We start from the raw sequence: 70,755 nt of genomic DNA on the forward strand, positions 1-70,755 counted from the left end.
ATCTTTTGAAATAGAGCTGAAGAGCTCTCTCTTCCAAGCCTGCTGACTAGCACCGTCTCTTATAAATCATAAGATATACATTAAGTATGTCTGCAATTTCCAGTCTTGAGGGTGTATTTTTTTTAATTATGCAAGAATGCAAAAACTAGCAAGGCAATTTAAGTGCAAAATCTTCGATTTTTACCAAATCCCCCCCCCCATCTCCTATGTGGCTGACCCACCGACACAAACTCAATGGCAAGTGTTTCAGTGACACTCCTGTGTCAGCATTTGACTTAGGATTCATAGAAATAATTCTCTTTGAAATCCATTTTCATCGGTTTATGTAATTTTTGTGAAATGACATAATTATAGTAATAAGAACGGCTTGCCCAACAGCTTTGGGAACAAGCCCAAGAGCTCTTAGCAGAAACACTGCCTCCCAGTGGAGCACAGCCCTCCCCCCCCCCCCCCCCCGCCCCTGGTGGCTCTGTGGTGACAGACGCGGTGGAGCCTGCCAGTTAACCATGGAGATCAATGAAGACAGCGGCTCCTATACACACAAGCTATTAGAGAACGATGCAGATATGAAAAGCCTAAACTTTCAAATTCTTTTCTTGAAGACTCACCAGGTAAGGATGAAAGGATTTCTATATCTACTTGCTGGGTCTCTGGATTGTGGCTTAATATTTTTCCTTCCTTTGAAAAATAAAAGTCCCAGTCAAAAATCAACACATGAAACATTATGAATATATAATACTTAAACCACTGAATTATATACTTTAAAATTGTTAAAATGGTAAATTTTATGTTATGTAAATTTTATCCCAATAAAAACTTTTTTTAAAACAAATAAAAAAAGAAAAATAAAAAAACCCACAAAAAACAAATCAGCATGGAGGGGAAGTGAAAGTCCCACACTCCAAGCCAGTATTTCCCCTGATCTTAATCAGCCCGGCGTCAGGCACCACCTAAGGAACAGCCTCTGTAGACCAAAGCCTATCATTACTGAAACTGGTGGATCCTAACTGCTTCCGGCACCCTGCCGCGCCTGTCCCCAGGAGACCTTCTCCTGCCCTGGCTCCTGCCTCCTGATCACATCCGGGTGCTTCCCCCTGCAGCACTGCGGGAGGTGAGATCACCCCTCCTCAAGGGAAACTTAAGTAACAAATTCCTTTCAACAGCACTGGCTTCTCCATGTCCTCACCCAGTCACCTCCATGAATTAAATCCCATGGGTACAGCCTGGCCGGGCAGTGAAGTGGATGGAGCGTCCGACTGGGACGCGGAGGCTCATCTGGTTTGAGCAAGGCTCACCAGCTTGAACCCAGGGTTGCTGGCTCGAGCAGGGGGTCCCTCGGTCTGCTGTAGCCCCCCCCCCCCCGTCAAGGCACATATGAGAAAGCAATCAATGAGAAACTACGGTGCCACAACGAAGAGTTGATGCTTCTCGTACCTCTCCTCCTGTCTGTCTGTCCCTATCTGTCCCTCTGTCTCTCTCTCTCTCTCTCACACACACACACACACAAATCCCATGAGTGTAAATGCAACAGGGTCCAGAGCTGAGATGCACTCTTTGAAGACAGATCTGACATTCGAAGACAAGCTTCATGAATAAAGCCAGAGATAAACAGGTAACAGCACTTGTGGTCAAAGCAAATGAGTGGAACCAATTTTCTCTCTCAAAATGGTTTTGAAAGCAATTTCAGAAGTTTTGAAACCACAGGGAAATAAAGGAAGCAGACAGCTTTCCAAGGTAATAACAATGATGGCCAACATCCACTTAATGTGAATTTTAAGAAATTAGTATCATACAGGGGTCCCCAAACTTTTTACACAGAGGGCCAGTTCACTGTCCCTCAGACCGTTGGAGGGCCGCCACATACAGTACTCCTCTCACTGACCACCAATGAAAGAGGTGCCCCTTCCGGAAGTGCGGCGGGGGGGCCGAATAAATGGCCTCAGGGGGCCTCATGCGGCCCACGGGCCGTAGTTTGGGGATGCCTGATCTAGAATCACAGTCTGTAAAGGTTGTGGGGAGTATCAACTCTGTATTTATTTCCACTTCCTCATATATCACAGCATTTAGTAAGTTATTAATTACATAGGGCAACAAAACATCCTGATTTTCCCAAGACAGGCCTGTTTATATATATTTCTGTCCAGTATAATTATCAATATGCTATTAATCCTTTTTACTCGCAGTATCCTGATTTATATGATAAAGTATATAATCATTTATAGCAAGGGCTAAGAAGATGAAAAATATCATAGAACACCAAATACCCAGAACAATAACTCACCTCATCCCTTGTGAACTGATTCTTCTTCTGGCTCTAGCCTGCTTTTAATTTTATTTGCTTATTTATTTATTTCAGAGACAGAGCGAGAGTCAGAGAGAGGGATAGACAGGGACAGACAGACAGGAACCGAAAGAGATGAGAAGCATCAATCATCAGCTTTTTGTTGCAACACCTTAGTTGTTCATTGATTGCTCTCTCATATGTGTCTGCCTTCAGCAGACCAAGTAACCCCTTGCTTGAGTCAGCGACCCTGCGTCCAAGCTGGTGAGCTTTTTGCTCACACCAGATGAGCCCGCACTCAAGCTGGCGACCTCGGGGTCTCGAACCTGGGTCCTCCGCATCCCAGTGCGATGCTCTATCCACTGTGCCACTGCCTGGTCAGGCACTAGCCTGCTTTTGAGGAAAACTTCTTACCAAGAACTTAAAGTCTTCTAAGATATGAACTCAGATTAAATCAAATCTCCTTGTATTTTATCTTTACTACTACATTAAAATTACCAAGTATTTACCTTTAGAAAATGAACCTACTTTCTGTATATTACATCAAAATAAGAAAGTATGCATTTTAACCGGATTTTCAACAACAAGGTGACTGGGTGAGAAAGAGAAGGAAACATGGTATCTGGAACCCACTGGCTGAGTCGAGTTTGTAGTGAACTGAGACACAGCTCATATGCCAAAAGGAAGTCCCAAACAAGTATCGAGTAAATTCCAAGGATAATACTTGTGAATTATGTCGTTAACCGATAATTAAAAAAACAAAAAAACCCATTAGACTATAATAAGCAGTAGTAATTCACAAATATATAAAATATATTCCTATGGCCTGGCCAGTGGTGGCGCAGTGGATAAAGTGTAGACCCAGAATGCTGAGGTCACCGGTTCAAAACTCCAGGCTTGCCTGGTTCGAGGCACATGAGAACCAACAACTGATGCGTCCTGCTCTTCCGCCCCTTCTCTCTCTCTCTCTCTCTAAAATAAGTAAACAAAAGCTTTAAATAATAATAAAAAATCCCTGGCTGGTTGGCTCAGCGGTAGAGCGTCAGCCTAGCGTGCAGAGGACCCGGGTTCGATTCCCGACCAGGGCACACAGGAGAAACGCCCATTTGCTTCTCCACCCCTCCGCTGCGCTTTCCTCTCTCTCTCTCTTCCCCTCCCGCAGCCAAGGCTCCATTGGAGCAGAGATGGCCCGGGCGCTGGGGATGGCTCTGTGGCCTCTGCCTCAGGCGCTAGAGTGGCTCTGGTCGCAATATGGCGACGCCCAGGATGGGCAGAGCATCGCCCCCTGGTGGGCAGAGCATCGCCCCTGGTGGGCGTGCCGGGTGGATCCCGGTCGGGCGCATGCGGGAGTCTGTCTGTCTCTCCCCGTTTCCAGCTTCAGAAAAATGAAAAAATGAAAAAAAAAAAAAAAAAAAAAAAGAATAATAAAAAAATAAATAAATATATTCTTATGATGAATACAATCAAATACTTAACCTGAGAGCTATTTATTATTTTCTTTCAAAGTTTAGGATCATGGGGGAAGGGTACTCAGATAAATCTGTGTGTCTAAGCTGATTAGGAAAAATATGAGTATCAATTGAAATCTCTCCTTTTCATTCTATATTCTTCCCAAGCGGAAGGGCAGTCTCACTGGGAGACTTCACAGTGATGCTATCACAGCTTACGTTTTGATCATGTTTTCATTTTCTACTCTACGGCATTATTTACTCAAAAAAATCTGCATCACCCATAACAGCAGTAGTAAACATGACGTCAGCGTCTTTAATATACTGCCAATTATTTTTAAATAAAGTCTTACCTTGTAGTCAGAGACATCAGGTGAATAATCAGATGTTAGTTCCAAAAGCTAAAAAAAGAAAAGAAAAAGAAAAATCCATAAATGCACAGGCTCTGTGGCCCCTTCCGCCACCCCCGAGAGAACATGCACAGCCCGACCATTAACCTGCAGCAAAGCAGAGGCTCCAAGGCTTGGGGGGGGGGTGTGTGTGCTGAGATGTATAGCTTTCTTTTATTGAGCACTTGCTATGTTCCAGACACCAGGCTAAGCCATTTTTATTCATTTAGGAAACAATTGCTGGGCACCTACTACACACTGGAAGGTGTGTGTGTGTGTGTGTGTGTGTGTGTGTGTGTGTCTGTGTGTAAAAATAGACTTCTAATGAGTAAATTGGAGGGGGAATAATCTTTTTATTGTAATTGTTGTTTGAAAATATACCTTAAACGCAATCTTTTCCCCCACTTGGGGGGCAGCTGCTAACAGCGGTAACAGACTGTAGTCCTTCTTGAGTGTCTCTACTGGGTTCTGGAAAAAAAGTATCTGTTAGTTACGTGACTCTGTCACTGGTGAGAAAACATGCACCCATGACTTCAGCTCCAGACCCACCACAAGGGGAAGGGGAAGAGGCAGACTCACAAGAAAGACTACTTGCCTGGATGATAGTAGATGAGTTTGTGAGCATTTCATTTAAATGCTGCTGCTTCTGAGAGTCGGTGTTTCTATTCAAAACACAGGGAAGGGCAAGCCCCCGTCCTTGGCCTCTTCCCCGCATGCCTCGGCCCCTAGCTCCCCTCCAAGAAGGAAGGTCCTCTCCTCTACCCCAACCTCTTCCCAAACTGCTGGGGAGAGTCACATTGGGAGGGCCAGGAGCCTGTCGGCCACCATCTGAGTCAGCATGCTTCCAGCCAGTGGCTCTGGGAACCTGTGATGATGGCCCGGGACCTGGACAACCGCTTCCTGCAAACAGGCCGGCTGTCTCTAAGGGACGTGGGGCCTTCTCCAGGTTGTTCTTTGACACCATGTATTGGTCATCTGACTCTGAACTAGAGTCTGAACTAGAAGATGATGTTCTGGTTGCTTTGTCCTCGATGGGGGTAGAGTTAAAGCCAGTTTTTGTAGCTACTTTGTTTGCAGTTGGGTTTTTTATAGAGGGCCCTTCCTTTGACAACGCAGCTATTATTTTCTCTGAGGACTTTCTGACCTCCAAGGTGACATTGCTGAGATCATCGCTAGTTGATTCCTGATAAGACTCCGACTCGGAGGAGGAACTGGGACTAGCCTTTGTGTGAATGTCCACGCCACCTTTCCGTTTGGCTTTAACAAGGCTGTTTCTAGCGGGAGAACCCTTCGGAGGACCACACTTCTGGACAGTCCACTCTTTCGCTGTCTGCGCTTTAGAAGACTTGGGACTCTTTGTCTGTTTTTTATACACGCACTTCTCCTTTTTCTTTGGTGACTTCCTCTCAGTCTCTCTGTCGTCACCGTTGACTATACTACACGTGGCTTTGCTCTTCCTCTTGCTTTTCTTCCTCTCACTCTCGTCTGCGACAGCTTTTGGTTCTGGATCCCAGGCGTTCTTCTTGTTGTCTTGCCGCTTCCAATGCTTCCTCGGATTTCTGTAATCGGTTTCTTCATCCTCCTCCAACTTAAATGACCGCTTCTTTGCTTTTCTAGGTAAGAAATGAGTACTGTCACCATTAGTGACTGTTACGGGGTTCTCAGCGACTTCTCTCTCTTCTAATTTAACTCTATCAAAAGAACAAGAGAGAAAACTAGTGAGTAACTACGTCTTCAGGACATTATATATATAACTGAGAGGACTGCAAATTGTTGCTGCTGGCAATGAAAAAAATATCAAATCCTTTAAGGACAAAAGACTTCTTTTTGACAAAAATGGCTTCTATGGCATTACTTATGGTCAATTCTCAAACAGCACGACCCACTATTCCTGAAGAGAATAATCTCAGTATGGGACATATTAAGACTGAGAGACAAAATGCTATGCAGAGACTAAGAAACAGTTCACCTAGGTCTGTTCCTATTCCTTTCAAGGTGTACACTTTCCCTGGCCATGTTCTTTCTTTCTCCACCTGGATCTCTCTCTCTCTCTCTCACACACACACACACACACACACACTAAAGATGGAGTAATTGTCCCAAATGACATTCCCTGATGTTCTCAAGAAACCTTATGAATCTGCCTGACCAGGTGGTGGCGCAGTGGATAGAGCATCAAATTGGGATGCCGAGGACCCAGGTTCGAGACCCTGAGGTCACCAGCTTGAGTGCGGGCTCATCTGGTTTGAGGAAAGCTCACCAGCTTGGACCCAAGGTCGCTGGCTTGAGCAAGAGGTTACTCACTCTGCTGTAGCCCTGCGGTCAAGGCACATATGAGAAAGCAATCAATGAACAACTAAGGTGTTGCAATGTGCAACGAAAAACTAATGATTGATGCTTCTCATCTCTCCGTTCCTGTCTGTCTGACCCTCTGTCTCTGTAAAAAAAAAAAAAAAAAAAAAAAAAAAAAAAAAAAAAAAAAAAGTTTTATGAATCTGACATGCTCTGGGAAAAGGAATATTCAAAAAGAGGCAAGCAAGAGGAAGTAGTCTGGTCCACGACTCCAGAATTGTTTCCCGGCAGCTGGAGCAGAAGCCCTGAATAAGTCCGAGCTAGGAATCCGAATTGAAAATGATCATCACATCTTACCATTTTATTGAGACAAACCAACCACGCACGTGGACGAGTCATACCACCATTGCTGCTTGATCCTCCTCATCTCAGTATCAGTTTTGAAAATTTCCAAAGGCATATTTAAAAACTTTTGTTTCCCAAGTCACAATCCAGAAGGTCCCAACTACCTATTAAGCGAACCACAAAACGCCTCATGAGACCCCGAATGGCACCCATCAGAGGTCTCAGGGGCTATCGCAGGAGCCCTGAGGCCGGACAAGCTGCCCCTCAGGAAGGGATCACGACGGTTCTTCTGCACGGACCCTCGCACCGGACCCTGCGCGCAGCCCGGCCATGCCCGGGTCTCGGGCACGTGCCATCCTGCGCGCAATACAGGGCGACGCTCACCGCGCTGGCCAAGGCGGAGAGGCCCTGGGGCCCTGCCCACCCGCGCAGTCGGGGTTTTCCCGAGCTTGCTCCACGAACCACCTACATCAGAAGCATCCGGGGAAGGATGCCCACTCCCGTGCAGATTCCTGAACCTCGGACCCGAGTATCAGACTCCCTGCGGGTCCCGAATGCGCACTTTGACAGCCCCACCTCCCCGCCACTCAGCCTCGTCCCACCCGGGGTCTCCCCAGGCCTGAGGCTTCCCCGCCCCCGGCGTGCGCAGGCGCGTCCCCGGGGGCCCCGCGACCCCCAGCGCCGCCTCCCACGGCCGCCCGGCGCGCACCTGAGGCAATCGTTGTCTCGTACCAGGCGCGCGCTCTCGCCGTGCGGCAGGAGCCCCCCCTCCAAGTAGAGGCCGAGGGGGGCCCCAGAACTGTAGCCGAAGCGCTGGCGGATGAGACTAATGAGATCCGTGACTACTCGGCATCGGTTCAACTCGACCAGAAGCCAGAAGTCCGTGCAGTGCGGGGTGGCTGGCGGCGGGTAATCGAATTGAAGCCGTAGCCTAACCGTCTCGAAGGCTGCCATCTTGCTCAATGCTCTACGGAAGCCGAGAGACACTACAGCGCCACCGCGAGGGGGCCCGCCCCGTGGAGCCTGTTAATGTGCGCCACCTATTGGTGGTGAGTGGCTACTACATGCTTCATGGATCGCAAGGCGGAGCGGGAGTTGATTCAATTCAATCCTGTTCACGAGTGGTCTAGGGAAGAGGATGTATAAATAAAATAAATCCCTTTACTCCTTTCCTACTGAGCACTATGTAGGATGCGTATTTAGGCAACTCTATGGATAAACTCTCTGATAAAGCAATTCTCAGCAGTTGTCTTCTAAGATATTAGCTTGTATACGCAGAAGAATTTCTAAAAACTCCCAATAATTTAGTTGACAAAGTTTTTCATCGTAAAGAGTTGTAAGAGATGTCTTTTCTAATGTAGTGTAAATATTAACGTTAAAAATTAATCACTCTCTCCCTGGCCGGTTGGCCCAGTGGTAGAGCATCATCCCAGTGTGTGGAAGTCCTGGGTTCAATTTCCCGCCAGGGCACACAGGAGAAGCGCCCATCTGCTTCTCCACCCCTCCCCCTCTCCTTTCTCTCTGTCTCTCTCTTCCCCTCCCACAGCCAAAGCTCCATTGGAGCAAAAGTTGGCCCGGGCACTGAGGACAATTCCATGGCCTCTGCCTCATGTGCTAGAATGGTTCCAGCTGCAACAGAGCAAGGTCCCAGATGGGCAGAACATCGCCCCCTAGTGGGCATGCCGGATGGAACCTGGTCGGGTGCATGTAGGAGTCTGTCTGACTGCCTCCCCACTTCTAACTTCAGAAAAATACAAATAAATAAATAAAATAAAAATTAATCACTCTCATGGCCTGACCAGGCAGTGGTGCAGTGGATAGAGTGTTGGACTGGGATGCAGAGGACCCAGGTTTGAAACTCCAAGGTTGCCAACTTGAGCCCAAAGGTCACTGGTTGGAAGCCCAAAGGTTGCTGGCTTGAGCAGAGTCACTCACTCTGGTATAGGCCCCTCTCATCCCCATCAAGGCACCTATGAGAAAGCAATCAGTGAACAACTAATATGCTACTACAAGAAAGAGTTGAGGTTTCTCATCTCTCTCCATTCTTGTCTGTTCCTATCTGTCCCTCTCTCTGACTCTCTCTGTCTATCAAAAAAAAAAAAATTAATCACTCTCTTAAATGTATCCAGTGGTATTTAAATACCTTAGCAGCTTAATACCTTACCACCATCCACATTAACCTCTAAATCAGAAATTTTACATCATTTGAATCTCCATTCCACATATACATATATATATCCTTTAATTTTCATAAACAAAGATATAAATTATGAACCATTATTTTCTTCATTTTGAAGATCAAAAAAAAAGTTCAGAAAGGTTAAGTAGCTTCCCCAAGATCGCTGGTCCAGTCAGTGGCTGATACAAGTCGGCAGTGCTGGGAAAGGCTTCCTTGGGGAGGGACATGTGAACTGACAGGTTCAGCAGTAACTAGCCAGGTGCCGGGGGGAGGAAAGGTGTGAGAGCGTTCCATGAAGGTAGAAAGGCGCACATGCGTGTGCAGAGAAAGGCTCACGCAGAGGGGAAATGATGTGAGGACACACAGAAGAGACGGCCATGTGCCACCAACCACCTGCACCCAGAATTCACTGGAATGGCCTCTTAGGAGCCCCCCTAACCAATCTCATGAGCTTTTCAAACCCTTCCCAAAATAAACATAATTAAAAATAATGAACTTTTGCAAGTACAGTACTGAGATGGGTTCCCAATATCTTTCTTCCAAACCATTTGCCTCCACTAAAGCCCTAGTGTACTTTTGACCTGCCCCCAAGAGGACAGGTTTACAACACAAAGAATACAAGCACCCCCCAAGCATTACCTTCTCCTGTTCTGCGGCCACTCCCTCGCTGGAGGAGATTCCACTGGCTCTTCAGCCTTCACACTTTGGCTGGTCTTTCTCTGCACGGCGCCCTTCTTTTCAGCTGCCTCTATCCTCTCCTCTCCTAGGAGCAAAACAAATTCTTCTCATAGTCTTGTGCAGCACAGTTTAGCAATTTGGGGAAAAGGTTTCAATTAACAATAACCGTGCCTCTGGTAAACTTCATTGTCTAGGGCAGGGGTCGGGGAACCTTTTTGGCTAAGAGAGCCATGAACGCCAAATATTTTAAAATGTAATTCCGTGAGAGCCATACAATATGTTTAACACTAAATACAAGTAAATGTGTGCATTTTATGTAAGACCAACACTTTTAAAGTACAATAAGTCTCTGAATTCTTTTTAATAACATTGTTATGCTGTTGCTAACCGATGATGAATAAAGTACTCCTTACCATTAATGCGACTTCTGGTGCTGCATGGTTTTGCTGATGGCTTTGTAGTCTGGTTGATACGTGGTGAGGTTAAGCTTCATGCAGGCGTTGAGACTTCCACCCGTTAAACATGATCGTAGGTTGGTCTTAATGTTCTTTAGATATGAGAAAGACTGTTCACGTGCATACGTAGAGCCAAACATTGTCAGTACAGCAATACTCACACGCTGCAGTGTGTGGTATGTGATGGGAAGCGCGTTCCAAGTTTTGACAATCAGCTGGTCCGCGGGTTGAAGTTTTTTCATTTCTCCCCACTTGTGTTTGCTTACCAACTCTGCTTGCTGTCCTACAGGTCTTTCCAAATCTTCATTCACTGACTTGAATTTATTCACCCACATGTCTGAGGCCTTCAGGTCAGCAGTTTGTAGATCAACATCTCTGATGGAGACACCAGGGATGTAACTCAGGTTGGTGCTGTCCACTGCACACTTGTGTGGATGGGTGATGAACTTAAAAAGACGAGTGAGCTCACGAAATTCTACAAAGTGCGCTTTGAATGACTGCAGGAGATTAGATGTGAAGCCTGCTAGCTGCTGGAGATCAAGATGTTGAGCAGGGTCACTTGCTGTGCATGCATCTTTAAACTCTTCCAATTTTTCAAAGTGTAGTAAATGACCTGTTTCAATGTTGGCAATGAAGAGTTCTAGCTTATTTTCAAATGCAAACACTGCTTTTGGGATAAGACAGTATTTCCAGTGCCTTGTATTTTCACATTGAGCTGGTTCAGATGTTCAGTCATGTCCACGAGATAGTAGAACTTCAGGAGCCACTCAGTGTTAGCTAACTCAGGATGCTCGACGTTTTTCATTTCAAGAAAAGTCCCGATTTTGCTCAGACAAGCCGCGAAACGGCTGAGCAACTTCCCTCTTGACAACCAATGCACATTGCTGTGCAGAAGCAGACCAGGATAATTATTCCCAACTTCATCCAGCAGTGTTTTATTTTATTTTTTATTTTTTATTTTTTATTATTTTTTTTTTTTTTTCATTTTTCTGAAGCTGGAAACAGGGAGAGACAGTCAGACAGACTCCCGCATGCGCCCGACCGGGATCCACCCGGCACGCCCACCAGGGGGCGACGCTCTGCCCATCCTGGGCGTCGCCATGTTGCGACCCTCCTGGGTGTCGCCATGTTGCGACCAGAGCCACTCTAGCGCCTGGGGCAGAGGCCACAGAGCCATCCCCAGCGCCCGGGCCATCTTTGCTCCAGTGGAGCCTTGGCTGCAGGAGGGGAAGAGAGAGACAGAGAGGAAGGCGCGGCGGAGGGGTGGAGAAGCAAATGGACGCTTCTCCTGTGTGCCCTGGCCGGGAATCGAACCCGGGTCCTCCGCACGCTAGGCCGACGCTCTACCGCTGAGCCAACCGGCCAGGGCCTCCAGCAGTGTTTTAAACTGGCGATCATTTAAAGCTCGGGCAACAATAAAGTGACCATCCGAATGACCAGCAACATCACCTCACCAAGCTACTCGCCTCACATCTGAGCACAAAGCGCTTCCTGATGTAGGCTGCAGTGAAAGCTTAGGATGGGTCTCTTTCCTTGTTCACGAAGAAGCGCTACAAATCCTGTTTTTCCCCACCATGCACAGAGCACCATCAGTACACACCGAAATAAGTTTATCCATCAGTAGATTTTTTTCTTTAGTGAACTCAGTGAAAGACTTAAATAAATCCTCCCCTCTTGTTGTTTCTTTCATAGGCAAACAGCAAGACTTTCCTCACGTAGTGTGTCACCGACAGCATACCTTGTAATCACGCTGAACTGGGATAAATGGCTTACGTCTGTTGATTCATCCAAAGCAAGAGAAAAGAATGGTGCTGCATTTATGTCCTTCACTTGTGTTGCTTCAATTTGATTTGCCATCATGATGGTATGATCATGAACAGTTCTTGCCAACAGAGGCATGTCTTTTATTCGTTTGATTATCTTGTCTTTATCCAAAAAGTCGTCAGGAAGTTCATTGGCAACATCAAGCATGAATGTTTTGGCATACTCCCCATCTGTGAATGACTTTCCGTTTCTCAGAATTGCTAAAGCATCAGCAAAGCTAGCCGAATTCCAGTCACCTTGTGTCCAAACACGGAATTACTGCTGACTAGCTTGCACTCTGCACAGTAGCTCTTGACATGCTTTCTACCTGCTGTCCCCCACTGGATATTTCGATGCAAATGTAGTATGGCGTGTGTCAAAGTGCCACTTTATATTTGACCGTTTCATTGATGCAATTTTATCATTGCATATTAGACACACTGCAGAACCTGCTCTCTTCACAAAGGCGAATTCCTCTGTCCATTCCTGCTGAAAAGTACAATATTCCTCATCTTTTTTTCTTTTAGCCATCTTCTTCGTCAAAAGGGTTTCTGCAATTAGCTAGCTGACTACTTGATTAAAAGGAGGGAAGTTTACTTCCTGACCTCACAACAACCTATGTACTTTACGCATTATCCAATAGAAATTTGGTGTTGTCCTGGAGGACAGCTGTGATTGGCTCCAGCCACCTGCAACCATGAACATGAGCGATAGGAAATGAATGGATTGTAATACATGAGAATGTTTTATATTTTTAACGTTATTTTTTTTTATTAAAGATTTGTCTGTGAGCCAGATATAGCCATCAAAAGAGCCACAGCTGGCTCACAAGCCATAGGTTCCCGACTCCTGGTCTAGGGTACTGCCATTGCGCAAAGCTATATACAGTTTAGCAATCGTGCTACCTAGCTAATGCTCTATACTCAGTGCTCATCTCCTAACCTCAGGGAACTAATAAGGTATCTTTCCTAAACAATGACCATTCCAAACTTTAAGAGGAACTTAGCTATTAGAATAATCAGGTGTGTGTGTGTGTGTGTGTTTGGTTTAGTTCCTGCTATTATAAGCTATAATGAAAAAGAGAAATTTAGTCGTTGCCCTCATGAAAGACCAGGTTGTGTTGACACCTTGATTGTAATGGAGATTGTAGGGAACTTACCGCCTGTCACACGCCACACTTGTCAACACTTAGAGCCACCAAAGTGATCCATTGTTTGATAATTCTAGCATCACAAGAACATTTTGTGGGGGGCTCCCTAACTTGGTTAGCTTTTGCTTATATGGTCAAAAACTTCCACTCTGGAAATAATACTGGCTTAGAAAATAGATGGGACAGTATGTACTTTATGTATATTATGGGGTTTTATGCATTTAGGACCACCCACCACGTTAAGCTGGTGCCCTATTTCTTTTCTCTGGCCCAAATCTCAGTGCCCTCTCCCTTCACCAGCGGGACTCTGCCATTTCCCAAGGCTTCAGATAAAAACATCTGTCTGTTTATGAGGGGGCGGGGGCAGGGGCAGGTGGAGGGTTGGGGATGGGCACAGGACAGAGAGGCCTTGTCACACGTTGTTTCTCTGTTTTGCTTTTTTCCATCATGCGCTTTTGGAACAGTATTTGTGGCAGGCAGTAAGACAGACGGGAGCAGAGCAAGGGTACTGGGCCAGGTACAGGTCACCAGGGTGGAAAGCCTTGCATGCCTAGCAATGGGCACAGCTGGGAGAACAGGGACCCCACCCCTAGGGTAAACTTTCTGCCCCTAGCATATTGCTAGGCATGCAGGTTAGACCCCATGTTGTGACCCGAATCAAATATACACAGGCCTAGTTGTGTTTCAACTCCAGGCCTGAATAAACATCAAAATCAAACAAGTGACACAGCCAGCAACTCCATGGCTAACATCCGGACAGAAACATTGACTGATGTCCCCCTGCCCAGAACCCGATCAATCAGTTGAGACCACAACCCTGGAAAGATACACCTGGAAAACTGATAAAGTTTCTGTTGGGGTCCTTACCCACCCCCCATCCCAGACCTCCAGGTAACTGCCCTCAGGGCAGAGGACCTGTCTCTCCAGGGAGCACCCAGTGCCTGTCCCCACCCCTTCTCCCAGGGTATGTTCCTGGCCTCTCTCTCTCCTAAGCTCCAAGGGCCCTTCTTTGGCCTCTGTAACTTGTTTCCTGAGCCCATTTCTTCTACAGCTCACATCTTCTACCCGTGTGACTCTCTAAATAAACTTTCTGTTACGTTGAGTCTTGGCTCTGAATTCTTTCTTAGCCAGAACTCGGTACAGAGGTTGCTGAAACGAGGTCGGGTCCCACTCTGCCGATCTAACACCTGGTGTCTCCTTCACCACCAACGTAGTTAGACGTGTAACGCAAACATCATGTAGCCCAGGCGTATTCTTGTTTCCTGGTTCCCCTAAGATAAACATGACCTTTAGACACACACAACACACACACACACACACACACACACTCACCCCTGTCATCCTTTTCCTCTCTTCTTACAAAACTCCCAATACCCTCTTTAAAACGACAGTTGTGGAAGAGAGAAGAACACGAGGGGAGCGGCAGCAGCAGGGGCAGCCGCGCTGCTGTAGCAGATCGCCAGCCGGAAGCTCATGCTGGAGGTCAGGGCAAAAGCACTATTGTGCCCCACCCCACTCCTTTCTGCTCCTCCCAGAGCTGTGCTCTGCTGTGTTCCTGTGGGCACTGGCGTCCTCTCTCTTCTTGCAGGTCCCCACTGGGTTACTGGCCCTTCAGACATCACAAATATGGGAGGTTCGTGTCTGTGAGCATCCTGCTGAAGGGCATCTGGGACCAATTACTGCTGGAATCTTGACAAGTGCAGCAATTGCTGGAATGTACCAAACAGCAGGAAACGGTACCATTTGAAGCCCTCACCTTGGGCGCTGGACAGAAGTGTTGTGTAGTGATGTTCTCCTTTTTTATGGGTTTTAGCTATTCTATAGCATACACCTTTATGCTATGATGTCAAACCTAAGTTTTATAGAATTCTCAGGATGCTTTACAATATGGAGTGTGGGATGTAGTGTTTTCTTAGTTCTTCGAATGGAAGCAACTTGAATGAAAAAGTATGTGAAGAAGCGCAGCCCTTTCTTCAGTCGGGAGCTCAGAAATCGAAGATCGTTTTTTAGACTCCCATTGTTCTCACCCAAAACAGATCAAGTTTTGTTGTGTTTTTGTTTTGATATTTAATTTAAGCAGTTTTATAGCTGCAGCTTTACCCAAAGCCAGGTCAACAGTGCTTCTGGGTTAGCAGCCTTTGCACTGAAATGTACAATATTCTGTAAGAAAAGGCAATGTTGCATACTTCAAAGAAACTATGGAAAACATTGGTCTATTTCTGAGCAGTGTATACTGTACTAAAATCTTATTTGATGTAAAAAATAAAATAAAAAATTGTTGTGAGATGTTAACATAGAATAATGCTGATGACAAATTATCAAGAGGGAAATAATCCAAAAATTTTTATCGTTATAGTTAAAAAGATGAAGCAAAAGACTAGCAAAAAAATAATCTCAAAATGTCAAGAATCGTTACATAGAACCTAACATTTTTTCTTAAATTTCCAAAAATGCCCATGGTATATGTAACTTCTTAAGAAAAATAATTAAAAATATCTCTGAAGGGGTGGAGGGAAGGGTGTAAAGAGGGACAAATAGAAGGTGACGGAAAATGATTTGACTTTGGGTGACGGATATACAACATATGTAATCAGCAGTTCAAAGGCTATAGAGACGTTTACTTGAAACCTATGTACTCTTATTGACCAATGTCACCCTATTAAAGTTAACTTTCAAAATAAAATTTAAAAATTAAAAAAAAACCCCTCTAAAAATGAAATCCGACAGTTTTCACCGGCCAGCTGGTCCAGGCTTCATCTGATTTGTGGCAGATGCAGCGGTTTTTGAAATGTTAGGGCTTTTGCTGGGGAAGGAAGAGATGGACAGGGCAGGAACGATGATCCTCATGGTTATTTCTCTGTTGCGTCTCAGTCCTGTCGCACAACTTAAGTCAAAAGCATCGAAGGTCTCTTCCCTCCTGCTATGTTCCCAAAACAGCAAAGAACGACCTCGTGGGACTGACAGAACACACTCCCCACCCCCTCCCCAGGAGTCGCGGCAGGGATTTTGGTTGACCCATCCGGCAGAGGGCGCTCCGGACACGACCAGTCGCCACTCCGCCCAAGCCCCGCCCCCAGGCTGGCCAAGGCCGCCCCTCCCCCGGGCCAGTCCAGGCTCCGCCTGTCACCGTCACGTGGTGGGGCACCGGGGCCAGCCTATTGCTGATGCTGCAGCGCGGTATTCATCATGGAGCTGGCGCCGCGGACTTGTCTGGTGCCGCCGCTGCTGCTGCTGCTGCTTCTCGGCCCGAGTACGGGTAGGTTCGGGCAAAAGGTGTATTGTATCAGTGACCGGTGCCTCCTTCTGTCTCCAGGGTTGAGAGTCTCTTAGTGCGTTTGTGCTTCTTAAAGCCAATCTCTTTTCCTCTGTGCGTTTGAACCTCACTAGGATTTTGATTGTTGTTTCGTTTTTTAATTGAAAGTACTTTTTCTACCCATCTTTGGCTCCGGGTGGTCTGATGCTCCCTTCTTCCCTAGGTAGAAGGGTGGTCCTTCCACGCCTAGGTAAAAGCAGGTATGCAAAATGTATGAAGCAGTTATGCAAAATATATGGTTTGTAGAAACTGGTGATCAATCAGGTTTCTACGATCTTAAGGCCACCTCCCTTTTCCTGCCGTCATTAGCTGCTAAGTGGGATTAGGAGGTTTTTGTATTTTGAGCGAAAATACGCAGTATTAAAGACCCAGAAATATCCTACCTCGAATGGGACGTTTATTGAATCAAGGCCTTTTCCCCCTCTACTTGATCAGAACAGACAAGATCATGCCTCCCCTCACCGAAGTCCTTTTTGGCAACAACAATTTCGTGTTTAAGGGGTGACTTGCAAATTGATTTTAAGTCTCCTCCCTCACCCCCCCCCCCCCCGGCAAAATATTTCCTGGTCTGAATCAACTGCGAATTCGAACTGGCCACAAACTTGCCTTGTGATCTTAGGCAAGTTGCTTAACAGTTGTTTTTCCCCATTTGTAAAAGGATCATATGCCCTTCAGTGTCTTTCTGGGAAAAGGTGTCAAATATGTGCCCCCACCACCCCAAATTTTAACGTGGTCACTGCCAAGGAAGAGAGGAGTGACAGCGGTTAGGTCAAAAGTGACCCAGGCCTCATCTGTCATTGTCAAGGAGATCATACCCTTCCTTGTGTGACTTGTCTATAGACTTGTTTTTGTTTTTTGTATACAGACGCTTCTAGCCACATCTATAATATGCTAGCATTCTCTTTTTCTCCCCAAGCCGCTTTTGGGCTTTCTTAATCGCCAGCTTTATCAGTTACAAACAGACCATCTCCTCATCTATTTCCTTCTCTTCTTGAGACCAGATTTTGTTTTTCTATTTGCTGCAGAGGCTTGAAATTTCAGAAAAGAGGAAGTAAAAGGCAGAAAACTCCAATGAGCACGGGTAATCCCTAATTCACCCTTTAACTCGGCCTTGTTTCCCCAAAGTGGTATTAAAAAAAAAAAAAGATACTGTAACTGGAAAGGTGTGAGCAAAGGTGAAGTAGAAAATGTACTTAACCTGCTCTTTTCTGATACATATTTTGCAGGTGCTAAAAAAGTTAATTAAGGAAATTGGAGTAGTGGCAGTGAAGGACACACACACACACACACACACACACAGCTTTTCATACATTTTTTGCCAAATTGCCTTCCCAGAAAGTTATGCTAGCGTGTTCTCTTGCCAACGGTGCTAAGGGCTAGTCTCCTGTCCCCTTGTGGACATAGAACAAATACCATCTTTGCTTTCTTCTTTTTTGGTTTATTAAATAAGCAGAGATTTTTTTAGTGACCTCATTCTTACCTTAAGTTTCCTGTCCTTGAATATGAGTGATGTTAAACATTCTTTCACATAGTTATCAGACATTCGTATTTCCCTTTTCATAAGTTATTTTCTCAAGACCTTTATCCATTTAACTATCAGGATCTCCCCCCCTTTTTTTAAGTGAGAGGAGGGGAGCTAATAAGACAGACTCACGCATGTACCACAATTGGTATCCCCCCCAGCAATCCCTGACTAGGGCCGATGCTCAAATAAACTGAGCTATCCTTAGCGCCTGAGACTGACACACTCAGACCATCTGAGCCATCCTCAGTGCCCAGGGCCGATGCTTGAACCAATTGAGCCATGGCTATGGGAGGAGAAGAGGGAGAAAAGGGGGAGAGAGAGAGAGAGAAGCAGATGGGTGTATCCTGTGTGCCCTGACTGGGAATAAAACCCAGGATGTCCATATGCCGGGCTGATGCTCTATCCATTGAGCCAACCAGCCAGGGCCCAGATCTTTCATTTTTAATTGATCTACATGAGTGAAGAAAATTACCCACTTTCATATTTGTTGCAGATCTATCTTTGTTATTTGCCTTTTCATTTTATTCTTGATGTGTAGAAATTCTATTGTACAGAAATGTAACAAGATTCTGTCCTCTGCTCTGTTGATATTTTTCTTTATAGTCTCTCTTTTCTTTATAAATGATTTCTTTTTTTTTAAAACAGGGATAGAGAGCCAGAGAGAGGGATAGATAGGGACAGACAGACAGGAACAGAGAGAGATGAGAAGCATCAATTATCAGTTTTTTGTTGCGACACCTTAGTTGTTCATTGATTGCTTTCTCATATGTGCCTTGACCGTGGGCCTTCAGCAGACCGAGTAACCCCTTGCTCGAGCCAGCGACCTTGGGTCCAAGCTGGTGAGCTTTTTTTTGCTCAAGCCAGATAAGCTCACACTCAAGCTGGCGACCTCAGGGTCTTGAACCTGGGTCCTCGGCATCCCAGTCCAACGCTCTATCCACTGCACCACTGCCTGGTCAAGCATAAATGATTTTTTTATAATCATTTCCCCATCTAGCAGTCAGAAAAACATTCTACTATATTTTCACATTGTCTTTAATATTTAAACTTTAACCTTGAAATACTTGATCCGCTTCAAATGTATTTGGCTTTACAGTGTTAAGGGAGGACCTACATTTCTATTTGGTTCCTTCAAAAAGTTAACTGTGGCCCTCCCATAATAGAGTGAATCATCCTGGCCCCACTAATTTGTAACACTTCTTAAATCATATATCCAATAAGATATAAAAACCAGCATGTTGCATTTTGAGGTTTTTTTTCCTTTTCCCCCAAAATGTAAATATCTCTTATTAAAAATAAACAGAATTATAAAAGTGATTCATGTTTATTGTTAAACATAAACATCCCAACATTACAGAGTATGGAGGAAAAAATGGAAGCTTCCAGCCTCCTATTAAGTTTGGTTTGTGTTTTCATAACTGAGGGGGTTTCTTTCCCCTTATTTTTACAATATACTGTAGTAAGTAGATTGCCTAAAATATAAACCAGATTCTCCCTAGCCTCGTAAGGCCACCGGTACTGGACTTGGGCTCTGTCTAGACGTTAGACATCCTCCAGGAAAATCAAACTCTGCTTCTGTTTCAGGGGCCACCGTCGACCTGCCCCCAGCTGAGGGCAAAGAAGTCTGGGACTATGTGGCTGTCCGGAACGGTGCCCACATGTTCTGGTGGCTCTATTATGCCACCAGCCCCTGCAAGAACTTCTCAGAGCTACCCCTGGTTATGTGGCTTCAGGTAAAAGTGGCTTCGATGCTTGGCCAGGTTTGAGGCCAAGGTTCCCCTGCCGAACATGTCCCTTGCTCCGACGGGCTCACAGCTCAGCCAGTGAGGAAGGACTGAGCTGGTCCAGCAGCCGGCGGGGTCTGCTAGGCCTGGGGGCTCGGCGACCCCCTGGAGGAGGCAAAGGCGGTGGTATGCCAGCGAGGGCAGGTCAGAGAGCGAGGGGCTCCAGCCTTTGACTATGTTGTTTGCTTGCTTGTTTTATTGAGCCAGACAGTGGCAGGAAGGCAGGAGACTATCGGGAGCTCCTGAAGGCACAGTTGACTCTATCGTGATAGAAAGTGTTTTGAATGGTTCCAAAGCTAAGACTGGGGTACCCGGCCTGGCCCCTCCTCTCCCTCTTTTCCCAGTCCTATCCCAGACCCTAGCGTCTTGCCCCCTCCCCCAGAAAAACTGATCTTTTGAAAGGACTCGGCTTCTTGTATCTTAGTATTAAATGTTGGGCCTTCCTCTCCCTAGATGTGTGTGCGTCCTGATCTTGAGCTCGGATTGTAGGACGGAAGGCATGGAACTGGTTAAGAGGTATTTGGGGGCAGGCAGAGGATTCTTTCTTGCATTCCTGAAATATCTGCGCAGAGATGGCCCACACCCACCTGGAAGACCAATCTTGAGGGAGGGGTTGAGGAGCATGGTCTTGCTTTAATCTCTGGGCTCCAGGTTGCTCACCAGTAAATAGGGCTCCCTGGCACTCATTTGCGTAGGATGCAAATGTCACTTCCTGCAAAAATGTCCATAGTCATAAGCAGCCATATGCTGGCGAAAAGGCATCAGGTGTTAGACCTCAGTTTAGCTACCTCGGGACTCGCGTCTGGCTACGAAAGAATTCAGAGACAAGACTTGAACTATAAGAGAAAGTTTATTTATTATTATTTATATTAGCTTTTTAATCTTAAATAACAGTTTTATTGTTTTTTGTCAGGTATAATTTAATATTTTTCATAAATATTTTAAAACTTTCATATAACCTCATCTAGTTTTGTGTACTTTTGTTGTTCTTGTTTATTTATTTTAATTTATTGTGTTTGCATAGATTCAAGAGTCCCATCGAATATATCTCCTTCTCCCCCACCCCCATGTCCCCTTTGATGCCCCCTTTACCCCCTCCCCACAACGCCCTCCCCCTCCCCTCCAGGATTTGCTGTCCTGCTGTCTTTGTCTCTGTGTTATGTAAATATAATGTCACTAATCTTTTTCCCCTCTCTGATCCCATCCTCTCTTCTCCTTTCCTTCTGGTCCCTTTGATCCCGCCTCTGCCTTTATTTTGTTCCTTCGTTCATGTTGTTCAGTAGATTCCTCAGATGAGTGAGGTCATATGATATTTCTCTTTCTCTGCCTGGCTTATTTCACTTAGCCTAATAGTCTCCAGGTCCATCCATGTTGTCGCAAAAGGTGAGATTTCCCTTTTGTTCACAGCTGCGCAGTATTCCATTGTGTATAAGAGAAAGTTTATTTAGAAAGTTGCAGAGATAGAAGTGAGTCGTAGAAGACATGGGCCCAGGAGAGCAGTTACAGAGGCAGAAGATGGGCCGTTGGAGCTTAGGGGAGAGAGCAAGAGAAGTACATGCCTTGAGAGATGGAGAGGAGAGATAGGGATGCGCTCCGGAAAGCGAGACAGAGAGAGACAGAGAGAGAGAGAGAGCGCCCCAGGTCCATGCGGACCTTCTGGTGATGTGGAGCAAAGACGAGCAGTTAGGCAGGAGTGGCCTTTCCCTCGTAGGGTTATCGGAGCAGCTCCTCTGATGAGCTGGAGGTGAGGGTGCCCCTCAGCCACAGGTACAGACAGGAAAGTGCTGCAGAGAGCTCGTGTGGGCAGCCGGGGGACGTCTGTCCGTCCCAGAGAGCTCGTGTGGGTAGCTAGGGGACGTCTGTCAGTCCCAGAGAGCCCATGTGGGTAGCCGGGGGACGTCTGTCAGTCCCAGAGAGCCCGTGTGGGCAGCCGGGGGACGTCTGTCCGTCCCAGAGAGCCTGTGTGGGCAGCCGGGGAATGTCTGTCCGTCCCAGAGAGCCCGTGTGGGCAGCCGGGGAACATCTGTCCGTCCCAGAGAGCCCGTGTGGGCAGCCGGGGAACGTCTGTCCGTCCCAGAGAGCCCGTGTGGGCAGCCGGGTGACGTCTGTCCGTCCCAGAGAGCCCGAGTGGGCAGCCGGGGGACGTCTGTCCGTCCCAGAGAGCCCGAGTGGGCAGCCGGGGGACGTCTGTCCGTCCCAGAGAGCCCGTGTGGGCAGCCGGGGGACGTCTGTCCGTCCCAGAGAGCCCGAGTGGGCAGCCGGGGGACGTCTGTCCGTCCCAGAGAGCCCGAGTGGGCAGCCGGGTGACGTCTGTCCGTCCCAGAGAGCCCGTGTGGGCAGCCGGGTGACGTCTGTCCATCCCAGAGAGCCCGAGTGGGCAGCCGGGTGACGTCTGTCCATCCCAGAGAGCCCGAGTGGGCAGCCGGGTGACGTCTGTCCATCCCAGAGAGCCCGAGTGGGCAGCCGGGTGACGTCTGTCCATCCCAGAGAGCCTGTGTGGGCAGCCGGGGGACGTCTGTCCATCCCAGAGAGCCCGTGTGGGCAGCCGGGGAACGTCTGTCCATCCCAGAGAGCCCGTGTGGGCAGCCGGGTGACGACTGTCCATCCCAGAGAGCCCGTGTGGGCACCCGGGGGACATCTGTCCATTCCAGAGAGCCCGTGTGGGCAGCCGGGGGACGTCTGTCAGTCCCAGAGAGCCCGTGTGGGCAGCCGGGTGACGTCTGTCCATCCCAGAGAGCCCGTGTGGGCAGCCGGGGGACGTCTGTCCGTCCCAGAGAGCCCGTGTGGGCAGCCGGGGGACGTCTGTCCGTCCCAGAGAGCCCGTGTGGGCAGCCGGGGGACGTCTGTCCGTCCCAGAGAGCCCGTGTGGGCAGCCGGGGGACGTCTGTCCGTCCCAGAGAGCCCGAGTGGGCAGCCGGGGGACGTCTGTCCGTCCCAGAGAGCCCGTGTGGGCAGCCGGGGGACGTCTGTCCGTCCCAGAGAGCCCGAGTGGGCAGCCGGGTGACGTCTGTCCGTCCCAGAGAGCCCGTGTGGGCAGCCGGGTGACGTCTGTCCGTCCCAGAGAGCCCGTGTGGGCAGCCGGGTGACGTCTGTCCGTCCCAGAGAGCCCGTGTGGGCAGCCGGGTGACGTCTGTCCGTCCCAGAGAGCCCGAGTGGGCAGCCGGGTGACGTCTGTCCGTCCCAGAGAGCCCGTGTGGGCAGCCGGGGGACGTCTGTCCGTCCCAGAGAGCCCGAGTGGGCAGCCGGGGGACGTCTGTCCGTCCCAGAGAGCCCGTGTGGGCAGCCGGGGGACGTCTGTCCGTCCCAGAGAGCCCGAGTGGGCAGCCGGGGGACGTCTGTCCGTCCCAGAGAGCCCGAGTGGGCAGCCGGGTGACGTCTGTCCGTCCCAGAGAGCCCGTGTGGGCAGCCGGGTGACGTCTGTCCGTCCCAGAGAGCCCGTGTGGGCAGCCGGGTGACGTCTGTCCGTCCCAGAGAGCCCGTGTGGGCAGCCGGGTGACGTCTGTCCGTCCCAGAGAGCCCGAGTGGGCAGCCAGGTGACGTCTGTCCGTCCCAGAGAGCCCGTGTGGGCAGCCGGGGAACGTCTGTCCATCCCAGAGAGCCCGAGTGGGCAGCCAGGGACGTCTGTCCATCCCAGAGAGCCCGTGTGGGCAGCCGGGGGACGTCTGTCCATCCCAGAGAGCCCATGTGGGCAGCCGGGTGACGTTTGTCCATCCCAGCTGGCAGGTTGCTGAGGATAGCCCTGCAGCGGACAGGCCCAGGCATGCCAGTCACCCGACCTGGGTCCTCAATGCCTTCCTGCCCCTGAAAGCTAGGGCAGGACACTTCCCTTCTCTGGCCTCTGGCTTCCTAATCCAGGGACTTTGTTATAACTTTCCATGAATCAGCAGAACTCCTCCACCCACCGGTGAAAGCTGACAGAGGGGCAGGAGCAGGAGTGCAGAGCTCTGTCAGGGTGGAGGCGGCGCCCAGTCTCACCCACTCGCCCTCCCTTGGTCACACACGGCCTTCCGGCACTGGCTGCATTTTCAGGAATACAATTTGAAAAGCACTGAGTGTAGAAGCTGCAAACCTTCCTTGTGGTTGATGATGGCAGAGCAGGGTTTTATTTGAGTAGCTTGCCAACATTTAAAAATCAAAACATTTCCTTCCTTTTTTGCAAAAATCAAGATGTAGCAACTTGGGGTCTGAACTCACTGTCCCATAGCTGAGTGGCGGTGGTCCCCTTGCAGACAGGGAAGGAGCTTCTGGGAGAGGGGGTTCCTTGGCCAGCGCTGGTTTCTCTGCATGGTCACAGCCCAGTGTGTGACCCTTGGCTAGGTTCACCCTGGGAGCTGAGATACTGGTGGAGGGCTGTCCACTGGCTAACCAACCTGCTCTTCATTTCCTCGGAGGCCCAAGGGAGGAGAAGAAAGATGAGTAAGGAAGAAATAATTACTAATTTAGATTAAAAGGGGATTTTTTTTTAACAGCCTGCTGGGGAAACGTGCATTGACTCCTATGGGCGGGTCTTTGAGAATCCAGGGCACGTCGTCTGAGTGGAGTAGGGAGCTATTTTAGGGACACTTTCAAGCCATTTCAGCTTGCCGGTTGTCTCACTGACACATTTACCGTATTTCAGAGTCACTGGATAGCCCCCGGCCGTGACAGCACCCCATTTCCAAGGTTCTAGACAAAGAGCTTGTAGCAGGATGCTCTCAAATAGAAGTGTCCCTCAGCCCATTTCTCGCTGCCCATGCCTGGGATTGGCGTGGTCGTCTCCTGGTGCCACAGTGGTGTATTAAAAGCTAGTGGGGGGCCTGACTAATGGTGGTGCAGAGAGGATGGAGCGTCGACCTGGGATGCTGAGGTCCTAGGTTCAAAACCCCAGGGTGGCCGGCTTGAGCGCAGGGTCACCAGTTTGAGCTGGTGGTCATCAGTGTGACCTTGAGCCCAAGGTCACTGGCTTGAGTAAGGGGTCATGGATCGGCTGGAGCCCCCCGGTCAAGGCACATATGAGAAGTAGTCAATGAACAACTACACTGCTGCAACTACGAGTTGATGCTTCTCATTTCTCTCCTTTCCTGTCTGTCTGCTTATCTCTCTCACCCAAAAACAAAATAAATAAATAATAAAATCAGAGTGGGGGAAGAGTGTTTGTTCGAGTGGAGAGTCACAAGTCCCCGTCCAGTCCTGGTAGAGCTGCTAATTGCCATGTCGCCTCCCTGGGCATTATTGCTTCTCTTCCACGAGGGAGCTGGTCAAGGTGATCTGAAGGTCGGTGGCACAATGGCAGGCCAGGATTCAAGTTTGGAGAATCAGAGGTAGGAAAGTCCCCTCTGGGGGCTCTTGGCTCAGGTCTGTTCCTGATCAAAAGACTCCAGCAGTCACCAGGGGACTGACTCAGTGCAGAAGTCCCTGGTTCAGCAGATCTGTTGTGCTTTTCTGTGGGGTGGACACAGCCATCACTAAAGCCTAAATCATTTATGGTGAGTGTGGTCATCATTGTAGTGACTAAGATTTAACGAACATTTTCTCAGGGTGCATTTCTTTTTAAAGAGAGTGGGGAGAGAGAGAGAGAAGGGGTGGGGAGAGAGAGAGAGAAGGGGGTGAGGAGCAGGAAGCATCAACTCCCATATGTGCCTTGACCAGGCAAGCCCAGGGTTTCAAACCGGCGACCTCAGAGTTCCAGTCGACGCTTTATCCACTGCGCCTCCACAGGCCAAGCAGGCAACGGTGAATTTTTGTTTCTTTTCTTTTCCACAGGGTGGTCCAGGCGGATCCAGCACCGGATTTGGAAACTTTGAGGAAATTGGGCCGCTTGACTGTGACCTCAAACCACGAAGAACTACCTGGGTAGGGTGAGGCTGGCCCCAGCTGACCCCGCCCTGTGGCCGCTGGAAGTCTGAGCCCACCGGGCCCCCCATGCTGGGCGGGGTCACAGGGTTCGCAGTCCGGCCCTCCCTCCCCCCCTTCTCCCACGGTCTCTCTTGCCTTTCGTGACCATTTTCCCCACTTGTCACGGAAACCTGTTCTAGCGGACACCCTGGTCCTTGTCGTTCCCCGCGGTTTGGCCGTCTCTGCAGTCTGACTCCAGGGTCCCTGCCTCTGGCCACAAACTCCCGTCTCTTCCCCTTCCCCCTCTCCCCCACTCCTGCCTCGTGACTTCTTCAAGACTTGGAGCCCCTTGTCCTCTGACCTCCTGATGTCTCTCTGGTCTCCGTCTCCACCCATTTTCCTCGTTCCCAGCTGCATTTTCTCCCCTAGCCCCTCTCTGCTCAGCGCCCCACCCCCACCCCCTAGCTCCCTGTCCTTCCTTTACAACCTTGTCATACCCAGCTGTGGGTCAGCCCCATTGGCCACCTGCTTGGCCCTGACCCCGGGCTACTGAAAACTGGAGGGCAAAACCACACTGTGCTAAAAACGAATTCTTAAACATGGCTTTACTGAAATATAGTTCAGCCCTGGCCAGATAGCTCCGTGGGTTAGAGCAGCGTCCAAATATGCAATGGTTGTGGGTTCAATCCCCAGTCAGGGGTTTTCTGTGGGTGTCTCTCTCTCCTTTCCCCTCTCTTTAAGGTCATTTTTAAAAAAATGTAGAGAAAGAAATATAATTCTTATACATACGGTTCACCGCTTTAAAGTATAAAATTCAGTGGCTCTTAGTCTATTCACTTTACATCCATTTCACAGTCCATTTGGGAACGTGTTCGTCACCCTCCTACTCAGAAAGGCTTGTGCCCCTTAGCTGTTTCCCGCCAGTCCCTCCTCAGGCAGCCACTAATCTCCCTTCTGTCTCTCTAGATTTGCCTGCTTTAGACATTTTGTAAGAAAGGAATCATAGAATCTGTGGCCTTTGGTGCCTGGCTTCTTTCACTTAGCACAATGTTTACAGAGTTCAGCCAGGTACCATATATCAGCACTTCCTTACCTTTTAAGACTGAAAAAGATTTCATTGTGTAGATACGCCACATTTTGTGTATCCCTTCATCTGGTGAGGGACACTTGGGTTGTTTCTATCTTTTGCTATTGTAAATAGTGCAGGGAACACTGGTGTGCAAATATCTGAGCTCAGTGTTTAATTTTCGGGGAGATACATGTCTAAGAATGGAATTCCTGGATCAGGTGGTAGCACTGTGTTTAATACCCGGATGTTGTTAATGTTCTTCACCCCTCCCTGCTCGTGGCTGCTTTCAAAGTGTCCTTTTCCCGCATGCTGTTTGAGTGAAACTCTCCAATGCACATAATTTCTTTCTTTCTTTCTTTCTTTCTTTCTTTCTTTCTTTCTTTCTTTCTTTCTTTCTTTCTTTCTTTCTTTTTGTGGCAGAGACAGAGTCAGACGGACAGATAGGGACAGACAGACAGGAAGGAAGAGAGACGAGAAACATCAATTCTTCATTGCGGTTCCTTAGTTGTTCATTGATTGATTTCTTATATGTGCCTTGACCACGGGCCTTCAGCAGACCGAGGGACCCCTTGCTCAAGCCAGCGACCTTGGGTCCAAGCTGGTGAGCCTTGCTCGAACTAGATGAGCCTGCACTCAAGCTGACGACCTCGGGGTCTCGAACCTGGGTCCTCTACATCCCAGTCCGATGCTGTATCCACTGTGCCACCGCCTGGTCAGGCTGCACATAATTTCTTAGTTTAGCATCTTGCATTTACTGCAAAGATCAGACCCAGATTCCTGGGCATAAGCTGACTTCTGCTTCCCTCTAGCCACGTCTCCCAGCATCTGTCCATGTGCATCTGCCTTTGGGCCTCTGCATGGCCAGTTTCCTTGGCTTGGACTCCATTCCTGTGTCCATCCACTCACAACCTAGCTTGCCATATTCACATCCACTAGTCTTTTTGGAGGGTGGGGGTGGGGGTGGGGAGAGAGATGAGAAGCATCAACTCATAGTTGTGGCACTTTAAGCGTTCATCGATTGCTTCTCATATGTACCTTGCTTGACCAGGGTGCGCCAGCCGATCAAGTGACCCCTTGCTCAAGCCAGTGACCATGGGATCATGTCGATGATCCCATGCTCAAGCCGGTGACCCCCACGCTTAAGCTGGTGAGCCAGCGCTCAAGCCCGATGAGTTCGTGCTCAAGCCGAATGAGCTTGCACTCAAGCCGGCAACCTCAGGGTTTTGAACCTGGGACCTCAGCATCCCAGGTTGATGCTCTCTTCACTGCGCCACCACCAGCCAGGCACATTTACTGTTCTTTAAATCTCAGTGCAGGATCACCTCTTCTTTAATGTCCCTTGTGAGTCCGTTGATTCTCGTTTGTCTCCACAGTGGCCTTCCTTTTACTTACTCTTGCCTTAGGGTCTTTGCACATGCTGTTCCTCAGCTTGGAACACCCTGTACTCACTTGCAACTGAAACGCCACTTCCACTTGCCGTAGCAGAGTGCCTCACTGGCGTGTCCCCAAGCCTCCCGGTAATATGACTGGGCAGAGAACCTGCGTGAGGAGTGAGCTGGGCCTCAGTCCTTGTACTGCCAGTACCTGTCCAAGTTTGTGACCTTGGACAAGTGCTGGGCCCTTTCTGGGCTTTCGTTTCCTGATCAGTAAAGGACAGGGCTAGACTGTGTCATCACTGGGGACTCTTCCTGATGTAAAACTCTGTAACTCTAAGCTTCTCTGGAGAAGAGATTAGAGCAGGGGTCCCCAAACTACAGCCCGCAGGCCACATGCGGCCCCCTGAGGCCATTTATCCGGCCCCCGCCGCATTCCAGAAGGGGCACCTCTTTCATTGGTGGTCAGTGAGACCACCGCAAAGCGTGGTGTCGGTCACGTACAGTACTACTTCTGGTGACGCGGGACACATGCCTCACGGCTCTGGAAGCGCATCATATCACTTGTTATGGCTAGCAGTGACAAATACGGAACCGGACATTGACCAGCTCATTAGCCAAAAGTAGGCCCATAGTTCCCATTGAAATACTGGCCAGTTTGTTGATTTAAATTTACTTGTTCTTTATTTTAAATATTGTATTTGTTCCCTTTTTTTTTTTTTTTTTTTACTTTAAAATAAGATATCTGCAGTATGCAAAGGGATTTGTTCATAGTTTTTTTTATTTTATAGTCCGGTCCTCCAACGGTCTGAGGGACAGTGAACTGGCCCCCTGTGTAAACAGTTTGGGGACCCCTGGGTTAGAGTAAGTCTGTTTTCATGGTGTACCGGGAAGTCAGGCCAGTGTGGACACTGGTTTGGCTTGGAGAGCACTGGTGTGTGGAATTCGGACCTTGGAGGTGTGGTCAGCTCTGTGCAGCCTGTCTGATGGTTCCACCCGCACTTACGTACTACATTTAGGACATCTGTGTCGTGTGAAAAGTGATAGCCTAGGGATGCTCTGATCGCCAGGTAAATGTCAATCTTTCATTCTCTTTGCCAAAGCAGTCTGTGTTGTTCCTGTCCCTTATTTTTTCTAATTACTTTATTTTATTTAGAAATTAAATTTAGTGAAATTAAATATAATGGGGTGACTGATCAGAAAGAGTACATAGGTTTCAGGTGAACATCTCTGTAGCATGTGAACTGTTGATTGCATTATTTTTTTATTTTTATTTATTTATTTTTTTTTTCATTTTTCTGAAGCTGGAAACAGGGAGAGACAGTCAGACAGACTCCCGCATGCGCCCGACCGGGATCTACCTGGCACGCCCACCATGGGGCGACGCTCTGCCCACCAGGGGGCGATGCTCTGCCCCTCCGGGGCGTCACCATGTTGCGACCAGAGCTACTCTAGCGCCTGAGGCAGTGGCCACAGAGCCATCCCCAGCGCCCGGGCCATCTTTGCTCCAATGGAGCCTTGGCTGTGGGAGGGGAAGAGAGAGACAGAGAGGAAAGCGCGGCGGAGGGGTGGAGAAGCAAATGGGCGCTTCTCCTGTGTGCCCTGGCCGGGAATCGAACCCGGGTCCTCCGCACGCTAGGCCGACGCTCTACCGCTGAGCCAACCGGCCAGGGCTTGATTGCATTATTTTTTTTAAAGAATTTTTATTTAATTTTGTTTTATTGATTGCTTTTTAGATAGAGAAGGAGGGCGGGGGGGGAGGGGGAGAAGCGGGAAGCATCAACTCTTCGTAGTTGCTTCCTATATGTGCCTTGACCGAGGAGGCCCAGGGTTTCAAACCGGTGACCTCAGCGTTCCAGGTCCAGGCTTTATCCACTGCGCCACCACAGGTCAGGCGGTTGCATTATTTTCTCAACTCCCTTTTAGCCGCGGGATCGTAAGCACACAGATAGCCTCACGTGTGTGGTTTGTGCTGAGCTCATACATGAGTATCAAAAGCTAATCAGTGATTGGCTGTCTGACTGTAACATTTGGATTTACTTCGTGGCATGTAGCTCCAGTCCGCCAATCTCCTGTTTGTGGACAACCCCGTGGGCACCGGGTTCAGCTACGTGGACAAGAACGGCACATATGCCAAAGACCTCGCCACCGTGGCATCAGACATGATGGTCCTCCTGAAGAGCTTCTTCAGTTGCCGCCAGGAGTTCCAGGTGAGCAGAGCCTCAGGAACAGCTAAGCAAGGGGTCAACAGTGGTAACACGGCTTCCACCAGAATAAAGTTCTCCAAGATGTCAGTGCCCGGCTGACTTCAGAGAGATCAGCTTGTGGATTGCGGGCTTCTGTTTCTGTCGTCATTAAAGGTGGTTTTCCGCTGCAGGAATACTCCAGCCAGTATTCTAATCAGACATAATCAGGTATGGGGAGGGAGAAAGCCAATGGAAGCAGGTGTGTCTGGCGGTTACATGCAGTAGAAATGTGAGATTAACCCGTGTGAATTACAAGGGATTCAGGGTGATTCCTTCTTTGTAAACTCCTTTTCTTGCCAGACGGTCCCATTCTACATTTTCTCAGAGTCCTATGGAGGAAAAATGGCTGCTGGCATCGCTCTGGAACTTTACAAGGTAACAAGCAGGGTGACTTCGTTGTTTTGGTTTCGGACAGACTGATAGTGTTACTTTTTATAGTCACTTGATATTGAATATACTTTGAATAGGACCTTGTACATACAGAGTAAAAGCAAATCTGTTACAGTAACCATGAAAAGCTTCCAGAACAACAGTCAAGGTAAAAGTTTTGGTTAGTCTGCATCATAATAGGTCAGGTTTCAGAAAACCAGCCCATAGAGCAAATCCCAGCCCACCAGCTGCTTGTTCACGACCCATGAGCTAAGAATGGCTTTTACATTTTCAAGTGGTGCGAGTGGTGGGAATGAAAAGAAGAAGAATATTTCATGACACGAAAATTATATAAAACTCAAATTTCAGTGCCCACAAAAAATGTTTTATTAGAATTTTTATTTATGTGCATACTGCCTATGACTGCTTAAACAGTACAATGGCAGAGTGAGTAATTGCAACATCAGACTGTTTGTTCTACAAACCCTAAAATATTTCATATCTGGCCCTTTATTCTAAAATAATTTCCAAACTCTGATGTAGGTGGCGTTGTACACATCACTTTGCATCCAGTCAGAAGGCGTATAACATCTAGATCTGGTGGGATCACCCCACTGAACTCATACATACACCCCCACCCCCAGATAGAAAATTATCTGAGTGGTGTCATTTTTACACCATATGGATGTCCAGCCCTTAATCCGTCTTTCACCGAATGGCTTTACCATCAGTTTTTAATCCTCATGCAAGTCAGTAGTTTCCTTAGGTGTTTCGGGACAATGTTCTTCTGTTTTGTTCACCTCTATCAGCTGACATTTCTTTATAAAGTGGAACTTTCCCTCATCGCCAGGGACTATTTAGGTAACTTGAAATAATTTCCTTCTGAAAAAGCCTGAAAAAATGCATAATTCTTTCTCTTCAGTGACCAGTGTTCAAAGTCAGGATATCATTGTTTTCTTATGTTAGATCTCCAAATAGCTTGTACAGGCCCATGATTCAAAATTTCAAAAACGTAAGATGTATACTGTAACAATTCCCTCTCTTGCCTCTGTCCCCTCCCATAAGGATACCTCTGTTACTAGTGTCTTCTGTATCTTTCCAAGGGTATGTCATGCCTGTAAAAGCTAACTCACATATATTTTTTCTGGCTTTTATACAAATGATAGTATATACTACACACTATTCTATATGTTTCTTTTTAACTTGACAATGTACCTTAGAGACGTTTTCATATCAGTTCATAGAGTGCCTCCTGGTTTTTTTAAGTGGCATCATATACCATGGAAATAGCCATAATTCATTCAGCCTATCCCATGATGTTCAGATTCTTTCTAATTTTCTGCTACTGTATTTACTGTTAAGTGGGAAAAAGGGGCAGAGGAGCACAAGCTCCTAGTCCTAAGGCATCATGCCACCCTGAGGACTTCCCAGCCCTTCAGTGACTGGAGCGTGGACAGCGAGGATTGTACCCAAGAAGCCCACTCAGCACCTTGTGACAGATCAGACCTCAGGGTAGAGGAGGCACAGCAATGTCCCCTCTAAATAGGTCGGGGCTGCACCAGGCCCCACACACATCCCGCCGACAGCCTTGTGAAGAGAGTAGGAGAAGCTCACAGTCCCCACTCACTTTGCACATGGTATCAGGAAAGAGTTACTGTTCTCTGGTGGGTATCGGAAGTCTTTGGAGACCTGGGGGGGTCTCGGGGGAGCAGAAGTTTTCTGTGCTCGTGAAAGCCGTGTACGAAGACTGGGCTCCTTCGTGTTCAGGAAAGGGTGGAGTCCCCCGAGTCCCCTTGGCCAGGATGTCTCTTGGCTTCTCTTCTTTCAGGCCATTCAGCAAGGGACCATCAAGTGCAACTTTTCTGGGGTTGCTTTGGGTGACTCCTGGATCTCCCCTGTTGGTGAGTACAGAATTTTTAGACATTACTTCCTTCCCCCACCCTTCCACGGACTTTGTTCTATGTTATCCAGGTTAAAGAACAGGGTGATGGAATTTTCTGGATTCTTGGAGAAGTTAACACACACTGTGGGTGCCCCAGGGCTATCTAGAAAATTTGGGGAAGAGAACTCATTACACACACCCACTGTGGGTTCTGATGGACTGAACTGAATTCTCTTACTTGGTTCTCATAACAGAAGAACCCAGTGTTACAGTTGAACATTCTAAAGGCTCGGAGATGTGATGGAATCTGCCCTCTGACATACAGAACGAGTGGCCTGCTTAGGATTCAAACCCGGGTCTGTTTGTCCTCTTGTCCCTCCACCAGCCTGACGTTGGCGTGAGCGTTTGGGGTGAAATGGCCATCTGCTGCTCATGTTGCTGATAAGACAAGGTTACCATCAGGTCCTGCACCTCTGGTTCACGGTTTCACAACTTGAGCATCAGCATCCTTGTTGGGAGTACAGATCAAAGTTGTTTATGGTGCCAACATCCGGGGTGTGACCTCAGACCTCCAAAATAGTCACCTTAGTGGGTTAGCTCCAACATAGAATTCCAAATTTCAGCACGATTGACATATTGAGTCAAATAATTCTTTGTTGTAGGGGCTGTCCTGTGCATTATAGGATGTTAGCAGCATCTCTGTCCTTTTTTTTTTTTTTGTATTTTTCTGAAGCTGGAAACGGGGAGAGACAGACAGACTCCTGCATGCGCCCGACCGGGATCCACCCGGCACGCCCACCAGGGGGCGACGCTCTGCCCACCAGGGGGCGATGCTCTGCCCCTCCGGGGCGTCGCTCTGCCGCGACCAGAGCCACTCTAGTGCCTGGGGCAGAGGCCAAGGAGCCATCCCCAGCGCCCGGGCCATCTTTGCTCCAATGGAGCCTTGGCTGCGGAGGGGAAGAGAGAGACAGAGAGGAAGGAGGGGGGGAGTGGAGAAGCAAATGGGCGCTTCTCCTATGTGCCCTGGCCGGGAATTGAACCCGGGTCCCCCGCACGCCAGGCCGATGCTCTACCGCTGAGCCAACCAGCCAGGGCCCGTCCTTTTTTTTTTTTTTTTTTTTTTTTATTGAGAGAGAGAAAGACAGTAAGGAAGAGATGAGAAGCATCAACTCATAGTTGCAGCTCCCTAGTTATTCATTGGTTGCTTTTTCATATGTGCTTTGACTGGGGGCTCCACTCCAGCTGAGCCAGTGACCCCTTGCTCAAGCCAGTGACTTTGGGCTTCAAGCCAGCGACCATGGGGTCATGTCTGACCCCACTCTCAAGCCAGAGACCCAGTGCTCAGGCTGGTGAGCTCACGCTCAAGCTGGCAACCTCAGGGTTTCGAACCTGGGTCCTCAGCATCCCAGGCTGATGCGCTGTCCACTCCACTTCACCTCCTGGTCCAGGGTCTCTGTCCTTTAGATGCCAGTATTTCCACTTCAGTATAACAACCAAAAAATTTTCCAGACATTGCCAAATGTCCCTCAGGGGACAAAAGTACCCCTGTTCAGAACCACTGCTCTAACCTAGCAGAAGCTGGCTTTTCACAGGCAAAACCAAACTAGAAAATCAGGAATCAGAAGCGAGTTCCCGTGGAGGAAGGAGGGGAATGAGCTGGAAAGGGACACGAGGGAACTTTCCAGGCTGTCTGTGCTCTGCCGCTCGACTGAGGCGGTCGCCACGGGGGAGGATCCGTGTTCACAGAGCCGTGTCCCTCACGGACTCAGGATATGCGGGTGCTGCTTGGAGTGGTGATCTCCTGCCCTCATTCTTGGCATCTCCAGGGAGTAGTAGCACACTCGAGAACCCGATGAGTCATCGCTGGGAGGAGGGCTGCTGCTCATTTGTCCGTCCTGGACGCAGCCCCTGGAGCATCACGGGGCTGCAGGTCTCTGGGTCAGAGGCACGAGGGTCCAGCAGGTGTCTTGCCAGATGCCTCCCTCAGAATGACAGCCCTGGCCCCACGCTTCCTGCTGGGCTCTCGTCACAGTTTCCTAACAACACGAAGCACTTTGCACACGTTACCTTCATTTAATCTTTGCACCAGCTCCATGGATGGATGCTGTGATTCTCCCGATTCTGGAGATGGTGAGCCTCAGAGGTGGAACTCAGATGGGTGGAACAATTTTTTCTTGAGTCCTACAGCTAAAGCCAAGACCCAAATCCAAGCAGCAGCCACTGGAATCCATGCACTTAACCATTACCCTGCACTGCCTCCGGAAGGCCAGGAGGTTCAACCTCATGACTCGACCAGTGCTTTTCGTCTCGTCCAAAATCTTTTCCACCTTGCCATGACCCAGCTCCCTGTCCAGATCCATTTCAGCATCACCCTGAGGGAGAAGTACTATTAACATCATGAGCAATTAATAATTGCTTACCAGGTAATAGGTCTTGTGTTAGGTGCTGGGAAGGCTATACAGGCATGCTCCTTATAACAGTAGTCCTCCCAACCCCCGGGCTGTGGACCGGTACCAGTCCGTGGGCCATTTGGTACTGGTCCGCAGAGAAAGAATAAGTAACTTACATTATTTCCGTTTTATTTATATTTAAGTCTGAACGATGTTTTATTTTTAAAAAATGACCAGATTCCCTCTGTTACATCCGTCTTAGACTCACTCTTGACACTTGTCTCAGTCACGTGATACATTTATCCGTCCCACCCTAAAGGCCGGTCCATGAAAATATTTTCTGACATTAAACTGGTCCGTGGCCCAAAAAAGGTTGGGGACCACTGCCTTATAAGATCTGCACTGTTCAGTATGGTAGCCATAGAACTCTTTGTGACTATTGACATTTAATTTCATTAAAATATAATAAAATCTTTCATCTTTCAGTTGCACTAGCCACATTTCAAGTGCACAGTAGTCACACGTGGCTGTTGACTTTTCTTTTGGGCCACACAGAGAACATTTCCATCATTGCAGGAAATTCTATAGACATCTCAGGCCTACGTCAGAGGTCACAAACTATGGCCTACAAGGCAAGTCTGCCTTGCCACTTGATAAATAGGTTCTTTATTGGGACAGTCACACCCATTTATTTGCATATTGTTTGGAGGCCGCCCCAGCGAAGTTGAGTAGTTGCAACAGAGACCTGCAAAGCCAAGAGTATTATTGGCTGTCTGTCCCTTTCGAGAAAAGGTTTGTCAGTCTCTGGTCGAGGTCAAGCAGGGAGTGGAGTGCACTGGAGAATTCGCAGTTTTGTATTTCAAGAAAGCAGGGCACTGGCTTGGAGGTTAACTGGAGTGGTAATGGGTAGGTTTGTTCAGAAGGCCCTGGAATGCCTGCATTTCTCAGGCTGTACTCAAGAATACCAGCCCACTGAGATGCTGTTCAAAGGGCTCTGTGGTCAACTAAGTTTTGGAAGCGTTAAATACCACTCTGCCCCTCAGGGTTTCACAGGCGCATCCAAGATTCTGAGAAGTCCTGCAGCAAAGAAATATGTTATAGTTCCCCTAACCCCAAAGATGTCTCACCCAAGAGTTTTCTCTTTTAACACCTATATTAAAATTCTGCAGAACTGAGGTTATTTGAAACATACTTTGAGATGCTCGGCCTTAGGTTGCCATGGAAGGCTTTCAGGCGAAGGAGTGACGTATTTCAGTGTACTTTCACACTTGTGGCCCTGGCCATTTTGTTGGCTGGCACATCTCAAAGGCGCCAGCCTAACATCGCGTTGTGGGAACAGTAAACCTGTCTGAACCAAGCCCCACTGTTCTCATTGAGGGCAGGCATTGTCTTCTTTTCTTTCTTTTTTTCTTTTAGAGAAAGTCAGAGAGAGGGATAGATAAGAAAGACAGGAACGGAGAGAGATGAGAAGCATTAATCATCAGTTTTTCGTTGTGACACCTTAGTTGTTCATTGATTGCTTTCTCATATGTGCCTTCAGCAGACCGAGTAACCCCTTGCTCGAGTCAGCGACCTTGGGTCCAAGCTGCTGAGCTTTTGCTCAAATCAGATGAGCCCGCGCTCAAGCTGGCGACCTCAGGGTCTCGAACCTGGGTCCTCTGCATCCCAGGCCGATGCTCTATCCACTGCGCCACCACCTGGTCAGGCCATTGTCTTCTATTTGTATCCTAAAAAGGTCCTAACTGGCTTCAGGCCCTTTGTAAATTCTCAATATATTTGTGGATTAGAAATGGTTTGATTGCCCTGGCTGGATAGCTTGAGCATCGTCCCAATACACAAAGGTTGCTGGTTCAATCCCTGGCCAGGGCACATATAGAAACAGATTGATGTTTGTGTGTGTGTGTGTGTGTGTGTGTGTGTGTGTGTGTGTGTATGTCTCTCTCTCTCTCTCTTTTAAATCAGTCAATAAAAATATACTGTATATAGGTTAAAAGGAATGAATTGATAGATAGTATAGCCACAGACTCCTGAATTATGAAATCATTAGTCTTCTTCCTTAATTGGCAACTTGGCAGAAACCAGTGTCCCCACATTGGAGATGCAAGCAGGAAGTCAAGCAGAACTGAGGGCGGGGAAATATTTTAAGCTGTCAAAAGCCTCAAAGTCGGCACGAACACAGCCTGTTGGTGGGGATGCCATCGTTGGCTGTGACTCACTTGCTGGGCCCAATTAATGCACCAAATTAATAGTTAAAAGACATCAGCCCTGACTCGACATAGGCCCCCACACCCTCGTCCCGCCTCCCAGCCACGGAGACACCCTCTTCTTTCCTGCACGGGCCTTGCTGAGTGAAGGAACCCTGTGATTGTGAAGCCGCCGGGTTTCTGCTGTGGGAGGGAGGCTAGTTAGGTGGTTCCTTGGAAGGACGGAGCCATGACAGACTTATTTTGTCCCTGTCTGGTTTCCCTTAGATTCGGTGCTCTCCTGGGGACCGTACCTGTACAGCATGGTAAGTTGGCGGGGCCTCACCTCGGTACCCTCCGCGGCCAGCAGCAGCCCGGTCGATGTCTTCCGGCTCTGTCCTCAGGAAGGACAAAGCTGAGTGTGCCCGCGTGGTGGACACTGCCCTTCTAGGGACTTCTAGTCCATAGCCAATTGGAGACCCTGAGCAATAGCTGGCCTCGGGGACAGATTGAAGGAAATACCAGCATAGTTATCCCATTTTTCCAGGTACAGGAAACACAGTTTTTAAAAGTGCCCCCAACATTTTAGTACAGAAATGTTCAACTATGCAGAAAAGTTGAAAGGTCAGCGTGAATACCTGTAGACCCACCACCTAGACTCGGCTAACGTTTCTGCTCTATTTCCTCCGTTATAAGTAGATGAGTTGTAACAGACGTTTCGTATTATAAACCCCCCTTTTCGGTCACCCGTCCCGTCCCTCCCTGGAGCAAAGTCAGGTTTGTGTTTCTTAAGCAAAGTGGCCTTTTGTGTTCTTGATTTGCGTTCCAGTCTCTTCTCGACGACCAAGGTCTGGCAGAGGTGTCTCAGGTGGCAGAGCAAGTCCTGGACGCCATAAATAAGGGGCGCTACAAAGAGGCCACCCAGCTGTGGGGCCAAGCAGAGGCGGTCATTGAACAGGTAACAGCTGTACTCTCGGGGGCCCGCCCAGTGGTGTCTTCCCCACGGAGGGAGAGCCCCTCAGTGGTGTTGTCAGGCTTGGGGTCTATCCAGAGACTCCAGGAATCGTGCTACGTGACAATCTGACGTGTCTGAGCAGTGACAGGGTCAGAAAGCCACCCAGGCCTGTAAGACTTGCTTGTCCCTTGATTGAAGGCACGAGTTCTATGTAGAAGCAGTATGTCTTGCAGAGGTGAGTGTCGGGATCCCTGGTAAGCAGCATTCTGTCCCCAGTGAGCCAGAAGGCAGAAAGCACTGGCCGCAGACTCTCGTGTGGGGACCCTCTGCAGCTCACACTCCCTGTAAATGAACCCACGGGCACGTGCTTTTCTCAGAGCTCCACTCCTATGCGGGAGCGGCTCGGCTCGTTACCCCCAGGAGGCGGGCTAACTGCACTGCCCTGCTGCCTTTCTTTCTGGGCCGAGCAGATTTGCAAAGGTTAAGCTGTGCTTGGATAAGATGGAGGGCCAGGAGCCTTGCTGCTTTGCAGCGTCGCTAGTGGAGAAGTCCAGAAAACAAACAGCCAAATATACTACTATATTTCAGAACACGGACGGGGTGAACTTCTACAACATCTTAACTAAAAGTGCTCCCATGTCCACAATGAAGTCAAGCCTCGAATTCACCCAGAGCCACCTAGGTGAGTGAACTGGGAAGTTGCTGGACCCTGTCTCATCCTCTGGGTGAGAGGAAACCAATTTCTTTTCACTGCTTTATGTTATTAATTTGTTTTAAATGACTGTTGACATTCAATATTTTATTAGTTTCCAGGTGTTCCTCACAGTGACTCAACATTTGTACCCCTTAGAAAGTGATCGCCCACAGTGAGCCTAGTAACCCTCTGTCACCGGACTAAAAAGCTTTACTGATGGATAAGTTACATTCCATAAAATTCACCCGTTTGAAGTGTAAATTCAGTGGAGTTGTGCGATCGTCCCCGCAGTCCAGTTCCCACATGTTTCCCAGAAGGACCCCACAGGTCTGTTTGCTGGTGACTCAGCCCCAGGCAACCATGACCGGTCCCTGGTCGGCAAACCGCAGCTCGTGAGCCACATGCGGCTCTTTGGCCCCTTGAGTGTGGCTCTTCCACAAAACACCACATGCGGGCACTACCTCGATAAGGAATGTACCTACCTAGATAGTTTAAGTTTAAAAAATTTGGCTCTCAAAAGAAATTTCAATCGTTATACTGTTGATATTTGGCTCTGTTGACTAATGAGTTTGCCGATCACTGGTTGCCTCTTCAGGACATCACATAGAAATGGCATCATGCAATAGGTAGTCTTTTGAACATCTGGCTTCTTTCACGGAGCACAGTGTGCCTGAAACTTGGCGACCAGCTTCTGCACACTGCATTACGTCGTTCCTCCCGCAGGCTGGCCTGAGCTGTCTCAGCCGCCCCAGCTTCATGTGAGTGCCTAGGGCGGCATCCACCCCCTGGAAGAGACATCCAAAGGCTGCGAGGGTCCCGGAGCAGTGGTTTTCCACCTATTTACACTTGGGGACCGGTGAAAATAGGAGAATTATTTTGGGGACTGCTAAGGCAGAGATAAATCACCCTGAGTATAAACGAATTCGACTAAGATCATTGAGTGTACAATCTTCACATAGCATCGGGGCGGGGGGGGGTGTAACTCTCAGACTCACACGAAATTTCTGGCGGACCGGTCGGTGACCCAGTTTTTGAAAACCTCTGCTCTGGATTCCACTTCTCAGCTGATGACCCCTTTTGGCCATGCCGGATAATCTCCATGGCCCCAAAGTACTTAAAATGCAGCGATCGACACTAGTAAAACTCCACTTTCAACGTGTTTCTGACTTTGCTCCTCCATCCGGCGTGAGTCGGGGGGACGCGGTTCATTTTTCAGCTGAAAGCCTCGCTCCTACGCCCGGCAGTCCCAGCAGCTTGGAAGAGAGGTCCTCTTGGTCTCGTTTCCACTCCTTTGACTCACCGTGTACCAGTTTATTTCAGTTCACCTCTTCTATCGCCACGTGAGACACCTGTATCGGGACAACTTAAGTCAGCTCATGAACGGCCCCATCAGAACAAAGCTCAAAATCATTCCTGAGGATTGCTCCTGGGGAGGTAACTTCTGTGACCTACTTTTTCAAGTGCCACTCGTAGAGTTGGGGGAGCTTGGTGACGAAAGGTGCACATTCAAAGACCTTCATTTGTAGGATGGGTTTTGCTGATGGTGATGATGTTGCAGGTAGAACGGTATTATTAGTCACATTTTGTAGAGGAGCAAACAGGTAGCGACGCTAACTACCATGCCAGGGTTGGGTCAGAGAAGGGGGTCGGTTGGGGGAGAAATGGAATGCTCGGTTATAAGTCGGTAATTGTTGAAGTCACAGGTGGGTGAGTGGGGGTCATCGCACTCTTTGCTTGTGTATCAGTTTGGAGGTTGTCATAATAGCAGACTGAGATTTAGAAAAGCCATGCCCAAGGCCACAGTGGGTGACAGGTGTGACTGCCAGGCAAAGGTCCTTTCGGACATGTGTGACCAGCTCTCTGGCCGGCCTCCCCTGGTCACACATTGACCAGGCCTCCTGGTGCTCAATGAGGACCAGGTGTCTACTGCATTGTGGCCTGAAGGCCATAGGGAGGAAAATTGAGGTCCACAGAGACCAAGGCCAAGTAGAAATCTTGGGTAAGTTCCTGTTAGTTCTATGGAAAAGCCAGGAGCCAAGGGGTACACCGAGGCTCCCGGAGGGGAGACGACTCCAAGCTGGGGGGGCCTCGTTTGTGTGTGACGTAGTGTAGAGTTAGGGTCTGGGGCGTTTTCTAGGGTGGGCCCTTGACAGCTGCTGGGAGGCTGAGGCTCGGCCCTGGCCTCGGATTCCTCAGGGGACACGGGCCGTCCTCCCAGCCTGCCATCCACAGCGTCTCATCCTAGACCTGGTGTCTCCATTTCCCCTTCATCCCTCAGAGTTTTCTAGAAGTGAAAGAAAAATTACATCAATTAAAAGAGCGTGTGTCCGAGCTGCCAGGGCAGGGGACAACTGTGGGAGCTGTGACAATGACAGCCGAGAAGAGAGGGGAGCTATCACAGGAGGCCACGTCCTGCTCTGACTCCTAAGGGCTCGTTTTCAGCTCAACTCCTTCATTTTCTCTTTACGGGGGTGTTTCCAGCCCTGCTTCCCCGTGACAGGGACCCTCCCTCCCTGCCTCGTGGGACTGGACGAGCCAGGTGACGCTTTCTTTTCAGATGATGACTAATAGAAAACTCTCTTTGGCTCCCGATGTGTCTTTGTATGGTTCGGAAAGGATCGAGTGTCCTTGGCCAATACCCCAGTGTCTTGAGTTCCCGTTTGTGGTTACGCCCACACACTACGTAGTCCGCCGGGCCTGTGTTCGAATCCCAGCTTGCCACCGACCAGCTGTTGCGACTGGACGCGTTTCTTAGCCTCTCTGAGCCTCATGTTCTTGAAGCATTGTGCAGGTTAAGAGACCTTGCTCCCCAGGGTAGTGATGGAGGGGAAATGAGATGTTGCTTGTAAAGTTCTTCCTTAGCACAGTGACTGGCAAATACAGATCAAGGGAGCCGCTCTTGTTGTTATTGCTGTGTAGTGGTGTGATGATGGTGGTGATGACGATGTTGTTTAGCATGATGGTGACGACATTGTTTAGTGTTATGATGATGATGTTTAAGTATGATGATGATATCGTTTAGTATGATGATGATACTGTTTAGTGTTATGATGATGATGTTTAGTATGATGATATCGTTTAGTGTTACGATGATGCTGATACTGTTTAGTATGATGATACTGTTTAGTGTTATGATGATGATGTTTAGTATGATGATGATATCGTTTAGTATGATGATGATACTGTTTAGTGTTATGATGATGATGTTTAGTATGATGATATCGTTTAGTGTTACGATGATGCTGATACTGTTTAGTATGATGATACTGTTTAGCGTTATGATGATGATGATATCGTTTAGTATGATGGTGATATTGTTTAGTGTTATGATGATGCTCATACTGTTTAGTATGATGATGATACTGTTTAGTGTTATGATGATGATGTCTAGTATGATGATGATATTTTTTAGTATGATGAGGATGATGGTGGTGGTGGTGGTGGTGGTGGTGGTGGTGGTGGTCAGGAGTCCAGTGGGAATGCTGTACTGACCCTCTCCTCTTGCCTGGGGCTCGTCCTCCACGGGGCTTTACTGAGGGCCAGCTGTGAACCAGTCTGGGTCTGGTTTGGTTTATTACCAAGGTAGCCCCACCTGTCCAGAACTTAAAACTCGGCCAGGGGAAGGACTGACTCTGGCCCCTGTTTCCTTGGGCAGTGGCCCTCTCAAGGTGTCAGTTCCTCATTAGAAATGCCTTTGCTGGCGTCACCGCACGTGTGTGACCGGAGCGCACGTGCTGCCCACGCCGCCCTTCTGCCTGACCAGCTCGGGGCACGGGTCCCCAGCGGCGGCCCCTGCTGTGAGGCACCTGTGCCGTCAGTCTCTGCCAGGGGCTGCCCGGGTCCTGCACGTGGGTGCCCGAGCCCTGGCGGCTCTGGGCTGAGAGGCGCCTCTGGTCCTGGCAGATTCCAAGCCGCCACCTCTTTCTCCTTCCCCACGTGCAGGCCAGGCGAACAACGTCTTCCTGAACATGGAGGAGGACTTCATGAAGCCAGCCGTCAGCGTTGTGGACGAGCTGCTGGACGCCGGGGTCAACGTGACCGTGTATAATGGACAGCTTGACCTCATCGTGGACACCATGGGTAGGGACACTCTGAGGGGCACGTGGAGGCCGTATCGTGGGTTGAGCTGGGAGGGAACTGGCCTCAGCTACATCAGTCTTGGGGCTGGTGACACTGGATTACTAGGAAGAATGCCATTTTTCTATTATATCTATCCACTCCTGACCTTGACTCTTGCAAACAAGGGTGGCGCTCCCTGCGGCTGTGACCTCTCAGAGAACCATAGGTCTATCCAGCTTTTGGGGCCCTTGAGTATAATTAAAGATAAGAACACCACCTACCCCCACCACAAACATAAAAAGAAGATATTTTTCTGACCATTGGACAGATGGACATTTAATTGAGGGAAAACCTTGCAAGGTGAATTCAGACTAAACCCCAATGGCACTGAAAACCTTAGGACCCAGGGGAAAATGGTCTTTGCAGAATCCCTGTCGCACCGGCTGTCACCACATGCCCACTTCTGGGTGCAGTAGGGCCAAGTGGAAGGACAGAGGCAGGTTCTCAGAACCAGCAGGCAGTCGAGGCATGTGGTCTGGTGGGTGTGATGTGTTACTTCATGTCAGCAGGGTTGAATATTTTTGTGACTTGTAAGCCAAGGGCACTAAGGATGACATGAAAAGGTTCTGCATTTCTTCCATAAACCGCTGGGGTAATGCACACATTCATCTCCTAACCCGGAGACTTCCCTGTCCTCCTGACAGCCCGGTCACCTCCAGAGGCCCCCGGTTTCCTTCCTACGGAGCATACAGCAGGAGGAGAGTTAAAGGCAAAAACTGGTTGGGCTTCGCAGCTCTTAGGTTTGTCTCTGCCAGCCTGGGTATCATTGGGAGCTAGCTAAAAATGCAGAAGCTCGGGCCCCACCCAGACCTACTGAATCAGAATTGACATTGTTGCAAGGATAAGGATTTTTTTTTCTCTTTTTAAAAAAGAAAAAGTTATTAAATTTACTGGGATGCCATTGCTTAATAAGATTATATAGATTTCAAACATATAATTCTGTAATACATCATCTGTATATTGTATTGTATTTTTACCACCCAAAGTCATGTCTCCTTCCATCTATATATATATATATTTTGACTCTCTTAATCCTTTCTACCTCTATTCCTTCTGGTAACCACCATTCTGTTGTTTGAGGTTTTTTATTTGTTTTTCTTGTTTGTTTATTTGTTGCTTTCAGTTTCATATCCACATATGAGTGAAATCATATGGTTCTGGACTTTTCCCATCTGACTTATTTCACACAGCCTGATATTGTCAGATTCATCCCTGTTGTCACAAATGGCAGTGTTTTTTTTTATGGCTGAGTAGTATTCCATTGTGTATATGCACCACATCTTCTTTATCCAGTCACCTATCAAAGGACACTTCCGTTGTTTCCACGTCTTGGACACCACGAATACTGCTGCAGTGAACACAGGATGTGCACGTTTCTTTACAAATAAATGTTTTCAAATCCTGGGAGGTAGAGACCCAGGAGAGGGATTGCTAGGTCCAATGGTAGCTCTGTTCTTAATTTTTGAAGGGACCTCCAGACTGTCTTCCTTAGGGGCTGGACCAGTTTACATTCCCACCAGCAGTGAGTGAGGGCTCCTCTGTCTCCACAACCTCTTCACGTGTTTTTACTTGTCCTGTTGATAACAGCCATTCTGACAGGTGTGAGGTGATAGCTCACTGTGGTTTTGCCTTTCACACGGGTGAGTTTTATGCACATTACTATACTTTGGGGAAAGCCAAGTTATAGGACGTAGGTTTCTTTTCCTCCTCTCCCCAGCAGTTAACCCCAGGTCCTTCTTTGTGCCCCTCACCAGGTCAGGAGGCCTGGGTGCGGCAGCTGAAGTGGTCGGAACTGTCCAAATTCAATCAGCTCAAGTGGAGGCCCCTGTACAGCGACCCTAAATCTTCTGAAACATCTGCTTTTGTCAAGAGCCACAGGAACCTGGCTTTCTACTGGATCCTCAGAGCGGGACACATGGTGAGACAGTCTGCTTTTGTTCCAGACCCTCACTTGTCCTGAGCGGGGAGCCACAGGTAGTTGGTCGTGCGTGGGTGCACGGCCCGCGTTGGTCTCACACGGAGCACTTGGGGCTTGGGAGTGTTTCGAGATCTCCTAACAAAATTCTGCCGTTGGCGCCTCATTCCTTTGAGTCTAGAAATTATTGCAAAGAGTAAGTCCTCCTGAGGGAGTTCCGCTGGGCTCTCTGTCCTTTCTACTCTCCAGGTTGAATGAATAGAATGCTACTTTCCTCCTAATGGTTTGTTCTGAAAAAAACTGTCTCAGGGGAAGAAGGGAGACACCTTTCTTCCTTGACATTTTCAGGAAGCGAAAACCAAAGCTCAGTGCTCGGGACAGCTGGGTGCCGGACAGCTGAGTCCTGGGTGCCGGACAGCTGAGTCCCGGGTGCCGGACGGCTGAGTCCCGGGTGCCGGACGGCTGAGTCCCCTAGTCCCGGGTGCGGGAAAGCCGAGTCCCGGGTGCGGGAAAGCCGAGTCCCGGGTGTGGGAAAGCCGAGTCCCAGGTGAGGGAAAGCTGAATTCCTGGTGGGTGTGGGAAAGCCGAGTCCCAGGTGCGGGAGAGCTGAGTCCCCGGTGAGGGAAAGCTGAGTTCCCAGTGGGTGAGGGAAGGCCGAGTCCCGGGTGTGGGAGAGCCGAATCCCCGGTGAGGGAAGGCTGAGTTCCGGTGGGTGTGGGAAGGCCGAGTCCCGGTGCGGGAAAGCCGAGTCCCAGGTGTGGGAAAGCCGAGTCCCCGAGTCCCGGTGCGGGAAAGCCGAGTCCCAGGTGTGGGAAAGCCGAGTCCCCGAGTCCCGGGTGCGGGAAAGCCGAGTCCCAGGTGCGGGAAAGCCGAGTCCCGGTGCGGGAAAGCCGAGTCCCGGGTGCGGGAAAGCCGAGTCCCGGGTGCGGGAAAACCGAGTCCCGGGTGTGGGAAAGCCGAGTCCCGGGTGCGGGAAAGCCGAGTCCCCGGTGAGGGAAAGCTGAGTTCCCAGTGGGTGTGGGAAGGCCGAGTCCCGGGTGCGGGAGAGCCGAGTCCCTGGTGCGGGACGGCTGAGTCCCAGGGGGTGCAGGAGGCCGAGTCCCCCGGGGGGTGCGGCACAGCTGAGTCCCCGCTGCAGAAAAGCTGGTGCACGGTGGGGAGTGTCTTCGAGCAGGGGCTCTGGGGACCCCCGGGTTTCCGTTAGGAGGAGGCTTTGCCTGCAAGCACAGGCAGGGAGGCTGGCAGACTCCTGCATTTGCAAGGCGAGCACACTGTTTTCCTCAGGCTGTATGTTGGCCGAGGGGGTTTCTGTGGGCGGAAGGAGGTGATGGAGAGCTGAGTCCACTACACACAGGCACCCGCACACCCGCCAAGAGGCCGGGGGAGGAACCCCGGAGGTCAGGAGGGCCCGGGTGCTTCCGTCACGGTTATGCTCTGGTCTGGGCATGTAAACACAGGGTCTCTCTTCTCCGCAGGACTGTGGGTTCCTGTCCAGTATTAGTTGAGAGGGACAGTAAGGTGTTGTCCGGCCTTTCCTGCCCCCTTGGCTCCATTGCGCTCAGGACACAATCTCTATAGAAAATCTTTAGAGTCCACCGATAAGTGAAAGCATATGCTATTTGCAGAGACGACATACTCTGAACCTCTCTGACCCTCGGTTTCCTTTTAAGAACTTTCCAGATCCTGAAAGTTTCCTTTATTGATTGAACAGACGTTTGAGTGTCTTGTGACTGCTAGTCACTGTGCCAGGTATTGGGCTGCGTGGAGGGTGCCCCGTCTCTGTCCTCAAGGGCATGAGGCTCAGGCAGAGGCCCTAACGGCACGGGGTGAGAAGTGCTAAGATAGGGGCTGGCCCAGGGCAGAGGGCCTGGCCCAGGCTTGGGGTCCCAGAAGATGGAGCCCCACCCAATGGGCAAGAGCTAGCCAGGTACAGGGCAGAATGCAGGAGCGAGGAGTGCAGCCGAGGCCTCGGGAGGGACACTGGGCAGAGACGAGACTGGGAAGGGAGGCTTTACACACCATGAGAAGGACCCCCAGGCGAGAGGCGGGTTTAACGGCGGGCACACCGGGCACGCGCACCAGCCCTGACTTCTGAAGGGCCCCGCAAAACCCCAACTTTATACTTTTTTCTAATGACACCATGTTTGGTTTCATATGTGCAATTTCAACATTAATAGTATCTAATACTTTTTATTTATTTAAAATATGTTTAACATGTATTTTTATTTCCCCCTCGTCTCTCTCTTTTTCTTAAGGGGCCCAATACTTTCTTCTGCGCCCTGGGGCCTCAGCCGACCTTAATCCGCCTCTGCCCCAGACCTTTCTTGATAGCAATGGGATGCCATTGAAATGTTTTAAGTAAAAGACGTAAAATTACTAGGTTTGTCTATAAAAGAATATGCCAGCAGCAGAAGTCATGGGACAGGACTGGGGTAGAGCACCAATCTAGGAGGCTTGTACAAATCCAGAAGGGAGGGAGGTAGAGGCCTTAAGGCAGAGAGGGCAGGACTTGGTAGCTAGCTGCCCACAGAACAGCTCAGAAGGCAACCGAATGTATAAAGCGCGTGTATGTGTGAGTCTGGAGTCAAATGTTTGTCCTTGCAGACGGAGACTGGGGAGTCAAATATGGAGAAGGCAGGGGGCCGAGCCCTGGGGACACCAGTATTCAGGAGACAGGAGGCAGAAGAAGGACCCATGAAGGAGACTTGAGAAAGAAGCAGCCAGGAACCAGAAGGGAGACCTAGGGCGGGTGGCATCCCCCGGGCGGAGAGGAGCCGCTGGTGTCGGCGGCCGTCGTGGCCAACGTTGTTAGTGAACGGCAGTCTCTGAAGCCTGCACGGCAAGGCTGGTTGGAGCGAACGAATGAGCAGCAAGGGAGAGAAGACGACTCCCTTAGGAAACAGGAAGGAAGAAACGATCTGAAGAGAGAATGATCAAGGCTGCAGGACAGGGTTCAAAGCGCATTTTGTTCATGGCTCTCAATATCTCAGTACCTTCAGGGGCGAGAACACACTGTGTCTTAGAGCACAGAGCTATTAAGAGAGGGGTCCCTGCGGAGGCAGGTGGGAAGGGGAGGGGGGGAGCCAACCCCGGGCTGGCTCCAAGCTGGAGTTCAGACCCATTTCCTCTTGGTTTGTCACAGAAAGAACAAGAGATCAGTTGGGGGCAGCCTTAAAATAGCTCTTCAAGGCTGCTATTAAATCATAACCCCAACCACTTCCCCTTCAGTACACTAAATGTCGTTTTGGTAAGCCCCACCATGCCTGTGTGGCCTGGCTTGGCAGGAGAATCCGGGACAGTGATATGCCACAGAGAACCCGGGAACTGGGGAATTTCAGACCTCGGAGACATTTACTCTCTGCCCCAATCTTTGTAGAGGAGAAACTGAGGCCTTTGCCCCTCCCCCCTTTGGCATGTGGGAAGGAGATTTATTTTTTTAAAACAGGAATTATTAATAAAACTAAAGGAGAAACAAAACAGAGCTGAATACAATATAAAAATGGGGGTGCCACCCACACAGAGGGTCTTACTTGCTTGTTTGTTTATGGTTTTGCTGTTAGCTTCCCTCTTGGGCCGTTTTTCTACTCTGGTCCCAGCCTGGGGGGCTTCCTATGCAGAGAATCCTATAAAATGTTTAGAATCTCCTCTGTTCCTTGAATAGTCTGGTGCCTAGTACCATAAGCACAGCCCCTGTGAACCAATCAGTGGGTCAGCCCCACACGGAGAAAGCGCTGTCCTAGACGCAGACTTCACGCCCCTGCCAGCCAACACCCTTGCGGCCCAGAAGAGCCTCTGTCGGGGATGCCCCGGGTTGCTGTCACAGAGAGGGCGCTCTGACTGGGAACTGGGTCTCAGATGTCACCCCTGAGCACCAGCCCCAGGAGCAGACCCGGAGCACTAACTCGGATACTGTTTGGTTCTAGGTTCCTTCCGACCAAGGGGACATGGCTCTGAAGATGATGAAGCTGGTGACCGGGCAGGAATAGGACGGACTGGGCTGGAGGGGCACCACTCGGCCTTGGGGCACGAAAGCTGGAGCGAGCGCCCCAAAGCTATAGGATGCTCCGTTCTTTCCCTCGAATCGGACCTGGGCTGTGAATCGTGAAGGTTCCTGTCGGTTCCCGCAGAGGACAAACTCACCGCCTCTGTGGTGACTTAGAAATCATTTCTGCTTCTGAAAAAAACTGAAGATATTTTTAAATGGATTTCTTTTAATCAAAATGAAGGCGTTGAACTACATTAACTTTTTATTATGAAAGCAAATTATGTGATATATATTTAAAAAGTGGGAGTGGAAGGCAGGGACCCTGGCAGAGTAGATCAGTTGGTTACAGCATCATCCCAATACACCAAGGTTGCAGGTTCGATCCCTAGTCAGAGCACATGCAAGAATCAACCAATGAATGCATAAAATAAGTAAAATTACAAATCACTGTTTCTCTAGTGTGTGTCTCTCCCTCTCTCTCTCTAAAGTCAATAAGTAAAAAAATTTTTTTATTGAGGAGGGGACTACAAAGAACAAAATAAAACACACACATATGCCCTCCCCTGGGATATGCACTATACCACTCTAGTGAATATCCTTGGCAGGATTTTTTTTTTCTATACATGTGTATATTTTTTTTTGCAAAAATTGAGTCATTATTTTACTGTCTACTTTGTTCATACACCAGAATGTCATAAACACCTTTTCATGTCAATAAATGTTCTGTAACATTTTTAATGGCTGCCGAGAATTCCATTTTGCTGATGTACCATTGTTGATGTACTAAATGTCCAGTTGTTTCCTATAAGCAATTTTTAGTTTATTGCTATTCTACACGGTGCTCTGGTGATTCATCCTGACAGTTTTATTTTTATGCATATCCTTATTATTTTCTTACAATAAATTCCTAAAAGCATAATTGTTTCGTCAAACAATTCCAGCGTTTCTTTAACATTAAAATGATGAATTTTTATTTGTGGCTTAAGGTCTGCGCGAGGGATCGGATAGCTTCTCTGATGCCCTGAAAAGATCACTACCTCCTGTAGTTGTGAGACTGGGATTCTGAAAAGCAGAGTTTTCAGAACTCAGGGAAGGAGTTACTAGCAAGTTACACCTCCGTGATCCGCCCCTCCGGGCTGAGGCCAAAACAGGCTTCCTTGGACGGAGGTGTTGCACACTTTCCCTGTGAGCAGAGGTGTTGCACACTTTCCCTGTGGTTTGCCATTGGAGAGAAAGCATCTTTGCTCTTGGATGGAAGAACACAAGAAGGCTGGGCTGGCTCCCTCTTAACTCCACCAGTGCTGCGTTTGCTGGGTCCCAAGACTGACCTGGCTGAAGCTATTGCTGAGTGCCCAATCTGCCAACAGAAGAGACAACACTGAGCTCCTAAGATGGCACCAATGCCCACCGAGACCAGCCAGCTACTTGGTAGTAGGTTGAGTACACTGGACCACGTTCATTATGGAAGAGGCAGCGAGCTGTTCTTACTGGATGTGACACTTGCTCTGGACGTGGATTTGTCTTTTCTGCCCTCGCGCTCCTGCCAGACTACCATCTGTGTCATTGCGGCACTTTCGTTGTTCATTGATTGCTTTCTTATATGTACCTTGACCGGGCGGCTCCAGCCGAGCCAGTGACTCCTTGCTCAAGCCAGCAACCTTGGGCTTCAGGCCAGCGACCATGGGGTCATGTCTATGATCCCATGCTCAAGCCGGCGACCTCAGGGTTTCCAGCCTGGGTCCTCAGCGTCCCAGTTCGATGCTCTATCCACTGCGCCACCACCTGGTCAGGAAGAAAGTAATCTTAACCGGTCAATCTAAATTTTCCTAAAGGAAGTTGAGGTAATCTGCCTGATAAGATCACTGCCTTCCCCGAAGGGAAGGTAACCTTGCCTGAAAGAGTCCTTTTGTTTTGGTAATAACTTTCTTGTCCTCCCCAGTTTCTGCCCACAAAACCCGTCCGTACTGTACGGCTCCTCTGGAGTACTCTACCTGCGAGATGGGATGCTGCCCAACATTCACGACTCGTTCAATGAAGCCAATCAGATTTTCAAACTCACCCAGTGGATTTATTTCTTTAATAGCTGTATAAGACCCAGACACATGGCACATTATTTTTAGGAAATAGCTCGCCTGGTGGATTGGATGAAAGCCACTGGAAGGTCTGTTTACTCTGCAAAGGGGAACTGTCTGACTCTCCCTGTAAATACCAAACGGACACCTCACATGCAGCAGCTGATATGCTCCGTATATAAGCCATGTGGGACTGGCTTTACAATGACCGGGGTTATCCACCTGCTGAATATGCCCTGTAAAGCCAGTAGCCACGGCCACCATCACAGCCGCCTGGCCCATGCAAGATCGTATTTGATTTGGACAGACGGTAATGAAACAACGGAGCCAAGAACTGGTGGGCTATTAGCTTTAATCCTTGCTTGCACCCGGCGGGCGAGAAATACACACAGTGGGAAAACACTTCCCTTTCCATTCAGGGCTCCCAAAGCCACTGACTTATCCGAGTTTCCTAAAATCAAAGGTTTCTACCTCACCGCCTCATTCACCTCTGTTCCCCATCTCCTTCTCTTTACACAAACTCTGCACGAACTGGCTTCTCCTTCAGCACTCCGCCATCTTGGCTGCTTCTGCTCTCCTCCACGTGGCATTTCTCTGCTCTCCTGCAGCATGGGCTCCTCTGCCCCATTTTATAGTGTAGAAATCAAAACCTTTAATCCAATATACAAACAAGGAAGTCTCTGATACAAAGTTACTTATCTGAGGCATAATGGGATTCCTCATGAGAGTGCACCACCCCACATCATGCAACAGTCAAGAGTGTGGGGAAAAGCTTAGTCTTAAAACTAAGCCTTAGGCTATAAGGACCCTGCCAGCTTACAGCCTGTCCCCCACACCCAATGCAAACTATAAGCGAGCAAACATATACATCATATTTACAAACTTATTTGACCAACATGCCCGTTACTCAGGTCATGGTAAAGGCTGTGGTTAAGGTGGCCACTTTTTCACAGGTACCCTCTGTAACCTTAATACTGCAAAATCAGCAATAATCCCAGAAGCATATTGAATTTGCTATCTCAGCTTCCTCTCATGGGTTTTACAGATTCTCACAAAAACATTAATTAATTAACAAGCGAGTGAGGAGAAGCAAGGGGGAGGGTCAAAGAACTCATCCCAGCAAGGCAGAAATCTTTAGAAATGAGAGCAATTGACAGAATTGACCTGAAGGTCGTAATACAGCACTACTGAAGGATGGTTGGAGCATCATCTCTACATGTGGAGGTTGCTGGTTCGATCCCCAGTCAGGGCATATACAGAAACAAATCGTTATCTCTCTCTCTCTCATTAATAAACAAATTAAAACACACACACACACACACACACACACACACACACACACACACACACTGCCCTAGAGTAATACAGCATAGATATAGAATTTTTAGCCTTGGCCAAATGGGTAAGTTGGTTGGAGTATCATCCCAAAGCTTGGAGGCTCAGAGGTTGTGGGTTTTGTCCTTCTCTCTCTCTCTCTCTCTCTCTCTCTCTCTGTCTCCTTTCTCTCTTTATTCCTATCTTGCTAAAATAGAAAAAAGAAAAATAGAATTTTTAACTGGACACATAGCCATTTAGGAGACAAGGGACTACATTTCCCAGCCTCCCTTGCAGCTAAGTGTGACCATGTGACTAAGTTCTACCCAGTGGAATGTAAGCAGATGTCTTCCCCTGGCAGCTGCTAGACACCTTCCTCAATGGGTACCTTTGCCCTCTTCCCCCCCCACACACACACACTTTTTTCATTTTACGGCTAGAATGTGAATACCACCAGTTGCGGTAAAGAGCATAAAAATCAAAGCAAAGACATGGTAAGGAGAGTAGCTGGAAGAAGCCAGGGTCCCTGAGAACACTGAAGAGTGGAGCCGCCATCTTTCATCACCATTTCAAGATCAACTTCTATCTTAAGCTACTGGTGGTTTGGGTTTTCCACGTACAGCCAAACGGAAGGCTAACTAAATACAGTGTGGATTTAGAAACTAGGAGCGGCGTTGGTACAGTCTTCTTCATAAACCCAGGGAAGCTGAGAATTACTCCCATGAGAAAAAAAAAACATTTCAAATGTAGTTTTAGACCATGCCGTTAGGTCTGGTTTCTTAAGTATTCTTGATCTTAACACCAAAGGAAACTTGGGTGTCAGCAGTAGAGGAAATTCCAAGTAAAACACTAAGGTTCAGGACATCCACCTTCCAATTTAGTTGCCTCAAGTGCAGAGAAAAAGAAGGAGTTGGGGCAGGGTACAAGCCTCCCAGTTCATCTTGTTTTCAGAGATTACCAGCCCTACTCCAGGAATGATTAAAAGGCTCTCTTGAGAGAATTGCAACTAAAACTAAAGTGGCATCTGGCATCTCTCTGAACACAGAAGAATAACCTGTTTTAATTTGCTAAAGTTCAAGTCAAGCCCTGAGAAAGAAACCACTGAGAATATATTTTAAAATAAAAATGACAATCTAAAAAGGAAAAGCAAAATGCCAAGTCAAAAGAAAGTATTTGGCCCCGGCTGGTGGCTCAGTGGATAGAGCGTCGGCTTGGTGTATGGACATCCCAGGTTTGAGTTCAGGTCAGGGCACACAGGAGAAGCAACCATCTGTTTCTTTCCCCCTCACTCTCCCCCTTTTCCCCTCTTCCTCTCCAGCAGCCAGTAGCGCTATTGGTTTGAGCAGAGCATGGCCCCAGGCACTGAGGGTAGCTTGACTGGTCTGAGTGCATCAGCCTCAGGTGCTAAAAGCTTGGTACTTGATTGTCGGCCCCAGACAGAGTTGCTGGGTGGATCCAGATCAGGGCACATTTGGGAGTCTGCCTCACTATCTCTCCTATTCTCACCTTAAAAAAAAAAAAAGGATTTGGCCCTGGCTGGTTGGCTCAGCGGTAGAGCGTTGGCCCGGCGTGCAGGAGTCCCGGGTTCGATTCCTGGCCAGGGCACACAGGAGAGGCGCCCATTTGCTTCTCCACCCCTCCCCCTCTCCTTCCTCTCTGTCTCTCTCTTCCCCTCCCACAGCCAAGGCTCCATTGGAGCAAAAGATGGCCCGGGAGCTGGGGATGGCTCTGTGGCCTCTGCCTCAGGCGCTAGAGTGGCTCTGGACGCAACAGAGTGATGCCCCAGAGGGGCAGAGCATCGCCCCCTGGTGGGCATGCCCAGTGGATCCCGGTCAGGCGCATGCGGGAGTCTGTCTGACTGCCTCCCCGTTTCCAGCTTCGGAAAAATGAAAAAAAAAAGAAAGGATTTTTGTTACATTAAATCAAAGCTGGTGAAAACATAGACACTTCAAAGCTCAGAGCTACAATATGTTAGGACTGGGGAATCAGGTTTAATTTTTTCCTCAAGAAGTGGTTATTTTGGAAAGCAGCAAAGGGAGTGCAAGATTTTGCTGTGATGTTTACCTGCGATCTGGGCACACGACCTTTCCGGCCATTACATTCTGTCAGCAGTCAAAATCAGGGTCAGACCCGAAAGCGAACAGCTTATTCCAGGTGAGTGTTTCCAGAATTAAATATCATTATCAATGACACAGCTTAGTTTGATGTTCTTTGGTGTACAGAACCCTACCGGGCCCTGGCCTGGTAGCTCATTTGGTGAAAGCATCATCCTAATATGCCAAGATTGTGAGTTTGAACCCCAGTCAGGGCCCATGCAAGAATCAACCAATAAATGCATAAATCAGTGGAACAACAAATCGATCTCTCTCTCTCCCTCAAATCAATAAACAAAACTAAAAAAAAAAAAAGAACTTTCCGGGGACCAGATTTCCCCTTTTACCACCCTCTCTGCCAAACCACGGGTCTGACCAGTTTCTACAAGATCCCCCCACCCATGCCCCTCCAATTCACTCTGGGTTGAAGCTTCAGGTGCAAGCACAGTTATCTTCAAGGGAGCTGAAGAGGACCATCCCATTTGTGATTATACAGGGCAAGATGTTAACCCAAGCAAGCGTCCTCTTTCCAGTCTGCACGCCTCTGGACCACTCCAGTGGTTGTTGCTCACCTGAGCAAGGCAAGCAAATGAAGTTGAGAGCTGTTTTAGCAAAAGCCCAACAGAGGTAGCAGATCTGTCTCAAAAGATGTCCTGCAGTCCGTCCCAAAGCCAATGCGATCGGAAAGAAGCATGCAACCATTCTCAGCCATTCTATCATTATGACAAATAACTCATCTTCAGCAGGTCAAATTAGCCATTTACATACAGATGTTCAGAGGTTTCTGATGTGATGTCTTTTTCAGAATAGCTATTTCATCTCCAGGGTAAATGAGATGGTTGTAAAACTTGACAATGAAGTCTACACTCCGGGGGGGGTCGGGGGAGTTCTGTATTTAATTAATCAGAGGTGGGCTTAGACATTTTATTACAGTGCATCCCACCAGGGTAACAGCTCATTATTACCTTTGTGCTTTTTTTTTTTTTTTTTTTTTTTTAAGCTGGAAACAGGGAGAGACAGTCAGACAGACTCCCGCATGCGCCCGACCGGGATCCACCCGGCACGCCCACCAGGGGCGACGCTCTGCCCACCAGGGGGCGATGCTCTGCCCATCCTGGGCGTCGCCATGTTGCAACCAGAGCCACTCTAGCGCCTGAGGCAGAGGCCACAGAGCCATCCCCAGCGCTCCGGCCATCTTTGCTCCAACAGAGCCTCGGCTGCGGGAGGGGAAGAGAGAGACAGAGAGGAAAGCGCGGCGGAGGGGTGGAGAAGCAAATGGGCGCTTCTCCTGTGTGCCCTGGCCGGGAATCGAACCCGGGTCCTCCGCACACTAGGACTTTTTTTTTTTTTTTAAAGCACACTTTCAAGGCCACCTTCCTGCTGCACAGAGCCCGGGAGGCTTTCTTTGTTCCTCTCACTTTCCCTTTAAGAAACAGTCTTTAGTCATTTCAGCTGGTCAAGTTCCAAATGCCCTCTGGACTAATTGGCAAGAAATGAGAATTTTCCAATTTGGAAGAGAAAGAGCCTGTTCTCCAGGGAAGGTTCTCCAAGGTAATTGCTTTCTCCGAGATCACTGCCTTTGGCATCCTTAACCAGAGACAAATCTCTCTGCTGTTACTGTTACTGGGAGGAGCTAGAAACCCACAGATGACAAAACAGGAGCTCTGGACAGACTTGCCGAGACCTTTGAAACCAGTGACCTTTTGAAAGAGAAACTGGGGGAAAGGCCAGTGCAGGCAAAGGCTGCTGAGCCCTCCCCCGCCTTCCCCCAGGGCAGGCACGAGGGCTCGAGGGCTCGGTAACACAGTCCCATTGTCTCTCTCTCTCTCCAAGGAGCGTCAGGGAAGGGGTGTGTTGGTAGAGGGAGCTAACATAGTATCCAGGAGAGAATGACACTTATGTGGCATAAATAATTTATCAAGCCACCTGGGCTGCCGGGTGGCAGCAAAGGAAGTGCTGAATAAGAAAAGATGGTGGCTTCGCTGGGCAAGACTCCAAGAGCAATCTGTGTGTGTCTGTGGGGTGAATGGAGGGTGGTGGTGGTGGGGGAGACATGGAGAAGAGGAAGTCCTCCTGGGGCCACCACCTACCACCCCAGGTGAGGGATGTGGGGGAAAGGCGAAGGGGGGTGACAAACAGTTGGGGGCTGGCTAGAAGGAAGCACTGAAAATCAAAATGGAATTGTTTTCTGTGCATTACTGGCTGAGGATACCCCCCACCTAATCCCCTCTCCCAGCTCCGCTGTTAAATCTTCGCTCCTGTTGGACGCAGGAGACAGGGAAGCCGGGCTAGGTTGTGACACTGTTGTCCCTCATTGTGTTCATGTGACAGTCCTGGTAGATGGCAGAAAGGAGATGGCTGCCAAAGTTGTCTTGGGGTGCAGAGGTGGAGGCTCGAAGTCCCCAAGGTGAGGTCACTGGTGGATTTAGCACTGTGGGACGCCACAGTGATGATCAGAGTAGACATGTCTCTCCTCCTGCTCCTGGGCAGGGCTTAGTGCTGTTGGAATCCATGCCTAAAGCTGCTGGACCCATTTCAGGTAGGGAAAGGATAGCACAGTGCATAAATGCACGGGTTTTGGAGTCAGACCCCCTGGGTTTGAATCCTGGCTGGGCCATCTGCTAGCTGTATGACCCTGGAGAACTTATTCAGATTCTCTGGACCTCAGCTTCCTCATTTGCGAAAAGCAAGACAATGATAGTACCTTCTTTATAGAGTTATAAGGGGGAGTAAATGAGATTATGGACCTAAGAATTTTAGCACAATGTTAGTCATTATTATCATTTTATTTTATAACAACAAAATAAATACCAGGACTGTGTCACGAACAGCCCTGAAGTTCAGCAGTGCTGAGGCTCTCCTCGCCACCTCTCTGGTCCACAGAAAGAGTTCAGGTCCCGGAGCTGAACATCTTCATTCCAATCCCAGCTCTGCCCCTCTGACCGTGTCTCTTAACCTCCCTGTGAAGGGAGTGAAGAACACCTCGTCCATGCTCGGGTGGCTGGGAGGGTGAACTACCATGAGAGGTACCTGGCCAGGACCTGTCCATCCGGTCTGATCAGAAAACGGTCCGGTGGCTTCCCTGCCCTGCCCGACTCTGCTTAATTGCACACTATTCTAGACAGCTCCGGGGACCCTAGGACGTACCCCGTTCGGTTAAGCTGGAGGGCACCTCACTCGGTGGGAACTGTTCCCTATGCTCTCTGGGAACCCCGCTGGCCTCATCTGAGGATCTTGCTGGCTGGGTTGGCTGAAATATGACTGGGTCATTTCAGTGATCCGGGCTGTTTTGAGAACTATTGGGACAATAAATTGAATCAAAGGGAATAAACCCAGTCAATCACATTTATATATGAGCCAAACGTGTTCCTTTTTTCCTCCAGCTTTGGGCAGGTCTCCATGGCTAGCTGCCCCTCCCCCTCCAGCCCCCAGGGACCTCCCAAAGACTCCTCCAGAGGCTTGATTTCCTCGCCTTGTGTTGCTTGGGAACCAAAGATAGTTGGTTTGGCTGTTCAAAGGAAGAGCAACCACAGAGAGTTAAGGACTTGGGAGCATATATATCCATATATATATATATATATATATATATATATATATATATATATGGATTAGAAATGCTTTGAAAATACCCTAGAACAGGGGTCGGGAAACTTTTTGGCTGAGAGAGCCATGAACGCCACATATTTTAAAATGTAATTCCGTGAGAGCCATACAACGACCCGTGTACGTTACGTATTATCCAATAAAAATGTGGTGTTGTCCCAGAGGACAGCTGTGATTGGCTCCAGCCACCCACAACCATGAACATGAGTGGTAGGAAATAAATGGATTGCAATACATGAAAATGTTTTATATTTTTAATGTTATTATTTTATTTTATTAAAGATTTGTCTGCCAGCCAGATGCAGCCATCAAAAGAGCCACATCTGGCTCGCGAGCCATAGGTTCCCGACCCCTGCCCTAGAAGAAAGAACACATTGTGAAGTCTCATAGTGGTTTCTCTAAACGTGGGACAACATGGTTTTATTTTTTTTAATCTGGACTTTCTAATCTTTTCTACAATGACAAGGTATGGCTTTTGCAATAGGGGGGAAATAATTGTTAAAAAAATAAAAGTGACATTCTTAGCTAGAAAGTTCATCCACCAGACACTTACTAAACCTATACTGTGGCCAGCACAGGGCTTGGCACTAAATCAGCCCGAGAGAAGATCCCTGCACTCCAATAAATTGCAAGGCACTGACGGAAACCTTTACCAAACAAAGAAATACATCGTGACAAACATGGATGGCTGCAACGAAAAGAATGACCCGGGCGCTGTGGTTGAGAGTAATGGGCAGAGGCTGTGAGTGCTGGGACCTAATTTAGACGGCAGGTACCGTGAGGAAGAAAAGGAGAATTCTCTACACAGAAAGTGCCTGAGGGATGGTTCTAAAACAAGAAGGAGCTTGAAATGGGCAGGAGCGTTTGGGGAGTGGAGGTGAGATTGTGAAAGGAGCGGGCCAACCCTGACGGTCTTTGTTCTAAATGCCAGGGGAAGCCAATTAGGAGGCTCTTGAAAGAGAAGGGGCTGGGTGGTGCTGGTGGAGAAGGAAGGTGGGTGGATGTAGTGCTTTTTTTTTTTTTTAAGGGAGAACAAATAGGTAAAACATGATGTTGGACTGGAAGCAGGGAGTAAGAGAGGGGAGTCGCCATGGATGACTGCACGTTCTCCGGCTTGGATTTATTTACCAAAGAGAGGCAGTCTGTGGGAGGAACAGGCTAGGACCTGTTGAATTTCAGATGGCTGGATTTATTCCAAGGGTGGCATTCAGAGGTGGCTTGGCTCTCTGATGTGAGAAAGCCCAATGCAAACAAGGCAAACAATTCAAGTTGCTTTGGCATGGCTTAACAGCCTGATGAAATTTTAGTTATTTGCAGAACTATTAAGGGTCTGAAAGGGTCATGTGGAATTTCACATGTAGAATTTCACTGTACTTTATTTTATGGGCAACAGAATGTGCAATGGTGGCACTTGGTAGTTGGGGTTTTATGAAGATGACAAGGTATAGTCCTCATGAATGTCAAAGGTCTACTAGAGGTACAACAATGTATTCAACTAATTTCCAGTAAAAGCTCATGGAAAATGACTGGGTGGTGCGGAATCTGCAGACAGACAGTAGCTCTCTTTCATCTGGCACTGACTACTGCGCATTCTGTCACACACTCTATAAGTATCCCATTTGAGCCTCACATTTTTTATCATCCATCTTATATTGAGACAAAAAGGCTCAGAAAGGTTAAGTAATGTGGTCACAGAGCTAGCAAGAGGCAGCGTCTGCACATGTCTGAGCTGACTAGAAAGCTTGGGCTTCTATGAAGCAGATGTTGTCTTTGGTTACAGAATGGATGACCTGGGAAGCATTGGCTAAGACGGGGCTGACAATGGAAAGGTTGCCCCGGGTGGATAGCTCAGTAGGTTAGATCATCTTCCCAAAGCACAGAGGTTGCCAGTTCAATCCCCCATTAGGACACACACAGGAGCAGATAGATGTTTCTGTCTGTCTATCTGTCTCTCTCTCTCCCTTCCTCTTTCACTAAAATCAAGAAATAAAAATTATTTAAGAAATCCTGACCAGGCGGTGGCACAGTGGATAGAGCATCTGACTGGGATGCGGAAGACCCAGGTTCGAGACCCCGAGGTTGCCAGCTTGAGCGCAGGCTCATCTAGTTTGAGCAAAAAGCTCACCGGCTTGAGCCCAAGGTCGCTGGCTCAAGCAAGGGGTTACTCGGTCTGCTGAAGGTTCGCGGTCAAGGCACATGTGAGAAAGCAATCAATGAACAACTAAGGTGTCGCAATGCGCAACGAAAAACTAATGATTGATGCTTCTCATCTCTCCGTTCCTGTCTGTCTGTCCCTGTCTATCCCTCTCTCTGACTCTCTCTCTGTCTCTGTAAAAAATTAAAAAAAAATTATTTAAGAAATGGAAAGATTTACTGGGGAGTGATACCCATGGACAGATAAGACTCCAATGCAGGCCTGTCAAAGGCTCTGCCAACCCAACATGGAGTCCTGAGGCAAAGACTGCCTGCCCCTTAGAGGAGCCATGCGCTGGGCAGAGATGGCTAAGGGCTTGCCCCAGTATCTCGGCTCCGCCACTGGCTGGGGAGAGCACTCCAAGAGGAGCCTGAGCTCAGCTTGACAGCTAGGCTGAGCACCAAAGGCTGTCAATGAACTGCACGTGTATTTGGGCAGCAGTCTATCTTTAAAGGGGACCGGAATAGCACATCTCACCTGCCACGTGCTCTAAAAATTGCCAGCACTCCTTTCATCCAAGAAAAGGCAGTGCATCGATTATCCATGGCCGTGTAACAAATTGTCCCCAAATCTGGTCACTTAAAGCAACAAACATTTGTCATCTCACAGTTTCTGTGGGTCAAGAACCTTGGTGGCCCTGAGCTGGGAGCCTCTGGCTGAAGGTCTTTTTTTTTCTTGATTTTTAAAATTTTTTTTATCTGAAGCTGGAAACGGGGAGGCAGCCAGACAGACTCCCACATGAGCCCAACCAGGATCCACCCGGCACACCCACCAGGGGGCGATACTCTGCCCATCCCGGGCTTCGCTCTGTCGCGACCAGAGCCACTCTAGCGCCTGGGGCAGAGGCCAAGGAGCCATCCCCAGCGCCCAGGCCAACTTTGCTCCAATGGAACCTTGGCTGCGGGAGGGGAAGAGAGAGACAGAGAGGAAGGAGAGGGGGAGGGGTGGAGAAGCAGATGGGCACTTCTCCTGTGTGCCCTGGCCGGGAATCAAACCCGGGATTTCCGCACGCCAGGCCGACGCTCTACCACTGAGCCAACCGGCCAGGGCTTGGCTGAAGGTCTTGCATGAAGTTGTAATCAAGCTGTAGCTGGGCTGCTTGTCTCATCTGAAGGCTCAACTGGAGGAGGAGTCCACTTCCAATCTCACCTACCCAGTGGTTGGCAGGCTGTGGTCCCTCATCACACGGACCTTTCCACAGGACAATGAGAGCAGCTGAGCAACACAAGAGACAGTAAGAAAGATGACTGTAACTAGAAGTCATGGCCTTTTATAATTTAACCTAGAAAGTGACATCCCATCCCATCTGCCTCATTCTCTCTGTTAGAAGCAAGTAAATTAGTCCAGTCCATACTCAGGGGTACACAAGTACAAACGTACTGGGAGGTGGGGGTCATTGGTGGCCAGTTTGCTGTTTGTTTTAGCAAAAGAGAGATACAGAGGCAGAGAAACAGAGAGAGACAGACAGGAAGGGAGAGAGACAAGGAGCATCAGCTCGTAGTTGCGGTACTTTAGTTGTTCATTGATTGCTTTCTCATACGTGCCTTGACCGGGGGGCTCCAGCCAAGCCAGTGACCCCTTGCTCCAGCCAGCAACTTTGGGCTTCAAGTCAGTGACCTTTGGGCTCAAGCCAGTGACCATGGGGTCATGTCTATGATCCTATGCTCCAGCAGGAACCTTGGAGTTTTGAACCTGGGTCCTCAGCGTCCCAGGTCGATGCTCCATCCACTGGTCAGGCAAAGGTATTATTATATAGTGTGCAATACTTGAAACCATGTCAACACGATAAATTAAAAATAGAAATAAAAGTAAGAGTAAAGGCTTGTTTGGCAATGCACAAATAGCAGTAACACCAAAGAGAAGAGCAAGGAAATTATCTCTACAAGTTAGGATGATGGCTATCTCTGGAGGAGGAGGGAAATATGATGGGGGGGGTGTCCACAGGGACTTCTGGGCAGCTGAGTGCTCCTCTGGACGTGGTTGGTGGTCATGGGGTATCCAGTTTATACTGATGCATTAAACTGTACATACGTGTTTTCTTTACTCCTCTGTATGTGTGACCTATCGCACAATAAATGAAATTACACTGAAAACAGTTGTGCTGAGTGGGGCGCTGTTGGCCAGGGGCGGGCGCCTGTGACGGCAGGTGGAGAGCCTCAGGTCCTTCTGCCTTGGATAAGTCTCCCACGCTGTTTGACTTGCAGCCTGGCTTGCCAGGATGTTCCTGAGGCGTGTTGCACCCAAATAAACTCGGAGGAAGACAGTGCTTGGTGAGATCATGTTGCCATTTGATACAACGTGTCTGAGCAAGTTGGTGTTTTTATTTTTTTTTTTCTATTCCTGAAAGGGCTGCTGAAGAATGAAACCGGATTCACATTGTATCAACGGCCACTTAGATCTTTACAACCCAAAGAACAACTTTGTAGGAAAGTGTTAGGAACAGCTCACTCCCGGGTTCCCCAAAGTCACCAGGCTTTGACCTATTCCCTCTCAGAACCTGGCGAGAAAGCAGAGGGGACTTGGGTTCCGCAAAGTCAGACCAGCTGGAAACGCGAGCAAGGGATTCTGGAGCCAGTCTCCGTCTACTGGGAGGAATGGAGAGGGTGGTGGCTGGGGTGGGGAACAGGAGATGTCCTTTCTCTTTGGAGACTTTGAGCTCATTGTACCCGTCCCACCTTGGTCAGATAGAGCTTTGCTTTCTGAGTGAGCAGCTGCCTAGACTCCTCAAGTTCATGACACAACTCTATAGACTTAGTGGTGTTTACCTGTGCCCAAGACAGGCTCACATGGAGCTGAGGTGTGTTTTTAGGGCCCAGAAGAGTATCCTTCCTCTCTCAATGGGGGAGCGGGGTGGGGGGAGGTAGGGTTACCAGGACCGAGTACTGAAGGCCAGTTAAATCTGAAGTTTATCTGAAATTCAAATCCAACTATCTAACTAAGCATAGTGTATTTTTATTTCCTAAATTTGGCAACCTTGGGAGAGGATCCTCAGCACAGAGCAACGGGGACAGAGTGGGTAGGGGCAGGCTTCTCCTGAGCTGCTGGCATCGATAAGCCGGTCTTCTCTGCTCACCAGCTCCGCTCCTCTCCCTCCACAGCCCTGGGGGTCGTTGCCCAGTGCCCGGGCTGAGCACCTGCCCCACACCAGAGAAGTTATAACATTAAGGAATTATTGTTGATTATGTTGTATCATAAGAGCACTGTCATCATTTTTAAAGGAGGTTTTATCTCTTAGAGATGTACACTAAAAGATTTATAGGTTAAAATAAGCTATCTGCCGTTTGCTTCAAAATAATATCAGGAAGGAATACATACTATTTAAAAAAGGCAGATCACCCTGACCTGAATAGCTCAGTTGGTTGGAGCGTCGTCCTGATACGCCAAGGTTGCAGGTTCAAACCCCAGTCAGGGCACGTGTAGGAGTCAACCAATGAATGCATAGATGGATGGAACAACAAAATGGTGTTTCTCTCTCTCCCTTCCTTTCTCTCTAAGATCAATAAGTAAAGAAAAGATGGATACTTAAAAAAAAAAAAAAAAGCAGCTCAGAGTTGATAGTTGCCTGAGACTGGAAGCACGAAAACTGGGCGGCAAGGGGGCAAGAGAAAATTTGGAGGATGATAAAAATGCTCTTTATTTTGATTATGGCAGTGGTTTCAAGGTGTATTTACCAGTGAAATCTCATCAAATTGAATGCTTAAATAAATGCAGCTTATTGTACATAATAAAGGCATATATTTAATAAAGGCATACCTTAATAAAAGTACTAGTTTAAAAACTACAATATGGAAGGAGAAGTGAGTGGGGGTGTGGGTGAGGCAGGCTAGCAACGGGGTCCTGGTTCGTGTGGTGGGTGATGCTTATGCCTAAGGTTCATTACACTGACCATCTGCTCTTTGGACTGTCCCCATTTAAAATTCTCCATAATAAAAAGTTTTTCAAAAGATAAGACATATAAGAAAAAAAAGAAGAAGATTTCAAATGGGGTGTTTTGAAATTTCTCAATAAGGAAGAGTTGTTTTTCAAAAAAAAAATTGAAATGAGATTTGCTTGAGGTAAATGAATGACTAGAAAAAGATTATTATTATCTGGCAGGATTCTATGTTCAGTTTTCCTCTGAGTGACTGCAAATTCTCATTCCACATGAATGAAAAAAAAAAAAAAAAAGAAAGAAACTCCAAAAAAGTAGGACTACGAAATGGTATAGCCTCTCTGGAAGTCAACTGGGCATTTTCTTCCAAGGCTACACAGTCTTCCCGTAGGACCCGGCGGCCATACTTCGTGGTATCAACCCAGACGAGCTGGGAACTTATGTCTACACACAAATGTTTGTCATGGGTTTATTCATAACTACCCAAACTGGGAAGCAACCAAGATGTCTTTTTTTTTTTATCTTATTTTTATTCATTTTAATGCAGTGACATTGATAAATCAGGGTACATATGTTCTGAGAAAACATCTCCAGATTATTTTGACATTTGATTATGTTGCATACCCCTCACCCAAAGTCAAATTGTCTTCCTTCACCTTCTATCTGGTACAAAGAAAACCAGATAGAACCAAGATGTCTTTTAACAGGTGAAGGGATAAAGAAATTGTGTTATATCCAGACAATGAACTATGATGCAGCTGATAAACATAAATGAACCATCAAGCGGGAAAAGACATGGCGGAAACTTAAATGCATTTTGCTAAATGTAAAGGAGTCAGTTTTAAAAGGCTACATAGCCTGACCAGGAGGTGGCGCAGTGGATAGAGCGTCGGACTGGGATGTGGAAGGACCCAGGTTCGAGACCCCGAGGTCGCCAGCTTGAGTGCAGACTCATCTGGTTTGAGCAAAGCTCACCAGCTTGGACCCAGGGTCGCTGGCTTGAGCAAGGGGTTACTCGGTCTGCTGAAGGCCCGCGGTCAAGGCACATATGAGAATTCAATCAATGAACAACTAAGGTGTTGCAACGCGCAATGAAAAACTAATGATTGATGCTTCTCATCTCTCTCCGTTCCTGTCTGTCTGTTCCTGTCTATCCCTCTCTCTGATTCACTCACTGCCTCTGTAAAAAATAAATAAATTAATTAATTAAAAGGCTACATATATCCTGTACGGTTCTAACTACATGACAATCTGGAAAAGGCAGAAATATGGAAGACAGTTAAAAGATCAGTGGTTGTCAGGGGTTTAGGGAGGTGAGAAGGGAGGGACAAAGTGTAGGGGGTTTTAGGACAGAGAAGCTGTCATGTCTGGTACTGTGCGTGACATTATGCACCTGCCAACACCCATAGAACTGTGTGACACAAAGTATGAGCCTTACTGTAAACAATGAGCCTCAGTTAATAATAATGGATTGGCCTGGCCGGATAGCTTGGTTGGTAAGAGCATTGTCCCAAAGCACAGAGGTTGCTGGTTTGATCCTCGGTCAGGGCACATACAGGAACAGATCTATGTTCCTGTCTCTCTGTCTCTCTCTTCCTTCCTCTCTTACCCAAACCAATAGAGAGCAAAAATTAAAGAAAAAAAAAAAAAAGAGAATTGACAGACCTGAGTATTTGCAGGTTCTTCCTCTAAAAATAAATAAATAATGTATCAATATTGATTCATTAATTGTAACAACTGTGTCACACTAATACTAGATGTTCAGGAGAGGGGAAAGTGTCTGTGAGGAGAGGAGGCATATGGGAATTCTCTGTACTTTCTGCCTAACTTCTCTGTAAACCTAAAATTCCAGATAAAAATAAAGTCCGCCTCTTGTTTTTTAAAAGGTAAAGCAAACCGGAAAAGGGAAGAAAAAACAAATCCAAATTAGATGCTTTGGAATTTCTGCATAGAGAGTTGCTAAGGAAAACCACTGAAAATGAGATTTGGCTGCGGTGACAGAATGACTGGAAGAAAATGGTTACCGTCTAGGATTTTATGTTCAGATTTCCTCTGAGTGCAAGTTCTCACAGCACGTTAGCGAAAAAGCCAAAGTCTTAAAAAAGTAAAAAAGACAAAGACGCAGGATCACATTACCATGGAAATGTGCCTTCCAATCTTCCTGGGTTTTCCCCAACAGCGTATTGTCAGTCACCGTTGGCTACCTGTTTTCTAGTTCCAGGGGAGGCTGGCTCATAGTCACAGAGGGTGGGGTGTGCAAGGAAGCCCTTTGGAAATTTGATGAGGCAGAACTTTGAAATATTAATCCAGCCACATTTGCAACCTGGGCATTGCTTCCATTCCATGGAGGTTGGGATACTATGTTGTTAGAACCCCCCCCCACACACACACACACACACACGCATGCACACAGGGGTGGCCTCTGTTTTAATTGCCTCCTAACTGTTAGGAACCAGCTTTCCCGCCAAGAGTCTGGGAGGACACACCCTGTTCCCAGCTCTGGCTAGATGTGAAAGTAAAAGGTTGTGACTGAACTCGGTTGGCTGGGAACTGTCAGGAGGAAGAACAGGTTGTGCTTAACTCAAGGGTGCTCCCAAGTGGCTGTGGACCAGCAGTGGTCCCCTGCTGAGAGAGGCAAGCTGCGTGAGCCAAATGGTAAGCACGCGAGTGTCAGCCCTGGATACAGACTCCTTGGCTGTAACTTCCATTAGTGAGCTGGGCATGCCAGCATCACAGGGGAAACCAGGAGCTTGGCACAAAAGCATCATTATGCTTGATCAAAAATTGGACACTAATATCATTTATAAGAACACTATGTATCGTATAAGAACACTGTCTCTGTTGAATGCTATTTTTGTTTTGCTATTTATTCAGACTTCTAAAAATGAATTCTAGTAGTCACATATATATGGTTCCTGTGCAAGCGATCTTGATGTTTCATTTCCTCAAGAACCTAAAGTGTTTCCAGACACAAACACATAATTGACCAAAACTGAGCTTGAGGATTAGTTTGTAAGACTATTGCAGCAGTAACAAAATATTTGTCTTTGGGCTTAGGATATCAAAAACATATAAAAGGTATTTCAACCATTTCTTTCTCCCTCTAAAAATCATTTTGTTGTAAAATTACATAATTAATTTCCTGCCATGCTCATGTGATGGAAACATTGTAATCATTCATTTGATTTGGATTGCATTTTCTAGGGACCTAGTCACCCCTTCAGAAGGACGTGACAGCCACTTCTCGGGATCACTATCCAATAAGCACGGTGTATCTTAGAGGTTTTCCATTTTCACATTCAGTTGCAGTTTTTATTTTTTTCAGTTGCAGTTTTTATAAATGCAATTTCTTCATACATTAATGGACAGACCAGAATTGCATTTGGCTTTCTGAGTCATGACTTTGTTATGAATAATTTTGTTGTTGTTGTTGTTGGTTCTCATTGTTTTAATCAATAATTAGGTCTCCGTTTCTTGAAGACCATGAAGCGTCAAGGATTTCATCTGAGGTTTTCAAACTGTGGGCTGGAAGATTATTTTTGTTTGTTTGTTTATTTTCATTGGGTTAGTAGTAAGACCTTTACTGAATAGTTTGAAAGGCCTGTCTGCAGATTTTGCGTGGGTCGTGCTCAGCAGGAGTCTGCTCACTCTCATTGCCTTGAAGCAGACTGCTTTCTATTTCTTCTCTGAGCTCCACGCCTGCATTTTCTGTCTCTGTGATGATCTTGACTTGCGCTCATTTTCAAAATTAGTTCAATGAAGCTGAAACTGACATTTACATTTTGGGAGAAATGCACATCTGATTAAATTGTTTTATTAAAATTCAGAATGCTAGCGTTCACTAGGCATCTAAGTTGTCACTGTGTTTGTCCATCTAGTTGTCAGTTCATATGATGGGTCATGATGACTGCATCTTGGCCAGCACATACACATATTTAAGGGTAATATGAATTATTTAATATCACAAAATACTTTTGGCTGTCACTTGCAACAGTTGCCAACACCAGAACCACGTACCCCTGGGGAATAACTTGTTATACAAGCATCTATTCGTGCTAAGAGGAAGGATTTGACAAGTTAATTGCTTTGTCTCTTCTTCTGCAATGCGCCTCCTCCGTGAGCGCTCCACACTGAAGCAGCGGCTAGCTCTGTGTCAGTGGCAGCACAGCCCACAAATCTTCATGGCATTTGGTCTCAGTCCTTTTCTGTTTTAAGGACACAGGACAAGAGATGTAACGAAGGAATTTCTTGGGACCCTGTGGGGCAGCTGTGTTAGACTTGCTCACTGGTTTCCCGGCTGCAAGGATTTTGCACACGCAGTGCATGGGTATGTGGCAGAAAGCCACGTGTGTGTCTCTATGAAAAGCTATAGGTGCTCGCCCTCAGGGGTGATTGTGGTCCCCTGATTCCCTCAGCCACCACTGTGAGGGGCGGTTTTCCTGACCCCTCGCCCTCCACTGCTAAAGCAGGTTTTCCTTTGTTTATTCGCTCACCCATGTCTGCGAGCCTCCAATAAACAGGGATGGCCCAACACTTTCCGGCTCCGCAGTCCTCTACCATCTGCCCGAATCCAATGTGAACCGGCCTGGCTCCGGCCATCGGCATTACAGCTCCAACCAGTGTAAGTCATGAGAAAAATGCTTAAGGTTTATAGACTGTGCTGTGCCAGCCCCGAGTGCCACATCCCAACGAATGGGCACCCTTATACTCCTTCATACACCTGTCTGCTGCGTTCGTGGTCTGTGGGGCCCTCCGAAGCTCCAGGCCCGGGCCCCTTCCGCCCGGGTGAAGGGCAGTGGTGGCCAGTGTGCTTGGTGTGCTGGGAACTGGTCAGAGATCTGTGGAGAGTGGGAGTCCTGGCATGCTGACGGCTGGGAGGGAGGAGCCAGGGGGAGTGGTGTGTGTGTGTGGGGGGGGGTGGGATGGGGGGGTGGAGACAGGCCAGAGGCAGATTTCCTGTTAGGCTAATGAAGCTTAGCTTCAAGCTCTCTCATGTGCACAGATTGCTCCAAGATCGATGCCTAATTTTGTATTCTTTCTCTTTCTTTCTTTCTTTATTGATTTTAGAGAGAGGAGAGAGAGAAAAATGGGGGGAGAGCCAGAAGTATCAACTCAGAGTTGTTTCCCATCTGTGCCTTGACTGGGCAAGGCTGGGGCTTCGAACCAGTGACCTCAGCGTTCCAGGTCAACGCTCTATCCACTGCGCCACCAAAGGCCAGGCTGTTCTTTTCCCTAAAGACAGCTTCCAGCTCACAAAACTTAAGTTTGAAAAATATGAGACCAGGGCCCAAGCCAGGTAGGCTCAGGTCGTCTTCAGCAGCGCCCTGAAATCTTCACCGAGAACCAGAGGCATAGACGCAGGAAGCAGAAGGCCTGCGGCGACCCAGCTGGATTTCACAGTAATGTCGGAACCCGAAGAGCGAGATCCGTCCAATCTCGAGAGCAGTGCCGATCACTAGAAATGCAATGCCAGTCACATGAATAATTTAAAATATTAGAGTGGCTACGTTGAAACAAGTAAACATAAACAGCTGAAAGTAAGTATAATATATCTTATGTAGCCCAATGTATCCAAAGTATTAATGAAGGCCCTAAAATCTGGTGTGTGTTTTACACCTGCAGCACGTCTCAATTCAGACTAACCACATTTCAGGTACTCGATCGCCACGCGTGGCTAGCGGCTCCCATACTGGGCAGCACATGTCCAGATGACCCCTCTGTCTCTATCTTCCAGCCAACGCCTGCTAGGGCCCTGTGTTAGTTTCCTAGCACCACTGTAACAGGTCACCCCAAATTCAGTGGCCTACCACAACACACATTTATTCTCATACAGTTCTGGAGATGAGAAGTCCAAAATAGGTCTTTTTGGTCAGGCCGCCTTCTTTCTGGAGAAACTGTTACCTTGTGTTTTCTAGCTTTTAAAGGCTGTCCACATTCCTTGGCTCGTGGTCCCCTGTCACTCCAATGTATAGCTTCCATAGTCACATCTCCTTCTCTGATTGTGACCTGCCTGCATCCCTCTCATAAGGACCCTGGTGATTATGTTGGGCCCATTTAGATAATCCAGGATCTCACTAATTTCCCCATCTCAAGACCCTTCACTTAAGGACATATGCCAAGCCCTCTTTACTATGCGAGGGAGTGTATTCACAGGTTCTGAGAGTTAAGATGTGGATATCTTTGGGGGGGGGCATTAATTGGCCTACCACAGGTGCTTAGGAAAGGTTGAGGCTTCCAGGGGAGGATGCTACGGCTTCTAGTCAAAGTAGGGTCAGGAAAAGGCATGGCTTCATTCTGTCCAGAGTAAGAACAAGAAGGAGCTAGTGAGGCCCTGGCCAGTGGCTCAGTGGATAAAGCATCGGCCCAGCGTATGGACAGCCAAGTTTGATTCCTGGTCAGGGCACACAGGAGATGTGACCATCTGCTTCTCCACCCCTCGAAGGGATACTATTAAAAAGGGACAGTGGGCTCCCAACCAAGGACTCAGCATGCAATAAGCCAGAGATATGGTCAACATACACCTTAAGGGAAAAGATTAGAACATTTGTAAATCACTGAGAACAGTAGGTGTGCTGCTCCAACTTCTATAAAACAGACTTAAATGTATGCTACACAATGATCACACAACGGGGTCGGATGAGATGTAGCCTGCATGGAAGTACCATTGAAGCGAACATTTGAACCACAGCCTAATTTGATGGCTCTAATGTGGCCAATGATCATCTCGCTCAACTTGGTAGAGTTTAGGATGGCTCATATGTGATGATTTAATGACCCAAGATGTCTCACAGAGACCTTTATTTTTTGCCGGTATATTTCCCTGGAGCAAGTAGAGATATTTAAGACTACTTCCGTAAGTCAGTTTCAAGGCATCATCCCAGCTCCCCTGGTCCAGAGCCCTGAAGACACAAGGTGCACTGGAAGGGTGGGGACCTGGCACACGCCACCCAGTACGCCCTGGGAAGCCAGCCC

The 70,755-nt window shown here is 48.3% G+C and overlaps 2 protein-coding genes across 4 annotated transcripts in view; one reads left to right on the top strand and one right to left on the bottom strand.

The window, feature by feature from the left end:
* COIL (coilin) overlaps nt 1-7,715 on the bottom strand; it is a 12,068-nt gene extending 4,353 nt beyond the window's left edge. Inside the window, exons 1-5 of one of the 3 annotated variants that reach the window (XM_066264016.1) lie at nt 7,465-7,715; nt 4,714-5,731; nt 4,500-4,586; nt 4,083-4,130; nt 609-678 (exon numbers count right to left, since the gene is read on the bottom strand). In XM_066264016.1, coding sequence (XP_066120113.1) covers nt 609-678; nt 4,083-4,130; nt 4,500-4,586; nt 4,714-5,731; nt 7,465-7,709 — 1,468 coding nt within the window. In that variant the 5' untranslated portion in view covers nt 7,710-7,715. Of the gene's footprint in view, nt 1-608; nt 679-4,082; nt 4,131-4,499; nt 4,587-4,713; nt 5,810-6,422; nt 6,545-7,464 lie in introns of those variants that run through there. The other 2 variants (XM_066264015.1, XM_066264017.1) reach the window with 2 other exon arrangements.
* Nucleotides 7,716-16,124: 8,409 nt separating this feature from the next.
* SCPEP1 (serine carboxypeptidase 1) lies at nt 16,125-49,376 on the top strand. Its single transcript, XM_066264018.1, has 13 exons — nt 16,125-16,276; nt 19,443-19,591; nt 25,385-25,474; nt 29,953-30,108; nt 30,445-30,519; nt 32,342-32,414; nt 37,257-37,294; nt 37,798-37,926; nt 38,512-38,605; nt 39,938-40,051; nt 42,560-42,697; nt 44,491-44,654; nt 48,575-49,376. The coding sequence occupies exons 1-13, from the start codon at nt 16,207-16,209 to the stop codon at nt 48,635-48,637; spliced, it is 1,353 nt and encodes a 450-aa protein (XP_066120115.1). The 5' UTR covers nt 16,125-16,206; the 3' UTR covers nt 48,638-49,376.
* Nucleotides 49,377-70,755: the final 21,379 nt, after the last annotated feature.

Source organism: Saccopteryx bilineata, chromosome 2 (genome assembly GCF_036850765.1).
Source record: "Saccopteryx bilineata isolate mSacBil1 chromosome 2, mSacBil1_pri_phased_curated, whole genome shotgun sequence".
Lineage (NCBI taxonomy): Eukaryota > Metazoa > Chordata > Mammalia > Chiroptera > Emballonuridae > Saccopteryx > Saccopteryx bilineata.

Excerpts from the sequence above, each read along its gene's own strand:
- SCPEP1 (XM_066264018.1), top strand. The coding sequence starts at position 16,207 with ATGGAGCTGGCGCCGCGGACTTGTCTGGTGCCGCCGCTGCTGCTGCTG. Across the intron at positions 25,475-29,952 it reads AACCACGAAGAACTACCTGG|CTCCAGTCCGCCAATCTCCT; the intron begins GTAGGGTGAGGC and ends CGTGGCATGTAG. Across the intron at positions 30,109-30,444 it reads GTTGCCGCCAGGAGTTCCAG|ACGGTCCCATTCTACATTTT; the intron begins GTGAGCAGAGCC and ends TTTTCTTGCCAG.